Consider the following 72,089-nt stretch of genomic DNA (forward strand, 5'->3'; position numbering starts at 1 on the left):
CAAAATTGTACAAAATAAAATATGACCGATGCTGTCTAATCAGTGGTTTTCAGTTGAGAACACATGATGAGGTTAGAAGTGTTTCTCTAAAACAGAATGAAAAATCTAGAAATTCCCTAGATATTGATTTGTAATTATGTATCAATTTTAACGAGTAAATAGCAATCCCAATCAAACAATCAAAGACAAATTAACACAACGATTTAATGTGGAAAAACTACAATTAGAGCGCCTCCAATTGTGATAAAAAATCACAGGCAAAAGTCACAAAACAATTCACTAAGAAGACATAAAGAAATTACACAAGTGTACTCTCAATTATCTAGCGAATCGACGTCCGAATCGAACTGACCCCTATATGCCTCTTCTAGCCCCGTCTTTACCTCGGAATTGTCTTGCCCAACATTGAATCCACAATGCCGATGTTGAATCACGACAATGAGCTACTCCAGAATCCACCAAAGCTTCAGGTCTGAATACCCCAGAATCCACAAAAGAAGAACACTCTCTTTTGTATAGAATAAACAAACAATCCTTTGATGTATACTTCTTAAACTTTGAATTGAATACTCAATCAAACATCAAAGAAAACTACCAAAATGGTCCCAGAAGAAAACGCTAGAACCCTCAAAGAAGATCTGGAAGCCGTACCCTAAAATCTGATTGAAACACATATTTATAGAAAACTGAATCGTGATCTCCGCTCAAGCGCAAGAATGGCCGTTCAAGTGGACTGACGCTCGAGCGCAGGAAGTTCCGCTTGAGTGCAAAAACACAACTTTCAATACTGTTGCAGACAGTTCAAATTTCTAGAACCAAAGATTCTCCGCTCGAGCGCACATAGTCAGTGACGTGGCAATCATGAAAGAATTAACTTCTGAAACATCTCTACAAGGCGTAATTCGAGTTGGATTCACATATGAAAATCATTGTCACAACCCCATTCCGCCCCTAGTAGAATGGTGCCGTGATGGCCAGTAATCCGAGATTACCGAAGGCCAACTTTCAAAATTCACACACAATCAGAGTATTACATATGGGGCTAACATGTGCGGAAGCAATATATACAAATCTAATTAGTCCATAAGAGCTGTGCATAAGTCAAATGAAATGACATACATCCTTACATAGATTTACAACTTGAATATAAGCAAAATAAAATACATATTATATCTTGACTAAAAGGCTTCTTAAGCCGACATGTTCAAAATACATAAGCTTCAAGATTGTCGACATAACATGCATTCCAAAACATCTTGCAAAACACACATCTTGACGTCACCACCTTCTAGCTTGTTACCTACATATATATATATAGAGAGGGTGAGCTTGGATACTCAGTGAATGGTATAAGAAATAAAGGGGTAAATGAATGATTCCCGAGGTCCTTGTCAAAACAATACATATATCATAACTTGTACAAAACAAAGCATGGGATGAATCAAGTTCATTAATCAAATCTTTCAAAGCTTCTTGGATGTTAAAACATCAACATGTACTTGGGGTGATGACATTCCGAACAAAACAAATCCACCCGTTCATAGACCGTCGGTGGGGGCTATCCGTTCATAGACTGTCGATAGCAGATTTAGACAAATCCACCCGTTCATAGACCGTCGGTGGGGGCTATTCGTTCATAGACCGTCGATAGTAGAGATCTCACAAACATAATGCTACATGGGCTTAAAGTCCCCTAGCATGGAAGGACTTTCTAAGAATGTCATCCAAAACAAAGCTAATTACTTGATACACGAACTTATACTTGATACACAAAATAGGAGTAATCATTCATGCTTAACAAATACTTTCAAAACAAAGCAAAGCAAAGCCTTTATCAAAACGTATAACATAGCTTTATTAAAAATACCACTCACATAGTTCTTGGGATGTCGGGATCAAGGCAAAGGTCCAAGTCCTACAAACAAATGGCAAAGTCTATTGAATGTACTCTTAAAAACAAGCTTTACATGAATGCAAATGATCTAGGGAAAACATGCTGGAAAACATCTAGGGAAAACATGCTGGGAAACATCTAGGGAAAACATGCTGGAAAACATCTAGGGAAAACATGCTGGAAAACATCTAGGGAAAACGTGCTGGGTACCAACCAGGCCTTGGAATGGATGCACATAAACGATCTAGGCAAAAATGACCTAGCTGAGTGAACTCAAGAGGTCTTGACCGAGGTCCCACACCTCTTGGCCAAGGTGTGGTTACCTAGGCTTCAGTATGCAGCTGCCTGCCGAGGTGTTACAAGGTGCCGGCATGGGTGTACCATGGTCGGCCTAGGTGTGCAGTGGTTAGCCTAGGTGTGCATGCAAGATAAACTAACGTGCAAGTGATCATGCAAGGTAGGCCAAGGTGAGATACGATACTTGGCCTAAGTGTGTGATCTAGGCAATAGTGGTCTCGGTGATTACACCTAGGGAAATGAAGCCTGGAAATCTGGGTTTCATCCTTGAAGAACATGGGCATGAAGAACATGAAGAACATGAATACTAAAATCATAACTTGTTATTACAAGATCTGGGATTTCATGCTATGAGTTCGAAAACATGGACCTTGGTACCCGTACTTGAAGATCATATGAAAACAAACACGAAAACATGCATCTTGATACAAACCTTCAGATCAAAACATGGTTTTCTTCAAGAACACATGAATATCACTTTCTCTTCCTAAAACCGAACTTCAAAGCAATGCATGGTTCATGAAACATGCTAGATCATGTAATGCGATTAGATCAACATAAAGAATAACAAGAGTAGATCACGAATCTAACCTTAAAATATGGATCTAACGGTTCGATCTCTAGGGATCAAGCTTGAAAATCTACCTCTCTCTAGAATTCCTATTCCTCTCTTCCTAGAGCTTCTCTCTCCTCCTTAGAACAAAGATATAGAAATGATAGGTTTCTCTCTCTGACGGCTGACTTAACACTCTGCCGGGACACATGGCACTACCGGATTCGTTCTCCTAAAAAAGGTGACTAAGTGACAAGACATGTGTAAGACAAAGTATATACAACAAGCTAGATGACATGGGCACTCCGGCAGGTAATGATCTCGGCTAAGGACATAGGCTTCGGCAAGTAAGGTCTCAATGATCTCGGCTAGGAAGGATAATACTTGACTTAGCTGTGCCACACCTCGGTCTAGGTCATTCCAGTCCCGGAACAAGATCACTAGGTGCAAGGATCAGGGATCTAGGACGCCTAGATAATAACATCTCGGCCCAGATGATGCACATCTCGGCCTAGGTGGTGCACACCTCGGCCTAGACGATGACATCTCGGTCAATATGCCTAGGTGATGGTGGAGATCAACTAGAGTGGTTCCAAGATGGTCCTAGGGGTAAGAGGTTCAAAGGTGTGACCTAGGCTTGGCATGACCTAGGCTTGACATGACCTAGGCTTGGCATGACCTAGGCTTAACATGACCTAGGCTTGGCATGACCTAGGCTTAACATGACCTAGACTTGACATGACCTAGTCTTGGCATGACCTAGGCTTAACATGACCTAGGCTTGGCATGACCTAGGCTTAACACAGCAAGGAAGGAACAAAGCATGCATACAACACTTAGGGAAAACATGATAGCATCAAGACAAGACAAGAACCTTTACCTAGGCAAAACAAGTCTAAGTCTACAAATGCAAGCTTAATAAGACAAAATCATGAAAATGCACATGAACATGACTAAGACATGAATGTCGGTTATTACAATCATAGTCTCACTGAAGTAAAAGATCGAATACAATTACAACTGAAAAGAGTTTTGTCAAACGGGATTGTCAAGAATTAAAACCTAACACAAAAAATAAAAAATAGTTTATTTTGGGTGCTCTTTGCAGATTCATACCTCTTTCAAGTGGTAGTAGTCTTCTTTTTATAAAGGTAGCGCTCCTTGCCCTAATTATTTGTTTGACGAGTCTTTTAATTGGATTAGGCCATTCTTAGATCTTGTTTGAGCTGAATCCAAGTGTATACTTTTGATCTCACAATTATTATTTTGTATTTTTCTTACCCAGTATCTTATTTGCTAATATTTTATAGTGATTTTAATATCATGAAATGGTAGCAATGGTAATTCAAACAACATCAATTATATTATATAAAAAAGAGAGTACAAAGTTTGGCATGAGAAAATAAACAAAGGTCTCGTTTGGAAAGTTAATTATTTTAGTTTTTGACTATTTTAAGATGTTAAAATTTTTGTATTTAGAAAGATGGTTAAATTTTTTTGTAGTTTGATATGATATTTATAAGAGAAAAAAATAAAATAATTATGGATTTAATTTGACATTTTATCTTATTAGCTATTTTAGTCTATTTTACTTTTTTGTGAATTTTAACCAAAAACCCATTTGCCAAACAAGGCCTAACTCTCAAGAGATTAGCAAATAGAAATAGATCGTGGAAACAATAAGAAAGGGAAGTATTTGGGTGTGCAAGATCCATATCATATGTACTTATATAAATTCTCACAAATATATATAAATTATCTTACAAAATCGTTTAAGTTCTCACAAATATACATAAGTTGTGGCCTACGTATATTTGTAAAAATTACGATTTTATAAGATAACTTACGTATATTTTTGAGAACTTACAAAAATACATATAATATGCATTTACACACTTAAAAATTACCCAATAACAAAAAAGCTAGAAAAAAAGCTTTTGCAATTGTCAGAAAAGGGGACTAGAGCCCAAAAGAATATGTATTAGATTTATAACCTTCAAAGACACATTTTATATTGAAAATGTTGGTTTAGGGATTGTTTGGAGTGCCCTAAATAAGTGTACTTTTTATCTTTTTGAACTAAAAAGTTGAGGGAAAAAATATGGATGTTTGGATTAATTTTTTGACTTTTTATGAAAAAATGTGTAATAAAAAATTGTAAAAATTAATTTGTAGGAAAAAAATTAGGATTGGGAGTTGTGCAGTCGTAATTGTTAACTTTTGGTGAATAGTGTTAACTTTTTAACTTTTTAAATTTTTTCATACTACCCAAACTTGTCTTGAAATCCAAAAAAGTGTTCTTGTGATTATATTTGATGAGTTGTGATATGCATTTTGTCACGTTCAAACTTACTTTGTTTAAAATAAAATAAAAATAATAAAGTGTCAATGAAATACAGGAAATGTATAAGAAAATACATGTTATAATTACTTTGAAAAACGAATTAGAATCAATTTACTTATTTGTACAATATTTTAAAACTCAGTGATTATACTTTGACATTTAAATTTTCAATGAATTTACCAAAAAAATTAAATTAAATTAAAATGTTTAAATTTTTTTTTACATAAATTCAAATTGGATGATTATACCGACCTCTCTTGAAATATAGTTTGTCTCACAATTTTAGCATAATTATACAAAACTTGTTTTTAGTTAAACTAAAACCTAAAAGAATCAAAATTAATGCAGATGATGGGTAGACATAAGGTAAAATATATATTTTAATATAAAGAAGATTATTTTTAAAAGGTTTATTGGTGATAAGTCATTTCTACAGGAGGATATGGCATTAAATCAAATAATTTATCTTTTATGTAGATAATAATATGATTAATGAAATTGTTTAGTGAGAAAGACAAATTATTATTTTGTTTTCATTTTTACCACACTACCACTAGATCGCAGCTAAACCACCATTGACATTGGAAAGTCACTAACGGCTATGGTGATAGTGGTGATGATATACATAGATAGATAGATTAGGTAAACATATAAGTGACACGTGGATAAATAAAGGAATGACATGTGGACATATAGATAAACCTTGGATAGATAGTTGTGGATAAATAGATAGGGATAATATGGTCTTTTAAACTATATTATCATTTTGGCCTCAAAAGAATAGAATTTGGCATTGCTGCCCAAAAAAATTTAAAATTAGGCTTATGGCTTGGGTTTTTTTTTTTTTTTTTTTTTTTTGTATAACTAATAAAAATATGATAAAAATGGGTAAAGTATTTTATAAATTAAAATTATAAGAAAGCGTAGATTACCAAAGGGTATGATTGAGAGTTACAAGTAGATCCAAATGTTCCACATGCACATCCATGAGACGTTGAGTTAGTTATATATATGCATGCGCGCGCACACATACATAGGTACATCCCCTGAATCACATTGAGTACGAGTCATCTAATCTAACCAATACAAAAATTCTCTCTCTCTCTCTCTGCCTCTTTGCGTGCTTCTCTCTGTATTGGTTTCATCAGATCAGCCACAAATTTGGAGCTTTATTTACAGATTTCAATTTACAGGTAATTTAGATTCCATCACTTTTGGCATTGTTCGCACAATCATCTCTGTTTGTTTGTGGAGAAAAACAGAGGAATGAAAAGTAAAATACACTTGGAATCTTATATATGGTTATTTTCACGTTGAATTTGTTTCTTGGAATACATAAAGAAGAAAGGCAAATCGTTAAATTCTTGAGATTTCTTGTTTCCTTGGTTCACAATGAATGAAAATGAGAAAATTTTAAGATGTAAACCTCCTGTTTTCTTTTGTTTTCTTAGGAACCAAACAGAGCAGTAAGTTCTGGTTTTGTTTGATTTCTTGAATGAATGATGCGATAATTTTTATTTGTGTATTTATTTTTGTATTACAGCGTTTCTAATGGTTTAGATCATGTTCTATTTAGCTTCCTTCAATATTTGATTCATTTTCTGGTTCTGGTACTGATGAGAAAATTGTAAGATAATTTAATGATCCTGAATTTTCAAATAAGTGATTTGATTGATTTATTTTAGGATATTGTCCATTTCTTTAGATGTCCATATAGTATATACACACAAATTATATACATATTTTTGGTGAAACAGTATTTCTGTATTCTAATTGTAATCTCGCCTTTTCTGTTATTTTCGAATGAGCTCTTTTTGCCATTTCAACCACTTAGGTGTCAGATGTCAAGCATAATTCTTGAATTACAATAATGTTTTCATTCGATTTTTGTTGCGCATCAGATAGAGACAGCATTGTCTTGATATCCCTGCTTTTCGAGCAAAGTTTTCTAGAGAGCCAGCCTAAAGATGCCGAGGAGTCGCTGGGGGGAGTCAATAAAGTCCTTGGGGAGTAGTCATATTGATCCTGAGAAAGATGAACAACTGAAGATGACTAAAATAGGTATACTGAGCCGTCCAAATTTAATTTAGATTGACAAATTTAAACCCTGTCTCTGATCATATTTGAAATTATATAGCCGCCCAAGTCTGACCCCTACTAATCCCCAAATGTGTTACAGCTGGGTTTCTGTTGAATCCCCAAATGTACATTTTTCTGTCTTTTAAAGGCGTTGGTCAGTGGCTTGAGCTCTTCAATCTCTCTTTCTTCGATATTTGAGAATTCAAGCTCTCCTTACTGCATCTTGATTCGTAGACTGTGTTTGGATTATGGATTTGAGTAGTGATTTGGTAGGAAAAGAGAAAAGGTAGGTGAAATGTAGTAATATTTTATTTATATTTCACCCACCTTTTCCCTTTTTCTTTTCAAATCTCTATCCAAATCCATGATCCAAACACAATGTTAAGCTATTATCTTTCCTCCACAAATGTTTGGCTTCCCCTGTACTAAATTCAGAAGTTTACTTCTTATTGCAGAAATAGAAAATAAAGTAACAAAGATTATGAAGCTTATAAAGAAGAAGAACCAAGCCAAAAGAGATGGGAACTCGGCAACAGACTTGGAACTTAATGAACTTATCGATGATTTTCACAAACAGTACCAATCACTCTATGAACTTTATAGTAATCTCAGAGAAGAGGTAAGAGAAAAAGTTCATGGCAAAGAAAACAAGGAGGGCTCTTCTTCTACCTCCAGCTCTGACACGGAATCATATCATTCTGTTGATGAAGCAAGCGCTAGAAGCAGTCCGAGGAATAAATTTAACTCTATAATCGAAGAAAAGGAAGCTTTACATACGGAATACATGGCATCTCCAAGCAAAGTAAAAGAATCCGAGAAAACGATTAAGGAGTTAATGATTGAAGCAGAGGAAACAGAGATCACGAAACAGAAACTCATGAAAGAATGTGGGCAATTAAAGGAGAAATTGGTTGTAAGAGAGAAGGAATTGTTTTCCCTCTCTAGAGAAGCACATCAGGTTAATGAGAGTAAAGTACCGACTCAGATAAAGGAATTAGAACGCAAAGTTTCTAGCTTGAAACTCGAGAACAAAAACTTGTGCACCCGAAAGAGAGAACTTGAAGAGAAAGTCAAAGGTCGAGGCAAGGAAGCTAAACAACTAGGAGAGGAAAATTCAGGACTGCGATCCCGTATTTTAGAACTTGAAATGACATCCAAAGAGAAAGAACATACACTTTCTGCTCTTCGAAGGAAACTTGAGGAAAATGAGAGTAACTCGATGTCTAAGATTGAGGATTTGATGGCACGCACCAACAATTTGCAATTGGTAGTGGACACTTTGCGAGCTCAAAAAGGCGAATTGGAAGAACAAGTGTTGTTCAAGAGCAATGAAGCATCGGTTGAAGTGAAGGGCGTACTGGATCAGATTAATGTTTTACAACAGGAGCTGCATTCCCTAACCAGCCAGAAAAGTGAATCAGAATCGTCTGTAGAGAAAGTAACTCAAGAAATATCACATTTCCTCATTCAGATAGAAAATTTGAAAAAGAAGTTAGAAAGCAAGACAATGGATTTACAGAGAATGCTAGAAGAGAAAGTGGGTTTAGAGAGACAAGTGAAGGACCTGGAGCTAGAAGCGGGTTCTCTACGCAGCAAGAAAAGTGAGTTGGAAGAACAGATGAGAAGTAAAAATTATGAGGCTGATCAGTTGAGAGAAGAAAAAGAAGGGTTACATGTTAGAATCTATCAGTTGGAGAAATCATTAAAGGAGAGGATTGATGAACTCTCTGCTCTCCAAATGAAGTTTGAGAATTTTGGGAATGATTCATCTTCTCAGATTAAGGCTTTAGTAGCAGAGTTGGATTCATTAGGGGGTGAGAAAACCCAACTGGAGTTGAAGATTGAAAGAGAGAAACAAGGCTTAATGGAGAGATTGACTTGGATGGAGAAACAGAACATTGAATTGACAAGCAAGACCGTGGAACATCAAACAACTATGAAAGGCCAAGAAGCTATTATCAACAAGTTGAACGATGAGCACAAACAAGTTAGAGATCGGTATCTTGAGTCCATGCTGAACCTGCAAATTGCAGAGAGAAAGATTGAAGAGACTGCAGAAGAATTTCGCAAGAAATTTGAAGATAGTCTCCGTATCTTGAGCAGGAGGATCCGTGTTGCAGAACAGTTACATGTGGAGAACAAAGATGTGTACAGAAAGACAAAAGAGACATACGAGAAACAACAAACGGACCTCAAAGAAAGGGTTGCAACTTCTGCAATCGCAGTCAAGAAAATGAAGGAAATTTCGCTGACGGCAAATGATATCTTGACTGGTTTAGATGTGGTGGCACTGAAATTCGAGGAGTGTAGTGGGAACTTCTTGAATCGAATTTCCAAGACTTCTTGTGAAGTCTTGTTTGCGAAGGATTGGGTGAGAAGGAAAAACAAAGCGATAAAGCACGTTCAGGAAGACGTGGATTGTCTGCTTTCACAGCTGGATACGAAGGAAGCAGAGATATTGGGACTGAGAGAGAAGGTTTGGAAGTTGGAGAATACGGTGAGAGAATTGAAGAAGATGGTGAAAGAGAAAGAGGAAGGAATGTTGGGTATGAAGGAGGAGAAGAGAGAGGCTATAAGACAGTTATGTGTGTGGATTGATTATCATCGGAGTCGAAGTGATTATCTCAAGAAAATTCTCTCTGATATGATTGCTGTTAGAAGCCAGAGGACACCATAGAACATTTTCTTGATTGTTTTCCATTCAATTTTTGGTAACTTTTTCTTAATGAATCATTAACAGTTTTGTTCATTCTTTCAACTAGACAGTTGGTGCCTACTGAATAAATACTATGGGGGGTATCTGTCAAACATCATAGTCTGTGAATCATGTGAAAGTTAGTTGCAACCTAGGCTTTCCTAATTCACTTGTTCAGATTGTATAGGAAATTACGAGGCTGTTTTTTGAAGCTTAAATGAGTTGATTATAACTTATTTTAATTTAAGAGTTTGTGTCAAGTTGTTTGATGCAACTTCTACTTATAACTTATTAAGCAAAAATAACTTAAATAAGCTGATTATCTATAAGTTGAGAGGGGTGTTTTTGGCTATGCATTCTGATTATCAACTTTTAGTTTTACAATACGCAGCAACCATCTTTTGATTTGCAACCACAAGTAGGAATGCATTGCTCTTGTCATGGGTAGACAATTTATAAATAGGAATAACTCCGCTCCAGTCCACTGTTTGAACCGGAGGGTTCAGTTTGGCTCATTAGGGGTTCATTTTGAGTTCATTTCATTGATCCAAGCTGTTAAGGTTTTAGTGCATTTGAGTAGATATACAAAAAAAAAAAAAAAGAAAAAAGGTTGATCGTATATATTGGTAATCACATGTTTAGATCACATTTGTCCTTTTAAAAATAGACGGTAAATATAATTTAAAAATAAGCCCTGTAATTTTTTTTAATACATGTAGGATGTAATCCAAACATGTGATTATTGATATCTGGCTTGCTCAAAAAAAAAAAAAAAAATTACTGATATCTGGCCAATTTCAAATGCATTAAACATTGAATGGTTCAGATTAAAAAATAAATCCCCTAATGAGCAAAATTGGACCCATATATATCACATAAAATAATCTTGACCACACATATCACATGGTGGGATCTATCATAAAAATACAGTTTCATTCAAATTGCGCTCCTAATGTTTTATGTGACGGAAGGTTTACATCAACACAAATTGAAAGTTCAAGGTGTCAAAATATAGCATTTTTTATTAGTTGGAGTAAAGTGTAACTTGCACTAAAGGAAACTACTGTTTTGTTTAGTGTCTGGAGTTAAAGTCTCAAATAGCAGAAATTATATAGTAGGTCAAGAAGACCACGTGTTCATATGCCAGACCAATGAAATGTTATAGTTTGTGCACCAGCTCCTTGTTATTAGGGCCATGTATTTGTTTAGCTCTTTACCATTGGTTGGCACACAGCCAACGTGGAATTCCTAGAAGATAGGATAATTACTCCTCAAATTGGATTGAATCCATCATCTTATTACTTCTCTCTGTGTGAGTGTTTGTTATGTTGAGTAAGAGGGGAGTTACAAGGTTTTCAAAAGCTTTTCAAATGTATTTGATTCCACAATTCAAAAGAAATAGACAATAAATGAAAACAATGCTGACAAAGCATAAGGAAGAACAAATCAAAACCGCAAAGGAATATATATGCACCAAATTACTGATTTCTATTAAATAACCAGTCATACAAATAATTCTCTCCATGTAATAACCAGTTACAGAAATAACACTGAAAGCTAATAGAGGGCATCTAGTGCATCCTTCTATAGATGCATATGAATGAAAAAGCTAAAATCAAGGGGAGATTGGTAAAATATGTGGAGGACAGTATCAACATGGGCTATAAATTGGTTTCTAAATTTCCTCACAATCTGAAAAAATAAAAAAATACATATAGTTCCCTTAATTTACCTTCTCCATTCCTTTTTTCTTGCAAAATTTAGTACAGAAGTTCAACCAATTCCTGAACTTTCATGTGCTGTCAGTCTGATATCTTCATCTCAACTCCAAGAACGTCCTTTACCGCCTCATATGTCACAAATGCAATTGCTATGGAGGGGACCACCTATAGGGTGACAATTGCAATAAAATGTTAATCAAATAGTTTCCATCATAAATGAAAGGACAAACGACCAGAGATAGAACTGAAGAATGCAATTGTCCTTTGATCAAACTAAAACAGTGGGGGAATGTATTAAAAGATGATCATTGTAATATGTAGTCCAACCTTCACTGAATTGGGGACCAAACCCTTGTACAAAGCTCGAAAACCCTCATGCCGTACTGTTTTTCTGAATGCATCGACCATACCAGAATACTCAAGTGGGGCCTTGCTCTTCCCGTCACCAGTGACAAGTGAAGCAGCATCTTTCCAGCCCACCATCTGCATCCTTCGACGTATAACATCAAGAGGATAAGCAACTGTCTGGCCAACAGTTCCAGCAGCAGCCCCACATGCAAGCTTTGTTGTAACACTCAACTCGGAGTCTTCAACTAGTCCAAAGGGTCTAGTTTTGATCAACCAGTCTTTTAAAGATTCATATACAGAAAAGTTCAGACCCACATAGGGTATCTACAAACATCACATTATATATTTTAGGCTTCCCGATATAGATATGAGAAAACGATTCACCATAATTATGAAACAAACAGGAAAAGAAAATAGCTTTGATCAATACTTTGGGCAAAACAGATTCTTAATCTTTATCTTTAAAGAATAATTAGAGTGCACGCCTATTATGTAACGCTCTGTCTTCAGCATATAACACTCATCAGCACAAAGCTGGTGAAGAATGATAATGGAAAAATCTTTTGACTACAGGAAGACAAAGAAAATTTTCATAAGGATTCTAATAAAAGAGTGATATCATTACCATTTTCATGTGTAAAAGAATTCAACAGGTCCAGATGAACCATAAAATAACAACATTTAAATTGTGCAAGTCACATCAAGCATTACTTACCCCCCCCCCCCCCCCCCCCCCCAAAAAAAAAAGTCACATCAAGCATGTACTTGCAGTACCTTAAGAAAAGAAAGAACTATTCTCATTCTTTTAAAGCATCCATGATATTTAATCAGTCGATTCCATCTTTCGAATCACATTTTGAAGGGTTAAAAAAAAAGAAAAAAAATCACAATGCTGCCTATCTGAGATTTAATTTGTCATATCAATAAATCAAAAGTGTACACCAGTACCAAATGGTTCCAAATTTAATCCATCCTAAAAAAAAATTCATACCCAAACCAGAAGTCTACATATATCAGCTTGTAGACTTCAAACGAACAAGCAATCAATAAACTAATACAGGGTTACTTACAACTCCTATTACTGAAGGAAGCCATCCTTTGTATAAAGCACGAGGGCCTTCTTCATGGAAAACTGATGAAAGAGCGTGAAAGATTCCTCTATATTGGCGAGGAGACGCCTCGGTCTACAAACATCAAGCACAGGGTAAAAAGTGAGACCATCAATTCCTAATTCAGGACAGCCTGCACTCTGTATGGGGAGGACCAGGACAAAACTACATAAATTTGACATACAGAAGGAATCACCAAAATATACCTGGACAGTAAGCCGCCCTCGTACCAAGTCCATTGGGTAAGTCGCTGACATGGCAATGATTCCAGCACATGCTCCGGCTCCAAGGCGTAAAAGAGGAGTGAGTTCAGCATCTTCTGCAAGAGATGACAATGGAAAAAAAAGAACCCCCATCAGTATGGCTACATCACTTAAATTCAAACCCAAAATTTAACAATAGAAGAAATATAGTGGCTAAAATAGAATTTTATATGTGGTTTTCTTTAAAAAATATTTATTATTTTTTGACTGTAAAAGTTTTATGTGTTACTGTGCTCTGCACTTGATCATTCATTTTTATCTACTAAATTACAAATTACAATCAACACATCACACTGGAAAGAAAAATAGTCTATATCCCGCAGAGATTGATATCACATTCCATTTTGTATGGCACTTGAAACAAGCATATCTTGTTTTAGCACAGAAATAACATTTACTCTTCATAACAATTTTCAAATTTAAAAGTTAGAGAGCCAACATCGTATGAAGAAGGAATCAACCCAATGTGTTTAACATAGCATTTAAAACAAGTACATTTTTGGTATCATTTAATAGGACCTATTCATTTTCCTCAACAAGCATTTATGTTGCATTTGAATTTGTGGATTTGGGCACTAATGATTCAAGGAGAATAGTTCAGATTCAAATATGATAGTTTAGATATTCATTCAAGATTGAATTTGAGACCTTTACCTTGATGGTTTTAAATGGCCATGTAAAAGTAGTTATTTAAAATCCTTCACACGAAGAATTATAGTTAAAATAATTTTCTTCTTACTCTACCTTCTCTTTAGTTTCTCAATCTATCTATAACAACCAACTCTCCTATATTTTTATAAAGTTGAACCACCAATCCCTTTTGATCCATCTATCCAAACGCAACCTTAGTTTTAAACTTTTCAAATTAAGTTCTTCAATCTCTTTACAACCATATTGGTAAGAGTTTCATTTATCATAATTGCTCCAGTCCAGAAACTGGATTTTAACATTCAAGTGCTTAGGGAAACAAATGAACTGCATGAATTATTAGAGGATCTACTATAGCGATAAATGCCCTTTTTGGGCAAAGCGTTAATTCTATTTTCATATAGAATGCTACTCCAAACTGTAGAAATATATTCAGACATATATCAAAACTTAATTTCCAATAATAAGGTTCCGGACGGTTTAGAAAACATGGCCCCTACACACGCATGAAAGAACAAGAAGGCAACAGGAATTTGTCTTAAGAGTTCAGACTTTAATACAATTTTTAAACTGGATTATCATCTAACCACCAGTTACTCCAACATACAACATATGCACTTGTGAGTATATTACCACTGTAGACACCACAATCCATTACATATTCTACTTTGACAAGAATTTCGACCAATGAACTAGTGGATCCATACCCAATATGTGTGTAAGAATGAGGAAACATATCAAAAGGATCATAGCCTCATCAAAGGTCAAAAAAGAACTTGATGTAGCACCAAAAGAACAGAAGAGAAAGAAACTGGGGAATCAAATCCCAAATTAATATCTCAATATTCAAAATCATATCCTAGTCTAATAAAATCAATTACATAAGGCCTATTTATATATATGCATAAGAACTATCTAATTAGGAAACCAAAAAGGAATAGAAAACTAACTACAGACAAAAATAAAATCCTATTGAAACCATAACTCATAATTATACTAAAATTCATATATTCTGCAATTTAATGCTACCAATGCCCATCAGTAATAGAACAACATGAAAAAAAGAAAATAGTAGGGGGTCATACCCTTTCCAGTTTGATGCCGATAAAGCCCCAAAATTCCCCTGTTTGATGTCAACAGTGAGCAAAAGGAAGAAAATACTATGATAATCAAATGCAAATATTAGGTGCATTAAAGACTTCAAAAGGTATGCAATGCTTCAAAAGATATGTAATGTTTTTGACTGAACGGTCAAAGGTGAATAGATTGATGTTTGGAAAAAAGAAAGAGCCCTTATTCAATCAACCTAACCAATCATTTGATAACTAGTGTCATTCTTTGAAAAATGCGACATTGAGAAAGTTGACATAAGGAGAAGTTCTCAACAAAGCAACTCTACAGAATAGGATATCATCATACCAAAGTTTGTAACTAGGTCTCCAATCTAAAGAGTGTTCCTCCCCTATGCATTGTTTCCCTTTCATAGAATTGTGATGATGGTAGATGTGTGCATGAGCATGCATTTGGTTCTAGGATTTTTTTATACCCAAATAAGGAATAAAAAAAGGAAAGAAAAAGCATTTGATGTGCGAGTAACTTCTATTTAAGTAAATAGCAGTTAAAAGCGTTGACAAAATTTATCAAAAATAAAAAGTGTTGGCAAGGCAATTTCCTGCAGGCAGCATGCATTTTTTGTTACATTTATTAAATCTTTGTTTAGGTGGCAAAATTTTCTAGCAAAGTAATATCTGTTATTGCTATTTTAACTACGTATTCTCACTCTGCGTACTCTTTCTCTTTCATAAAATGATCACAACATTAGGCCCAATGCGTTGGCATGCAAATTTATGAAGAGATTTATTTATCAACCAAAAAAAAAAAAAAAAGGAAATAAATAAATAAATAAAAACGAAAGAAAGAAAGAACAGCAATTGACACATGAGCAGTCTCTATTTACAATTAATAGATATTAATATAAATTTTGACAAACTTCCACAGGCAGTCACATGTACGTTTTTGTTACATTGTTTAATTTAAGTTAGCTGGTTGAATTTCTAGCAAGAAAATATCATTCCCAATTGTTGTAACTTATTTCCCATGTAGACTGTTCTTCTCTGAGATCCCTATGTGTTTTTTAAGCCTGCAATAGTTTCTTTAAAAAATTTCTCTACATTTCCAAACCTTCAACATAGTTCCTGATTATTATTTCTTTTTTTTGGTGCCACTGCCAAAATTGACAATAAAGCATAATGTGCAAGCCATCACATTCTAAATAATACCAGCAACAGAAATAAACAAAACATTAAAAGTAGAAGAAAAGGTAGGACTGTAGCATACTTAGATGCTTCCTCATAGCTAAAGAACTTGACTGCTGAATTTGGGACAATGCGAGCACAATTCGTGCCATTGCCTTTAAATAATCCTCGGAGACCCTCAGTTCTCCAAATATATTTCAAGCTCTGAACTGTTCCACTGTATTTTATACTATGGGGATTTTGAACCTGCATTTTTCAAGACCAGATAAACGCATAATGTTTTTTCCATGCAGAGTACAAAAATAAAATAAGACAATGACAAACAACAGAGATTAAACTATCTATCCTAGAATATTTCTGCAAATAGAATGCTCTGCATGTTAACATGCCGAAAAACTGATGATAGGTAATGTCTTAAGGATGTGATGGAACAATAATAATCACTATGAATTTGCTTCATTTGTCATTGGTTCAATGATAAATCCTCAAGAAGGTGTCAGACATTAAGAGATAAAATTGATTTTTGATATTCTTATAGTTGAATCTCATGGAACTAAACTCTCAAACTTAGACCTTGGGTTTTTGATTTACACGTCATAGAACTTTTTGTGTTAGACAAAATAATCTTCGATAATGCAAGTTTTACAGAGACATGTAAAGAATAAAATAAAATGCATTTTGATTCCATATTGCTCTCAGTGTGACAACAGTCAAAGTTAATATAAACGCATGGTCATCCGTATAGGCAATTTTCAGACCATAAGTGTTTTGTTTAATTTTTAATTTGATTCATTAAACCCAGAATTTCATCAGAATGAAGTACTTCAAATTTAATCATTTTTATTTATTTTTTTTTTTTTTTTGCAGTTGAAGTGACATACTGCTCACAAAACAACATGTAAGAAATAATGTATAGAGAAAGAGAGAGAATAAATTGTATGTATTATTATTGATTGATATTTTTATTTCTATTACAATGATTCATGATTCCTATATATAGAAGAGGGTGAGTGTGTAGTAGGTAAGGAGTAGGTGAAGTGGAGGTGGTAGTGGTGTAGTGGGTTAGGTTTAGTGGAGTAGGTGAGGTGGTAGTGGTGTAGTGGGTTAGGTTTAGTGGAGTAGGTTTAAGTGGGTGAAGTAGGTGGAGAGTAGGTGGATTTTAACAGCCCCCCGCAAACTCAAGGGGGATAGGAACTAACCAACTTGAGTTTGGAGAGAGTAACAAAACAAGAAAATACATAAAAATAAAAGAGGATAAGAGACACTGTATGGTCGTGTCAGACCATTGGTGAAGACACTGGATGGTGGTGTCATAACGTTGTAGAGGACACTGTATGGGGGTGTCATAACCATGTAGAGGACACTGGATGGCGGTGTCAGACCGATGTAGAAGACAGTTTATGGGGTCATGTCGGACCGTTGTAGAAACTAACCGGAATCTATGTCGGGACAGTTTATAGAGTCTTGTCGGACCCATAAAGGAGCTAACCGGAATCAATGTCGGGACAGTTTACAGAGTCTTGTCGGACCCTTAAAAAGTCGCACCCTCAAAAGGTGTGCCCAATCTTTCAAAAGGCGTGCCATCAAAAGGCGTGCCCAATCTATAAAAAGGCGTGCCATCAAAAGGCGTGCCCAATTCATCAAAAGGTGTGCCGGACATGATGGCGAGGCACGTGAGTGCCTTGGTTGGCGCGCCCGTTTGTCGTCTGTCGGCAAGTGGCGCGCGAGGCGCGGATCGGCCCTGGCTATTTAAACCAAGGTTGAGGCAGAGGCTGAGGCAGACAAAAAACTTCTGAAAATCCTCTGAAAAAACTCTTCGTTGTGCTGAGAGAGAGAGTCTGTAACACTCTGTTGCGAGAGATATTCTGTAACACTCTGTTGCCCAGAAAATGGCCTCGTCTTCCCGGAGTCTGCTCACTCTCTTTCCAGACCTCAACGAGTCAACAAGAGAGAAAACTGGTGCGGTGGCACTGGAACCTCAACCAAGCGCCCCGGAGTTTGCTCCGTTGAACTTTCCGATGCGGTCGGTGGAGCAAAAAATGGCAGTGCAAACGGATGTGGAGGCTAATCAGTATACTTTGAAGGCATGTGTGGAGTCCATGACGGCGGTCACAAACTTGTCGCACCGGCTGCAGAGTAGGACAAATGAGGTGCAGCAATTAAACTCCCAGCTGGCTCTGCTCCAACGCATGTATAAGGATGCGCGAGCAGAGATAAGTGTGCTAAAGGCGGAAAACAAGGAGCTGAAGCGGAAGGCCAGTTTTATGTTCCGATTTGGAGGGCCGCCATATGCTGCAGTGGAGGAGCAGGGAGTAGTGATCATGCCCAGTGGAGTGGGAAACACGGAGGCAACACCGGCAAGGGCCGTCCAGGACGGAGGCAAGAAGAAGAGACCGACGGAATAGGCGAGAAGAAAAATCCCACTGTTCCGATTTGTGTTGGTTGTGTTTTGTTTTGTTTTGTGTTTTTTTATTTTTATTTTTTTTATTTTTTTTTTATTTTTATGGTGTAAAATGCTGATCGGGGTTGATCCCCGGCATGAAGAAATGACAAGTTTGTAAAATGTTGTTTTTTTTTTTTTTTTTTTTTTTTTTTGTTTTTGTTTTGGGAGTGTTTTGTTGAAAAAATAAAAATAAAATGAAAGAAAACAAGGGAGAAAGAAAATAGATAAAAAATATTTATAGATGGATTATATGAAAAACATTAGTGCGATTGTTTCAAAATAAAGTGGGGTATTTAAAAAAGAGGAAAAGTGACTTGGAAAAAATAAATAAAAATAAGTGATTTTTGAAATCAAATGGAGGAAAGAGAGGGACAAACCCATGTGATAAAGTGGAGAGAGAGTCGGTGAGTGGGGTGCAAAAGGTGAAGGAGAAATAATGGATTGAAAATGGTTTGGGTCAAAAGTGGACACTGTTAGTGGGGAACATGAGTGCATTGATTAGTTGATATAATAATAATAATAATAAAAATAAAAAGTTAGAACAGTTGGAGAGAATGAGTGGAGTATGGTAAGGGTTTCATCCAAAGCCAAAATTCCTGCAGCGAATCACTTCGCAAATCCTAGTATGAGCTTTTTCTCTTTCCAGGCTTATTCATGAATTTCCTGGTGATTTCAAGAGCCTCTGGTGGCATTGTGGCAGAGAACACCCCAACCTGGATTTTGGGTGGCAGCAACTGAGAACACCCCAACCTGGATTTTGGGTGGCAGCAACTGGAAAATATCATAGATCTGATTTTTAAAAACCTCGTGACAGCATTTCATCAGCTTCATCCAAGACAAACATTTTGATGTAAACAGGGCGAAGTGATTGTCTCCGCAACATGTCAAACACACGACCAGGAGTACCAACAACAACATGAACCCCACTGGAGAGAATGCGCTGATCTTCGCGCACACTAGTCCCTCCAACACAAGCATGAACCTTCACACTTTGCTGGGCAAGTTCAAGAGTGGGTGGAAGAACCAAAGCTTGGCACTCAACCAAGCTATAATCTAGCTGCTGCAGAATTCCAGAGCAGAATGTTGCAGTGTTTCCAGTTCCAGACTGTCTCGTCATATGAGGTGAAGAATTCTTCTCCATCAGCCTCACACATGACTACAGTTGCACAAATCTTTGTTGATTTTATCAGCGGAATAGGTTGAGGTCCGGCGGGCGGCTAAGGTGAGGTTGCCGCCCGCCGGGGAAGCGAAAATACTAGGTTTTAAACCAGCTCTGATACCATGTAAGAAATAATGTATAGAGAAAGAGAGAGAATAAATTGTATGTATTATTATTGATTGATATTTTTATTTCTATTACAATGATTCATGATTCCTATATATAGAAGAGGGTGAGTGTGTAGTAGGTAAGGAGTAGGTGAAGTGGAGGTGGTAGTGGTGTAGTGGGTTAGGTTTAGTGGAGTAGGTGAGGTGGTAGTGGTGTAGTGGGTTAGGTTTAGTGGAGTAGGTTTAAGTGGGTGAAGTAGGTGGAGAGTAGGTGGATTTTAACACAACATAAGGAAGTTAGGAAGAATTAGGATTCCTTAATGTTGCTTCTAGTCCAAAAGCTATAGGAGAGGAAAGGAAAGGAAGAAATAAGATATAAGTGGCTATTGCAAGTGTCATGACCCAAAACCCGCCCCTAAAAGTTAGGAACAACATATTGCCGAATGGCCTCGAGCCCAACATATTACAGCAAGATTGCAAATTTTCATTTCCTTCCCTATAAGTTTTGGTGACTATAAGCAACATTAACGTTGAGGAAAATTGAAACACAATATTGAAGAACCTAGCTCTACACCCTACCTACTAAAGGAGAGAGACAATAAAAAAAAAAAACACATGCATTACAGAGACAACTCATGCATGCTCTTTGATACCACCACTGGAAAAGCATGTGCATTGACAAACTTACTCAGGTAGGAACCATTACAAAAACATTTTATAAAACAAAGCAATTCAACAAGGGGAACAATGCATATGCATCATGCCGCAAATGCAAAGGTCATACAAAAATTCTAAACATGCTAAAAGAAATCAGCTCGATATAAAAGTTCTACTCTACCTGTAGCAAAATCTTTAACCGTTCTAATGGAGCAACAGCAGTACGTGACCTGAAAAATGAAGTACATAGGGATACATTCAGTGTAAAGAAAATACTAGGAGAAAGTTTTTCCCTTTATGCAATTTTTATCAACAAAATTACTCTGTAGGCAGTACAATAATCACTAGAGCTTGACAATGATATAGAGACAGTTCTGTGTGATAATTCTGACATCAAGTTCAAGTATGTGAAGCAAAGATAACATTACCACAGACAACAGGCTATGCTTTTTGGCATTGGCAGACACAAGGGGGGCTGGTGGTGGCCAGGACCGCCCAAACTTTACAAAATTATAATTAGATCTCTACTATTTTAAGTAATTTTAATAAAAAGTAGCATTTTGACCGCTTCAAAATTTATATGGTTTTACTTTGGCCCCTTCAATATGAATGTAATTTTAGCTTGGCCTCTCCAAAATCTATATAATTTTACCTTGGCCTTCCAAACTTCAAAAGAATCCCATTTGGCCCATGTTATTTCGAGTATTTATAATAAAAATCAGCATTTTCACCCTTGAAAATCTATATAATTTTATTTTGGCCCCAAAAACTGAAATAATGCCCCCCGTTTGGACAATTTCTAGGTCTACCACTGCTTTTCGCAAGGCTATAAATGATTGCTTATGCCAGAGAATGTAAGATTAATTTGTTGATCTATAGCAGTGTCTATAAACAATGCTTTCCCCCTTCCTTGGAGAGAAGAAAAATAAAAGGTTTCTGGCTCCAAAAAAAAAAAAAAAAAAAACTTCTCCGTTTAAGTTAATCACATCAATGCCAAAGGTTGCTCAGTTCTTCCTTACATTTCAACTAATTTTTTCCCTATTATACCCAAAAGAAATGCACAGGTTTTGAGGGTGCTTCAGAAACATAAATTCTAGACAATGTAACAATGTTCTCAGTCCTGAACCTAGTAGATTGCAGTCAACTGCAAGGGCTAGCAAAGAGCTAAGGGAAAAAGAAAAGTTAAGTTCCTAGAAGAATTGACCACTATAGAATCTGGTAACATTCATACATTCCCCAGTTTTTAGGCACACCAATTCATGAAGGGGCAACTGACTTGAAGGTATCACTGAAACTTAGACAAGTGGTCAAAGTTTGGACATTCCACCCTTACAAACAAATAAAATGTTTCCAGCATGACCTAAAACTATGTCAACTCTCTTAAGTTGTGCTTCCAGTATTTCATGAAAAGTGAAAACACAAAGCCGAAAAGGTGTATATTATAACAATCATATATAGCTCCTATTCTAAACTCCCAAACCAAATCTTCATTTTTATTAAAATTCTAAAAACCAACAATAAAGTTTGTCTCAGTTATACTTTTAATACATAAAAATGCAACAAATAAATTAATCCATAATAGCGCAAAAATAGTGGAAAATAAGACATGTGGGTATGAAAGTGGTGTTTTACAAAGTCTTAACGCTGCTTATTTACCGTAGACAAAGTTAAGGCGAAGTAACTTGCGTCTTCAAGATGTTTGATATAATGCTTGCAATAGAGCCAAGACAATGAGGACAGAAACAACTGAAAACGTTGGTATGTTTAAACAAAACACAATCACAGTTCAAATATCACATTTTGACAACACCTAATTATCAATATAACGCATATGTACCATGTACTGCAAAATTTTATTCCTATTCTATACATTGCATAGATCAACAATAACACTCGAAATGAAATCAAAATCGGGAAAAAAAAACAGAAAAAAAAAGAAAAACGAAAGGAGAGTATGAATGAATGAACACTTACACTCCTCCGGCAACTCCGCCGGCGAAAAGAGACTTGCAGACGCTGAATAAAGTGTGAGTGGGAGCCATGACGATCGTCGACACAGCCGTCTCGCTCCTCTCCCCTACTACAACATCCTCCGACACCATTCAAACCTTAAGTCGCCGGAACCCTAGCACAGACTCGCCGTCGACGCGTTCTCCGGCGATCTCCACCGAAGGATGTAAACGTTGTGTGACTATGTGTATATATAGTGTGAAGGTGTGTGTGTGTGTGTGTGTGTTGGTAGTTTGGTTCCTTTTCACGATGATGGTTAATTTGGTTGGCAATGAGAAGAATTAACGGATAAATTACAAACACGTCCTTGAATTTACTTAAATTACAAATTATTCGGAATTTTAAAAATTATATTATATTCTCCAAGATTTCTAATTTTATAAAAATAAGTTATTTTATTGATAAATTATCAAGTTAATTAATAGTTTTTAATAATATTAAAATTTTATTTCAATTAATAATTTAGATAATTTTATTATTGTATAGGTGAATAGTTAGAAATTTTATTTTTTTAATTAATTATGTTAAATAAAAAATTATGATAGGGAGATATTTGTAATTTTTTAAACTACAGGAAGCAATTTGTATTTTAAGCAAACTTCAGGGAGTGTATTTGTAATTTACCCAAAGATTAACACTTCGTTTGGGATGTGAGTTGATTTTTTAATTTTTTAGCTCTTTTTGATTATTTTAGTTTGTGATTAAAAACTTTTGTTTGGAATGTGTTTTTTTTTTTTTTTTTAAAAATTTTATTGACTTATGTAAAGAAAAAAATAAAATAACTATAATTTGAATTGATATTTTATCCTTTTTTTTTTATCTTTTTAGGTTAAAATAACTGAAAAACAAAAAAAAAAAAAACTCGCAAACCCACCTGTCAAACAAAGGCTAAGTACGGTACTATCTCAATGGAATGGAAAGATTGTAATGACTATTTTATAGGTATGTAAATTAATGCTTTCTCTGCCTTAAAATATTGATTTTTTTGAAAAATTAATTTTTTTTTAGTAGTATAATTATTATACTTTAGAAATATTAATTTCTCGAAATTATCATTTGATTTAAAATAAGAATACTACAATTTTTTTTTTGAAAAAATATTAATTATCATAATTATATATATTTTTTGTGTATATTAATATTAGTGAATTTAAAGAAGGGTAAAATTGAAAATTGATGTAACTTTGGTCTTAATTTTTGAAAAGAGACTAATATTTTGAGACAATGAAAAATAGAAAAAGGGCTTAATATTTTAGAACGAATGGAATAAAAATTTAAATTTAAAAAAATTTATTACACTCATTATTGAATGATTTAATAGAATTTCTCCATTACAAATATGTAATGAAAATGATTACAATTCCATATAGATGTGCTTGTTAAACTCCATTATTATTATGAACAAATACATTTTTAATACGTCATTCATCCCAAAGCATTAGTCTCTTATTTTATTTTTCATTATCTCAAAATATTAATTTGTTTTAAAAAATCAAGTACTAAAATTTATTAATATTAATATTTTTGAAGTGTAATAATTGTAATACCAAATGGTAGTTTTAAAAAGTTAATATTTTTTAAGTGTAATAATCTTACTACCAAAAAAATTAAATTTTCCAAAAGGGACTAATATTTTGAGATGTATGGAGTAGTTATTTTCTAAACTTAATAATATGTAAATCAGATATTAGTTGATAATTAGAGAATATATATGAGAAAATTGTATTAGATTTTCTAATAAATTTCACAATAGGATTTGAAAAGTTGGTATAATTTTTTGGCCTAAGTAATATCACCCTTATTATGAGTTAATTACTCACATGTCTTATTGTAATGACATGTGCACCATTAAGTCCTACAAGTGTTTGAATAGATAAAAAAAAAGTCTCACAAGCATTATTGATTTTTGTGGTGACAATTTTATAAAATTGTCGCTAAAAGTTGACAATCAGTAATGTTTTTCTATTATAATTTTGAAAATTTGTCGCTAAACAATGAGAATTAGTGACATTTTTTTGTGACAAAATTTTCAAATATTGCTAAAAATGAACAATGAGTTTTTTTTGTGACGAATTTTTTAACAATTGCTAAAACTAATAATTAGTGACACATTTTTATAAAAAAAATGCCGCTAAAAAAGAACCGCTTTGTAATAACAATTAAAAGCGAACCTGACTTTTTAATACACTAAAATGTCGAAAGAATTTATTAGTACACCTATCTTGATAATAAGACTTTTTAATCAGTTCTGCCCGTATCATGAAAACTTAAAAATGTTGAAACTAAAAAATTAGGCTGCAACTTTTGGCCCGTTCGGTCAAGTTTAAAGGCCCATCTCATGAGCCCATAGTCAACCTTGGTTTAGGGCTCAATTTTTATTTATTTTATATTTTTAATAAAAATAAGAAAAAGAAAATTGAGAAGATTTGAATTTAGTTATCATACCCAATAAAAAAGCATTTCCAATAAACTAATTAGGCCTAATATAGTTGGCCACTGTACGGACACAAAAAATACTGTATTTGATTACAAAGAGATCTAACGAAAAAGATGACTTTAACTACCAAGCGATCGCCATCTACAAGACAAAACATCCCAAGCCATAGCCGGGGGTCCTACGACGCCTAAGTCAGTCCTCCAATATTATCAAAATATTTAATAAACAAATTTATATAGAGAAATCGTGTACCTCAACTCATGAGGGTGTCGCCCATTTATAATATCAAGTGATTTGGCTAGCAAGTAGTTTGAATGTTTCAAAACTTCTATCCCAAACAATCTCCAATTGTTTATGACTCCTATATCGATAAGATTTCATCTCTTGATGAGTTTTTCATAACACAAAACACTAATACAGTGTTTGATGAGGATTTGACAACTATCATATATGTGATAATCCATAATTATACCACGTGGCAGTATCGAAACCCACATGATTACATTGATTATGTTTATTCTCTTTCAATTGTCCCTAAGCTTTTGAGAGGGAGATTCGCGCCAGACAAATATGGCCGAGCTACAGTAATGCGAGTTATGACGGACCTTGCGAGAACCGGACTATGTCTGACCGAACTAAATCGGAGCGGTTCCCCAGCCCATCACGCCGGGCCGAGCTAGATTTGTCGACCGAAGCGTGGAGTCATGCATGTGCCCGACCGAGCTGTGATTCAGCTAGGTATTTGGTTGGATCCGTAGTGGTACGTCTAGACCGAGCCAAGCACAGCCCGGCATGAATTTAGACTGGGACGAAGGCCGGCACGCCTTACGGTCAGTCAGTTCGGATGTACCGACTTCTTACAGTTTGGCCGTCCCGGTCATGGTGGTGTTTCTTTCCAAGGGATAGGTCGGTCATGGTATCCTGGTTGAGTGTGCCATCTGGAACAATGGTGTGATGGAGGGAAAATCCACTCCTGGCATGCGTCAATACCGTTTGGCAGTTCCACACATGCTGTTTGGGGGTTTTCGCCTTTACATGCGTAAGGTAGGTAGAGGGGAGCACTGCCACCTGTCTAGGGAAGGACAGCAGAGGTAGTGCGTCCACAATCCCTAAGGCTGCATGGCCAGCTTAGAAAAAGGAGGAAGGGGGGACGTTGGAGGTAAATGACCAAAGCAATTCTAAATTCGCTCTCTAAGAGTACTCTCTTCTTCTTCAAGTGTGCTGACTTGACCATCGGAGGGTCTATCCGGCAACACATCGCCGGGCAGCTCACCATCTTTCTGTTTTCAGGTGAGACGACGTTACGTAAAGCTTGAGTTCAAGGAGTACGGAGAACAAATGATATTTAGCCCCTGTACAATTGGCGCCGTCTGTGGGAAAACTTGGCAGACAAACCTTGCTCTTCAAGTTTTTTCGACTGTTTCCATGGCTAACAACGACGAAACTCCACTGTTCGTCGTCGATGGTGTCACGCCAGAGTTTGTTCGATGGAGAGAAGGCCCCCTGCTATTCCAGCCATGGCGGGCCTAGAGACCTCTTCGAGAAGTGTGCGAGACAAACGCACAAGGAGTACTGATCGTTCGAAGAGTCTAGAGGGCCGTCGACGGTGGGGGGAGTCACATGCATAGCGCCTAGAGAACAAACTCAAGGACCAGGATACCCTCATTCGCAAGATGGCGGCTGAAATGGAGGCGTTGAAGTGCCAGATCAAGGGGAAGGGTGTTGTTGGAGAGGGCAACCACTATGAGTGCACCCCGTCCCCTCATTCTGGCAATCGCCGCCAAGAAAGGATGCCCGCCCTCTCCATCACCAGAAGTTATGTGGTCGGGGACTCCGACCCACAAGTGGGCAAATCTCACACTCGCGACAGCACCTACCGTCCTTCACGTCCATCGTCGACATCGCGATACTCTTTTTCTACTGGCTCCGGAGACTTGAGGGATGTGTTGGAGGAGAGGGCTCGCCGTAGGGAGACCCAGAGATTGCCGGCATTGTAGAGGCTAGGCTCCCAAATTTATTGTAGTGAGGAAGTGGCAATGCCAGCACCCAAAGTGGCGGCCCTAGCGCTTGTGGACAAAGAGCTAGCAAGACTTACAGCTACGCCGCTGTCCCCAGAAATTGAGAGTATACCACTCCCTGCCGGATTCCACCAGCCTAAGTTCACGTTGTACGACAGCAAGACGGATCCGTACATGCATGTGAGTCATTACCGGCAAGTAATGGCTGGACACCAGCGTAATGACGCCTAAATGTGCCTTATATTCCCAGCAAGCCTAGGAGAACTGGGCTTGAAATGGTTCGAAAGGCTTCCGGAGGGGAGCATCGAGGGATGGCAGCAACTAACGGAGGCCTTCATCACCAGATTCAAAACCAACACTCAAACACCAAAGGAGGTCGACTATCTCCTAGGCGTTAAGGTGGAATCTGGAGGTTCTTTGAAGGCATACAATGCTAGGTACTGGGAAACTTACAACAAGATCCTCGATTGCCCCACTAATCTGGCGATCACCCAATACAAGCGGGGTCTCCCAGTTGGACATAGGCTGCGAGATTCGCTTACGATGCACCAGCCCACTACTATGGAATCTTTGATGCAGTGGATCAACGAACACATCCGAGTGGAGGACGATGCTGCCACAGCGATGGAGAAGGAGAGTCCGATCCCAACGGATAGAAGAGTGGTGGGGAAGGTTCACTCGGTAGGGCAGGAGGACAACTGCCCAAATGACCGGTCAAAAAATCAACGTCGTGGCTTAAACCGTGATGATAGGAACAAAGGTCGCAGAAACGACCGAGCTAACGCTTCTCATGATGAAGAGGAAGATGCTAAGAGAAAGTTGAAAGCGCGAATCGGAATCACCACGGTCTTTAAAATACCTATTTATTGCATCCTGAGTGAAATCCGAGGTGAACCCTACGTCTGTTGGCCGGCCAAGTTGGGAAACACGCAGAGAGGCTTCAACTCGAGGTATCGCTGCACCTTCTATGAAGAACGAGGGCACCAAACGGAGGACTGTGTGCCGCTCAAACAACATTTGGAGGAGTTAGTGGCGACAGGGCATCTGGACCAGTACATAGACGGCGGTATGAAAGCCGCTCCCTAAGGACAGGGCGAGCCAAACGACCTAGCTATCCTGGATGCAGCGCCGCAGGGCGTGATCAATGTCATCCATGGCATCATTGAGCCGGCAAGGGTCTACGAGCTAAGAGAGATGATCAAGAAAGTTGAGCACATGAGAGAGGTGCTCTTCGTTCAGCCCGCCGTGAAGAAATAGAAGACCGAGAAAAAAGACGTCCTGACCTTTTCCAGCAAAGACTTGGAAAGAATCCAAGTGCCTCATAATGATGCCTTAGTGGTGACCCTCCGCGTCAAAGACTTCGACATCAAAAGAAGTTTGGTTGACCAGGGAAGTTCGATCGAGATCATGTATTATGATGCATTTAAACAGATGAAGTTGGAGGACAAGGACTTAGCCCCCATAACATCTCCATTGGTTGGCTTTAACTCTCAACTAGAATGGCCGATCTGAAAGATCATATTGTCGGTCAAAGCAGGGTCAGTCACGAAGCAAGTGGAGTTTTGGGTGCTCAAAGTCCCATCGACTGACAACTTAATTTTGGGCAGGGGCTGGTTGCATGCCATGCAGGCAGTAGCATCGACCTACCATCAGGTCCTGCGCTTTTCGGCACCAATCGGACAGATAGAAGAGGTTTGGGGAGACTAGGTGATGGCAAAACAGTGCTTCGTCGTAGTAAATGGCAGCAGAGCTGCCAAAGGCTTTATGCAGATGAAAGAGGGACCGGAGGGGAAAGAAGTCTTGGAAGACGTAGGAAGAAAAGTCAAGGAGAAATCAGTTGAGGACTTGGTGGAGGTGCGCGTAGACGAGAATAACCCAAACAAGTTCTTTCTTTTGGGCTTATCCCTGTCCAACGCCGAGCGACTTGAATATGTGGACTTTTTGATTTTCAATATGGAGGCCTTCGCATGGACGTCTTACAACATGCCTGGCGTCGATCCTAGCTTTATTTTCCACCAGTTAAATGTCTTTCCAAATGCATGGCCAGTCATCCAAAGGACACGACGCTCGGCCTTGCACCATGCCGAGATAGTGGCGAAAGAGGTTAAGAACTTGTTAGAAGCGGGGGCAATAGAAGAAGTGCAATATCCTAGGTGGATATCTAACACGGTGGTGGTGCTGAAAAAGAATGACAAGTGGCGGGTGTGCGTTGATTATAAGACGGTCAACTGTGTGTGCTCAAAGGATAGCTTCCCCTTCCCAAGAATCGACCAGCTGGTGGACTTGACCGCTGGCCATCAGAGGTTCAGCTTCCTCGATGCGTATCGTGGCTACCACTAGATAGCCATGTATTGACCAAACCGAGAGATCACTTCGTTCACTACTCCGCGTGGCCTGTACTGCTACAAGGTCATGCCATTCGGACTAAAAACACTGGGCCAACTTTTCAAAAGATGGTAACCGAGATGTTCGCTCCCCTTCTGGGCCGCACCATGGAGTCCTACATCGATGATATGGTGGTAAAGAGCAAGGAAAAGTCTCAACATCTCACCGACTTAGCAGACATGTTTGCTACACTTAAACATCACAAGCTGCGTTTGAATGCCTCCAAGTGCGCCTTCAGAGTTGGCACCGGAAAGTTTTTGGGTTTCTTGGTCACAAATCGAGAAATTGAAGCTGACCCCTCCCAAATCAAGGCGATGCAAGAGCTGGAGCGCCCGAACTCCGTGAAGGACGTGCAACATCTTGTTGGGATGGCGGCCGCGTTGAACAGATTTATAAGCCGGTCTTCAGATCGTTACAGACCATTCTTCAAAACTTTGAAGGCCAAGTTTTTCTAAGATGATGAATGTGACCATGTATTGGTGGATCTAAAAGCATACCTTTCCTCAGCCCCTATTCTGGTCACACCAAAACCGGGCGAAGAATTGTATCTCTACTTGGCAGTCTCTCAACATACGGTAAGCGCCATCCTAGTCCATGCTGATGGTACCCAGCACCTCCCCATCTTCTACGTAAGCAAGACCTTGCTCCCAGCTGAATCAAGATATCTGCCTCTAGAAAAATTGGCTCTGGCCCTGATGATGGCCTCCAGAAAGCTAGTGCACTATTTTCATGCCCACACAGTCGTTTGCTAACCGAATTTTCACTTAAGGTGCTCTTCAAAAAGGCTGATTTACTGGCAGAATTCTAAAGTGGGCTGTAGAATTGGGGCAGTATGATATCAAGTTTCAACCGTGCACTGCCATCAAAGCTCAAGCTCTTGCCGACTTCGTGGCGGAATTTCCCCCAGGAACACACCCTGTTTGCCCTATCGATGTGGCCTGCGCGGATTTGGCGCAGCCCATGGCCCAGACAACAGATATGAATAGCAGATGACAAGTAATGGAAGGGCAAACGAAAGTCAAACAAAAAATGTAGAAACCGAACAACCTGTCAAAGCACGGGCTCGACCGAGGCATGGAAAGAAACCAGGATAAACCGACCAGTACCTCGCAGCTGAAGAGCTCCCAAAATCCCTTCGACTGCTGAAAATTGTTCATTGGCGAGATGTGGAAACTCTTCGTCGATAGGGCCTCCAACAGGCACGGCGCTGGGCTGGGGATCGTCCTGACCTCCCTAGATGGGCTGACCATAGAGCACGCGATCACACTCAGTTTCCCAGTGTCTAAGAATGAGGTGGAATATGAAGCCCTCATTGCCAGATTGAAAAGTGTATTGAGAATGAAAGCGTCGGAGCTTATGGTATTCAGTGACTCCTAACTGGTGGTCAAGCAAGTCTCCGGCGAATATGAGGCCAGGGATGAAAGGATGGCCAAATATCAGGCGTTAGTACGCGCAAAACTCAAAAAGTTTGCTTCGATAAGAATGAAACAAATTGACCACGCGGAAAACAACGCAGCTGACGAACTGGTCGGCCTGGCATCCATGCAAACAACTTTTCCCAATCCTTTGATGATAGAATTTTTGCCCCGGCCTAGCATTGAGGAACCAGAGGTGCCCGATGTACTCTGCGCTGACTTAGGACCATCCTGGATGGACCCCATCATCGTCTTCCTGAAGGATAGAATTCTACTAGCAGAAAAGAAGGCGGCCAACAAAATCTGGGCCAAGTCAGAGCGGTTTTGGCTCGCTCTATCTGGAGCCTTATACAAGAAATCTTTCACTGGGCCGTATCTGAAATGCGTCCACTCCAACAAGGTGGAAGCTTTCCTCTATGAGATTCATGAAGGCATCTGCGGGAGTCATATTAGGGGAAGGTCTTTGGCTTACTGAGCAATTTCCCAAGGTTATTGGTGGCCGTGCATGTAGGCAGACGCACAAAAATACATTTGCAGGTGTGAAAAATGTCAAAAATTTGCTTACCAAATCCACCAGCCGGCTAGAAAGCTGCTCTCCCTTATAAGTTCTTGGCCGTTCGCGCTTTGGGGGTTGGATATTGTGGGACCACTCCCAACAGCTCCGGGCAACCGCAAGTTTTTCATTGCCGCTACCAACTACTTCACTAAGTGGGTAGAGCCTGAGCTGTTGGCAACCAAAAAGGAGAAAGATGTGAAGAAGTTCATTTGGCAAAATGTCATCACTCGCTTCGGTATACCGAAGGCCCTCATTTCGGATAATGGCACTCAGTTCGATGGAAAACTCTTTCGCAGATTATGCGAGGAGTTAAAGATTGAGTTCTACAACTCAACACCGGCCTACCCTCAGTCAAACGGTCAAGCAGAAGCCTCAAACAAGACCATCCTGGACGGGCTGAAGAAGCGGTTAGAGAAAGCCAAAAGGAAGTGGGCTGAAGAACTCCCCAATACGCTTTGGGCATACCGTACCACACCGAGACGTTCGACCAGGGAAACACTGTTTGTCTTGGCCTATGGCATGGAGGCTGTCATCCCGCTAGAAATCGGCATGCCAACCATCCGGTCTGAAAGTTTTCAGCCAGACTTGAACAATGAAACAGTGGCCTTGGAACTTGACCTAGCTGAAGAAAGAAGGGAACGGGCGCTAATCCACATTGCAACCTACCAGCATGAACTCTCTAGGAAGTACAACAAGGCCGTGCATCCAAGGCTATTCAAGATTGGAGACTGGGTCTTGAGATAGGTGATGGGCAACACAGTGATCCCTGGCGAAGGCAAACTAGGTGCAAATTCGGAAGGGCCGTATAAGGTAACTGGCCTTGCAGGCAAAGGGGCATACTATCTAGAAGACTTAGATGGTAAAGCTATCCCCAGACCATAGAATGCAGCTAATCTTAAGATTTTTTACTTTTGAAATGTAATCGTCTTTGTTTCTTTGCCTTTTGAACCTTAGCCTTTTGGCATTTGATGTAAATTGCTGACATGTAATGAAAGATAGCCCCACTTTTTTCTTATTTTATGCGTTTCTATGCAAAGACGTTACAAGGGTATTGAGCTACTATGAACATACCAGGGGCAAGAAGACAACGACAGCTTAAATTAGGCCGAGCTGGAATAGCTCACCTGAACAAACAGTTGGTGTTTTGCCTAACTTGTTCTCGGCCGAGCTGACATTGCTCGCCCGTATAGAAAGTTGGTGTTTTGCCCAACTTGTCCTAGGGCCGAGCTAACATTGCTCGCTTGTATGGAAAGTTGGCATTTTGCCTAACTTGTACTAGGGCCGAGCTGACATTGCTCGCCCGTATAGAAAGTTGGCGTTTTGCCCAATTTGTCCTAGGGCCGAGCTGACATTGCTCGTCCGTATAGAAAGTTGGCGTTTTGCCCAACTTGTACTAGGGCCGAGCTAACATTGCTTGCTCATTTAGACGGTTGGCATTTTGACCAACTTGTACTAGGGCCGAGCTGACGTAGTTCGCCCATACGGACAGTCGGTGCTTTGACTAACATGTTCTAGGGCTGAGCAGACATTGCTCGTCCATGTAAACGGTGTATTGCCAACTCGTTCTAGGACCGAACTGGCATAGCTTCCCCGTATAGACGCAAGCTCGTGCAAAAAGCCGGCGTTGGACCTAGGCTGCAAGTCGTTATTAAGGCGAGCCACTTCTGCTAAAGTTGTGGGGTTGATCGGCTAATCACTGACCGAGCTAGTTTCTGCTCGCCTGATAAAGAGCAGATTTTGCTCGCGGTCAACCGAGCTGTTGCTTTCTCACCAATGTGGAGTTGATTTCGCTCACTCATTGAGCTGACACCGGTCCCCTGCTTAAAATGTTGGTGCTATATTCAACAAATATTTTAAACAGGGTAAATTGGATCGTTAGATCGAAGAAAATGGCAATCACACAAGGCCAAAGATTTCAATAACATGGCGACTAGAAAGTTCAAACTTTTCATTCATTGTAAAAGAGCGATTACAGAAGTGGGGCGTAGCCCGGTTGCATAAAAAAAAAAAGGTTAGAGGAAGAGAAAGATGGAAAAATAAACAAGGCGGTCAATCCAGATCTACAGCGTCGGCTTGTTCGGTTACACCCGCCTCGGTGTCTTCAACTTGATGACCAACCACCATGTCAAGCTCCTCCTGCTCGGGCCCCTCCCGTTCTTGGGCTTCTTCTTTTTGCTTAGCAGGTAGCGTGGTTGTAGTTTCTTTAGCAGTCGTCAGCTTCGCGTCTTCAATGAGTTTCTTCTGCATGGCGCTGGCGTAAGCTTGCATGTACACCGGGATGAAGGCGGGAGGTGGGTTTTGGAACACGTCGGAGTCTTGGCCAAGGACAAGTTTTTCCACAGCGGCTTTCCAATTGCACTAGAAAAAAATGTCCTTGGTGCCCTCCACCTGCCGTTCGTAAGCCCTCTCGCCCTCCGCGTAACCATGGTCCTCAGCATCGTTGACCTACTTGTCCAGCTCGGCTTTGTGGGCCTTGCGGAGTTTGCGCAGCTCGGCAATGTATCGGGCCTTCGTCACTTGGAGGGCCCTCTGCTTGTCCTCGTTTGCCCGAGCCAATCGTTCAGAAAGTTTGTCTTGCTCGGCCGCTGCTGCTTCCTGCGCGGCTTTTAGTTTTGCCAGCTTGGTCGTCTTGGCCTTGTTGTCAGTAATGGCCTCCCATAGACTTTTCCGCACGGCGATCATTCACTCGTGGGCCAGGTAATTCTTCTGTGTGACCTGCACAACAAACGAAAATGTCAAAACTCCACAACTGGGCAGACACTTGACAACAAGAGAACTTGCAAACTTACCAACACTATTGACTTTGCTGTCGAGCGGAGAACCTTCATGTCGGACAGCTCGTCGTGCTTCTTCATGTCGGCAGGAAGGAGCACTCCTATGGTCATGTTGAAACCGAGAGAGTAATCCTTGTCCGCGTAGACCGAGTCCGCAGTAGAGACAGCCCGGCCTTTGTATGTTAACTCGGGTGACCAGACTAGGGGGGCACTGGATTGAGCGGATGGCTCGGTGATCGGTTGTTCAGTCTGGTCCCCCAAGTCGGTAGAAGCATGCTCGGTTGAATTTTCATCTGCCAAATGTTGTTCAGTCGGATTTTTTCTCGACCTTTTCTTCGACCGACCCGCAGCTTGTTCATTGGCCAGAGCCAGCATAGCCCCTCCTCTTGCATGGCCGGCATGGAAGAAGTTTCCCCAGCTGCCTCCGGTGGCTGGGAGTCACTTGCCTCACCAGTGATCATTGACTTGATAGCTCGAATCTTGGCCATCTCTTGTTCGGCTGTCAAAAGGACCAGTTTGATCGGTGGAAGGCTGGGATCTGGTTTTGGAGAAGGTGCACATAGGAAGTCGATCACCCAGCTCTTGCGTGGTGCCGTGTAGCGATAGCTCGGTTCGAAACTGAGCAGCTTGGGTGATTTTTGCTCCTCAATCGGATGACGCAACGCAACCCTTATAGCCTTTTGGTTTGCTCGAGAGTAATCCTCTACCAAGAGTTTATAGTCTGCAACATGAAGGCAACTGTTGGACCGGCAGTAAAAAGAGCAACTTCAAAAAAAAAAAAAAATGATGCCGAGATGCTCACTAGCACTCCCAAAATCTTTTCTTATGTACCAGCCCGATATGGGTGCTTCGGTGTCTTTATAATTACCGGACACCCACAAAAATCTTCATCGTTGGTCTCTTTATCTGGGTTACCTTCGATGAGTTTTGCTCGGCCTTTCTTGACCTTGAGATACCAGCAAAACCCACCTTTGTTTTTACTAAGTGCATATTGGTGAAATATCTCGGTGAGGCCGAGATTCAGACTAAGTATTCTATTTAGCTTGGCCACGCCGTTTATTATTTTATATGTATTGTTGGAGACTTTGGTCGTACACAGCCTAGTCTGCCTTAAAAACTCGCAAATTAAGGGTTGGACTGGGAAGCGCAGACCTCCTTCTACAATGGACACCACCGTGAAGGGGCATTTGTCCAACTCGCCCTAGGGAGCGTCTCCTTTCTTGGCGAGATCCGAGTAGACATCATCTAGAATATTGTACTCTCTATGGAACTCGGCCAGTGCCCCGGGAGAATTCACCATGAACCGGTACTTCCCCACCTATCCCGATTTTATTTAGTTGGTTGATTTAGGTCGTATCTCGGTACAAATTTAGTGAATGTTTGCTCGGACTTTGAGCTTCACCAGTTGTAACGCTGAACGGGCCTGGTTGGTCCTAGTTTGTTCTGTATTATTAAGAAATAAGTCCAAGGATTAGCACGACATAAATTGCATAGCTCCTACAGGGAAGTGTCTAGTTCGGTTTAGAATCATAGGGCGTTTGATGGGTTCATTTTTCTTGTCTTGGCTTCACTATCTGGCCGACCTGGCCTTCTTAGATCGGTTCTAGCCCCCTTCTTGCAGCTTAGTCTCGGCCTCAAAACAAGACCACAAACAGGTTTTTGCTCGACTAAATCCTGTTTATAGATCAAAAAGTTGGGTTTTGCTTGGCCTCGCTCAGGGTTCAAGCTATTTATCCTAAGTGTCAAGTTCGTGCTTCAAAACTAGGGAAAAAAAGGGGCATAAGAGCCTCATCTATTTATCTGATTCCAGTTTTTCCTAAGGCGTACCAGTATTACCCCAAAGAGGGGCACTGGTAAGATTCTAACAGTCCCAGACAAGAACATGAAAAATGTAAATGGCGAGTACGAAGGAGGGGTAGGTAAACTTAACGATACGGACGCCAAGTGAAGAGCGGTTAACCACGATCTTGTCTACAGCCTCTGAGAGGACGAAGGTGGTCGAGAACAACTGGAAGAGCAGTGATGACAGAAGCTTGGAAACTTGAAGGCTAGGGTTTGGCTCGAGAGAGAAGATGAATAGTAGGGGCATATGTGACCCCTTATGTGCGTATATAAAGGAGGGGGGAAGCCAAAGGGCGGCAACCTTTTGAAATTTGCGTATGACAAAGACAGCTGTGGGTCTGCACGAAACCAGTGGTGTGAGGCCACGTGGCATTGAAAAGATGGCCTGTCAGTACGGCCGAATGATTATTGATGAGGCTACTGGCGCAATTCAGATGACCGACAAAATCGGATAGCTCGGTCATGGCGGTAATCCCAATCACGCTCAGCTCGGATGGGATTAAGGGGCAATTGAGAGGGAGATTTGCACCGGAAAAATACAGCCGAGCTACAGTAACACGAGTTATGACGGACCTTGCGAGAACCGAATTATGTTTGATCGAACTAAACCGGAACGGTTCCCCGGCCCATCACGCCGGACCGAGCTAGATTTGTCGACCGAAGCGTGAAGTCATGTATGTGCCCGACCGAGCTGTGATTCGGCTAGGTACTCGGTTGGATCCGCAGTGGTGCGTTTGGACCGAGCCAAGCACATCCTAGAATGAATTTAGACCAGGACGAAGGCCGGTACGCCTCACGGCCAGTCAGTTCGGATGGACCGACTTCTTACAGTTCGACCGTCTCGGTCATGGTGGTGTTTCTTTCCAAGGGATAGGTCGGTCATGGTATCCCGGTTGAGTGTGCCACCTAGACCAATGGTGTGATGGAGGGAAAATCCACTCCTGGCACGCGTCAATACCATTTGGCAGTTCCACACATGCTGTTTGGGGGTTTTGGCCTTTACACGAGTAAGGTAGGTAGAGGGAAGCACTGCCACCTGTCCAGGGAAGGACAACAGAGGTAGTGCGCCCACAATCCCTGAGGCTGCATGGCCAGCCTAGAAAAAGGAGGAAGGGGGGACGTTGGAGGTAAGCAACCAAAGCAATTCTAAATTTTCTCTCTAAGAGTACTTTCTTCTCCTTCAGGTGTGCTGACTTGACCGTCGGAGGGTCTATCCGGCAACACACCGCCGGGCAGCTCACCGTCTTTCTGTTTTCAGGTGAGGCCACGTTACGTAAAGCTTGAGTTCAAGGAGTGCGGAGAACAAAGGATATTTAGCCCTCGTACAGCTTTCATTCTCTTTGAACCCAATGAAAAAGTGGAAACTTTTTGCTATTATTTTAATAAAAATAATTGTGTAATATTGCCTAACTAAAACAATATATGGGCACTAGGATTTATTCCAATAATGTCTAATCTTGATACGACTTATTTCGAAAATGCCTACCTCTACTAAAAAGAATGCCTAACCTTGTTAAGAACTATTAAAACACCAACTTACTTTTTGGCTAACAAAATTCGCTCGCCAAGGAATCTCAAAGTTGAACAAACCACCAACTTGCGTCTTGGTGAGCTAAATATGCTTGGCAAGGAATCCCAAAATTAGATAAGCCACCAACTTGTTTCTTGATGAGCTAAATTTGCTCGGCAATTAATTTCAAAGTTAAACAAACCACCAACTTACATTTTACCGAGCAAAATCCGTTCGACAAGGAAAGTTGGACAAACAACTAGTTTACATCTTGCTGAGCAAAATCCGCTTTGTAAGGAAAGTTGGACAAACCATCAACTTGCTTTTTGTCGAAACAAAATCCACTTGGCAAGGAATTTCAGAGTTGGACAAACCACCAACTCGCTTCTTGGAGAGCTAAATATGCTTGGCAAGGAATCTCAAAATTGGACAAACCACCAACTTGCTTCTTATCGAGCTAAATTTGCTCGACAATTAACTCCAAAGTTGGATAAACCACCAATTTAGATCTTGCCAAACAAAATCCGCTAGGCAAGGAAAGTTGGAGAAACCACCAACTTTCATCTTGTTGAGCAAAATCCACTAGGCAATGAAAGTTGGACAAACCATCAACTTGTTTCTTGCTGAGCAAAATCCGCTTGGTAAGGAATCCTAGAGTTGGACAAACCACCAACTTGCTTCTTAGCGAGCTAAATTCACTCGCCAAGGAAGTTGGACAAACCACCAACTTGTTTCTTGGTGAGCTAAATCTGCTTAGCAAGTAATCCCACAGTTGGACAAATCACCAATTTGCTTCTTGTGAAACCCCATATTTTTGAGGTATTAATATTTTAGTGAGAGATATTAGTAGTAGTTTGGTGGTAAGATTTTTATATAAGAACCTAACTTTTTTTCTCTATTTGTTTTATCTCTTTTTACCTCAATTTCATTATTATCATTATTCATCTCTTTTATTTATTTATTTTTTTAGTTTGCTTGGGCTCCAAGTAAAGGTTATTTTCTTTTCCTCTCTCCAAGTAACCTTTCTTTGCCTACAAGTCAATTATCTTTCTTTCTCTCCAAGTTTACTTGGAGGTTGCTGTTTGTTTTGCCTATAAATTGGAACTCATCCTCTCAACTTCTTTCCATTCTTCTTCTTGGTCCATCCATATCTCTCTCTCATATTGTTCTCTCTTAAATTATAGAAATTTAGAGTTTAGATTAAGAGTATTTAGAGTGAGAGTTAGTATTTTATTCAAGACGAGAATTGTAGATTTTGTTAAACTTCACATACCTTTTAGATCTACAACCTTTGGAGATTTATAGTGATACAACAGATGATTAAAGCATTGGTGTTGGAGGGATTTTGTATCAAGTGGTCATGGAATTGTTTTAAGATAATTCTTGCGGTATATAATATGCTTCCTCTAAATCTCTTTGCAAAGAGTGTTTATTTTAATTACTTCTCATTTGTACTTCTCTTGATTATCTTGGTCATATGCTAATTTCTGTGAAATAATTCTCGTTGATACGTTTGATTATTCTAGTCATTTGATAAATTCTGTGAAGTTGTTATGTGTAGTTAGTGTTGATTTGTTTGGCTAAATGACGTGGAAATGCGCCATATATGAATCGAGTGGACCTTACCAATAGCTTGGACCAATAGCCCAGATAAGCGGTTGTACTTGGGTGAGGTGGGTGAGACCAGTCACTGGTCATGTACTGAGTAGGACCGGGTATTTGGTTCTGGATAAATTATCATATGTTGAGTTGACTTGTCTGTGCAAGTTGGTAAATTGTTTGGTATCTCAAATCGAATCGCTTGTGTCATGTCGTAAATTGTTGGATCCCTATTGATTTATTTTCTATTTGAGCATTATTATTCCTGTCGTATTGTATACTTTCCGAATTAATTTTTTTTTCAGGTGTGGAGCAAATCTAGTGGCGATTGGAGTTGAAGCATTTAGTGAATTATTGAGTTGGAGATTTTTGGGCCCATCACTATATATTGTTTTTGTAGATTTGTATAAATTATAAATCATAGACATTTGTGTAATTATTTTGGAACCAATTTGTATTTTTGAGTTTATTAGTTACTTAGAATTTTAAATTTGAGATTGATTTGATTTATTAACGGTCTAGAAGTTAGGGCGTTACACTTCTTATCGAGCAAAATTCGCTCGGCAAAGAATCCATTGTTGGACAAACCACCAACTTGCCTTTTTTGCTCGGTAAGGAATCCCTGAGTTATACAAGCCACCAACTTGTTTCTTGTCGAGCAAAATCTGCTCAGTAAGGAATCTCAAAGGTAGACAAGTCACTGACTTTCTTCTTGTGCTCAGCAATGAATCCTAGAGTTGGACAAGCCACCAAATTGCTTCTTGCAGAGCAAAATTCACTCGGTAAGGAATCTCAAAATTGGGAAAACCACCAACTTGCTTGTCGGCGAGCAAAATCCACTTGGTAAAGAGATAAATTTTTTTACCAAGGGGTAGTGTAATTCATTTTGCCCTCGTGATCCATAAAGTCCAGACTCCATCTCAGTCTAATAACATGCTTGATTAAAATAATTGTCTCCATCCTAGTTCGGTGGCATATCTAACCAAAATAACAGTCTCTATCCACGTTCGGTAAAAAAAGTCATGCTCCTTAGATAATGAAAATCCAATATAATTGATATTTCATATCTTCATTGTCGGGATAATAGTGTATAAAATTTGTGCTTCGTAGATATAAAATCCAACATAATAACTGCTAATAATATCTTCATGGTTGATATAATAATATATAAAATTCATACTTCGCAAATAATAAAAATCAGACATAATAATTGTGATAATATCTACATGGTCAGAATAATAATTCATAAAATCAATGGTCCACAACTAATGAAAATTTGACATAATAATTCATACTATATAAAATCTCCATGATCAGAATAATAATTCTAAAAATTCATACTCCGTAGATAATAAAAATCCAACATAATAATTGATAATAATATCTCTATAATCAAAATAATTGGGCATAAAATTTATAATTAATAATAATATCTTTATGCTCAGAATAATAAAAAAATTCATGCTCAATCATAATGAATTTTGATGAAAATGTAACGGAACAAGATAACAAAAGAACTTAAGTTCATGATGTGGGACCAAGCCAGTATGGCGAATTTCATGGCCGAGTTCTTAGCTTTGTAGTTTATCTTTAAGTAATTTCCAAGATAAAGTCACATTTTAATCATATTCATGGTGTCTTCCGAACAGTAGTTTTCATAACAAATATCTAAAATTAATGCTAAGCTTAGATATGACATAAGCATGACCTAGCCATTATTGCACAAAAAGCTATGTTCTGGTAACTTTTCAGAGAGTAATCATGGACAAATTAATGACTTACAAGGAATTTGAGAACCGAAACTTATCCTCTAAGGCCATGTTTGTTTGGGTGGACATGAGCTTGGGATTGGACTAATAGTCCAATAAAATTATTAATCTAATGTTTAGTTAAATAATTGAAGTACGGACTAATTATTTTAAACTTGACTATTAATTAAGATAGGATACATAATCCAACGGATTCGTAGTCCTAGGATTATTAGTCATGGGAATGCTAATCCAGTCCGCCCAAACAAACATGGCCTAGGTGTAACAAGCGGTGTGATTTTCTACTTGTTGGATTTAGTCATTTTTCACGGACAGCGTTAATTGTACGAACATAAAAAAAAAAAATTATATTTGAACTACCATGCAATTACCATCTACAACAAAAAATGCCTCCAATTGTAGCCGGAGGTCTTCTGACGCCCAAGTCAGTCCTCTAATATTATCAAAATATTTAATAGACAAATTCATAAAGAGGAATTGCGTACCTCAATCCATGCGAGTGTCACATATTTATAATATCTAGTGACTTGCTTTGCAAATTGTTTAAATGTTTTAGAAGTCTTATCCCAAACAATTTCAAATTGTTTAGGACTCTTATATCGATAAGATTTCATTTCTTGATAAATTTTTTATAACACAAAACACTAATACAGTGTTTGATGAGGATTTGAGAACTGCCATACACGTAATAATCCATAATTACACCATGTGACAATATCGGGACCCACATAATTCCAATTATTATTTTTATTCCCTCTTAACTACTAGGACTCTCATAAGGGCTTAGTTCCAAGAAAGAGGTTATGGGTTCAACTCTCCTTAAGGAGGAGTTGAATTAGGAGGTAAGCACTTTATGTTTGCAAAAGTAAAAATGTGTTAATTTAACAACTGACTTACAACGATTTTTTTTTTTTAAAAAAAAAAAAACCATTTCCAACCACTTAACTAGCATTTAACTTTTCCTACACTATAATAATAATCAATGTGAATTGTATTATAATCAGCAAACAAACAAATACAATCAAGTTAAAGAAAATGTCAAAACACTTTTATATGGCTACAAACAATAATTTTTTATTTTTTATTTTCAAAATTTTTAAATTTTGCTGAAGTGGTGAGTGCCATACAGGCATTGGTCTCCTTGCTCAAAGTCAAAATTCAAGTCACTACGCTTGCACATAAACTTTGGATCAGATTACTCAATGGGCTTGTCCTATTGGGGTAGTATATGTATTTGGAATTCATACATAGTATGGTAAGGTTTTTATTAACCAAAAAAAGCACTCATTTAACATGCGAATGTAAAATTAATCATACACATATATAAGTATAATCTAATATAATCATATGTGTATAGATATACAATAGAATAATTGTCACGATCCAAACCCACTTCTAAAAGTTTGGCATTATAATCGGCCAGTAATCCTTGGATTACCAAAGGCCTTCTTGTACAAATAAAAATAATTGGAGCTTGCGGAAGTAATATACAAAAACACGAATAGTCCAATGAGCTGTGCATCTATATGAACAAATATTTACATGTAAACATTAATTTACCCACTTGCAATACATGACATATAATATAATCTCGTATACAAAACATACACACTTGTCGAAAGTATAAAATATGATAAAAAATTTAACAACGGCCTTCTAGGTCTAACCCTAACTCGGAGGCACCCAAAACACTTGGTAGGCTTCAAAACGGTTGCTCAGCTAAAGACCCCTCCTAGGCATGTTCTCTAGAACGCTCATCTATATATATATATATATATAAATAGTGAGTTAAAACCTAGTGAATATCATTAACGTAAAGAGGTTAGTGAACGAATTTCAAATCATAGTTGTAAAACAAACCATACCACAATCAATCATATCAATCTCATATTAAAACATAATATACTGGTACTTCCCACAGAACATAACACATATCATCTTCCGACTAGAGTAATTGGTTTCGAATATCGATTAAACACATATTACCCCAATGAAATGGCTAACGAGATCTCGTATCACATACATGTCATGGACCCGCATTTGAATGCCAACCTCCATGACTTGGGACTATCTGTGGACGCCATAATAGATTCGCAAAATAGGACATTTGTTCACATAATCAAGATAGCATTTCAAGAAACCATAGCTTATCGATAACAGTTAAAACATAATTTATATCAACATATCTTTACAGGAATGTTACTCACAGTAGGCTTCCAAAACTGGTTGTACGGTCCTTGAGTCTTGACCTACAAACATAAACATTTGCAGCACAATTTCTCAATGCATAGTCAAATCATTTTGTTGATTCTTAACCTTATTCGGTTATCTGATACTTGTTCATCCAATTATTTCCATGCTTATGAAATGCATATGGATGTATATGACATGTGAAAACCATATAAATGAAGGTCAGGAAGTCAGAAAATGGAAAGGAAACAAAATTGGAAAATTTGCCCTATTTGGCCACACGTACGGTGGCCTGGCCACTCGTGCAGTGGAACTTCAGAATCAAAATTTGGCCAAATCAAAGTAGGCCACTCGAGCGGTTTGGGTACACTTTCAGTCCAAAAATCTTCTTTGAAAGGGAACTCCTTTTGCAAAATCAATTTCAAATTCATACATTTCAAGGCCCAAAACACTTGAAAACAACTTGAATTTCTATTTCTAGCTTCAAATAAGAATCATAACTTCAAAACAAAATCCAAATGTCTATGTAAAAGCTCACAAACTTGAAGTAAGTTGGTAAAAAGTATAAACATGCATATAAGAGTTCCATTTCTCAAATCTATGGAGTTTCCTCTCAAAATATGACAATCATGCAAGAAAAACATGATTTATAAACATGAATTTCATAACATTATGCCATGCATCATATGAACCAATTTTCTCACTTCTTGCCATGTATGCTCATACATGATTTCTAGGTTAAAATACAATACAACACTCTCAATTAGACATGATTTCCTCTTAATTCAACTTAACTACCATGAGATCATGAGTGTATCAACCTTCTTTCAAGACATTTGAGGAAGATTCTTACCTTAGAGGGTTAGTTTATGGAGAACTTGCTTATCTTCCTCTTCTTTTCTTCTTCTTTTCTTTGAACTCTCTCTTTCTTTCTCTAGAAGGATCTCTCTCTCTCTCTCTCTTTCTCTCTCTCAGATATTTGATCTCAAATGAAAGGATGAGCTCTATATGTATAACATGCCATATAAATCTTTCTAAGCCAACCAAACATAACTTAATGAATCAGACGAAATCAATTTTTAATTAAACTTCCCAAATGGCTCTAAAAATTTCTTTTAGCATATCCATGTACTCAGTTTCGGTTTCTGAACCCATTATGGTCGTTAATTTCAGTTCCGAAGTCGTAACCCCAACAGATATTTTCCCTAATTCAGACAGATAATTGCAAATTAAATCATATTCCCACATAATTCAAGCAAGATAATTGTGATATGCATTTTGGGGCTGTTACAATAATATTATACTAATCTCCTCCAACCATTGTTGATCAAGTTGTGTGATACACCTTCTGAATCTCTCAATATTATATTACTCACTCACACTTTAGGAATAAGTGTCTTCTAACTTATGTAGAACTTGAGTGCCTCATTGATGGAAAAACACAAGCCTATTTATAGCTGCTAGGTTAGGGACCTTTATCAAATAGATACTTTATCAAATAAACCTTATCAATTTCCTTCCATCAAGAAACTTAGTAGAAATTGATAGGCCTTAACCAAACCACTATTAGAGTTTTTAGTATTTTAGGTAACCTTAATAGTTATCACCTATAACTTTAAATAATTAATAAAGTAAAGACAAATACTGTCACGCCCCACTTTTTATTACTCGGAATCCATTACCAAATTCATTAAATTAATCAATTTCAGAGATAACATACTGAACATCCTTACCTCACGAGGAGAAATAATATCAAATTCTCTCATCTGAATATAAAATAAAATGCAAAATGAGTATGTCTAAATAAATTGCCTGAATGCTTACATCTTAAAAAGTAAGAAGAGAGTTTAACCCTTTTACATCAATGGCATTCCGCCCACAAATAAAAAGCCCCGTGGCCAACAGGTAAATAAGATCCATGACCTTGTGACACTTCTCGATTTTTACCTGAAAAAGGATTAGTAACGTAGGATGAACATAAAGTCCAGTAGGAATCTCAACATGATCCCAAACAATAACAACTTACAGATAGCTATGATCATGAATGTTGTCACGCCCCACTTTTTATTACTTGGAAATCATTACCAAAGCCATTAACATAATTCGATTTCAGAGTTAGCATACAAAAGCTCATTATATAAACATGGCGTCACACCCCAAACCCGGGTATGACCGGTTGTGGCCCACAGGGCCGTAGCCCAAGACACACGTAAGCCTAAACATGAATCCATAATCACATTGAACAACTAAACACTAGTCCAATAATAAATAACGAAAACTCAATCTAGTGACATGCCACAACTATAAACGACAAAATCGACCGTAATCAAAACCATCCAAACTTATGCAATATAAACAACCCACATATCAAAATAATCCTAAATGAACCTCAATGAAAATAAATATAAATATGCACAAACTTGACATAACAGTCTAAAAAAAAATAAATGTATGTCCTAGAGGTCCATGCAATTGAGTCCCCGCTACGCCATGAGTCCACTCTAGGTCCTTCTAATACCTGGAAATGGTAAACAACTAAGTCAGCTGATAGCTCAGTGAGTAGCAACATGGATAGTACATATAGTTTTGAAAACATGGATCAATTCCAAAATAAGATATATATCACAAAAACTAGATTGGCATACAGTTTGGTAAATAGAATCTGTTTCAAAAAGAAGGTTCCATAGCTCAACAGTTAAATACTCATGTCTCTCGAGAACATGATAAATGACATTTTTCACTTAAAACAGATTACAACATGAACACCAATAATTTTCTGGGTACCAAGAAAATAACAAGTAATATGCCAAACAGCTTTCAAGGCTATAAGCCCCGTTGGATCCAATACCGAACTAAGAGTCATCCTCAGGGTGGCAACCTGGGCCTTTTCTCTAAGATGATCCGATTGAAGGTCACCTAGCTTAACCTAGGTCTTTTCCTTACAATCGTTGAGCACTAGAGTCATCACAGCCCAACCTGGATCTGTTCCCTTGTGGCCAGAGTCACCACACACAATAGAATAATTTCCCTGGTCTAAACACACATATGGTCTCAATAATTAATACACATCAGTTTCGAAAAACAAGGTAGTTCATCATTATAAACATGAGACCAAAACAAATAGTTTACAGTATGCCAAGTTCACACATGTTTCAGAAATAATTTGATTCCATTGATAATATAATAACTTATCAAAACAGTTTAGTCATGAAACAACGATTTAATTTTCCAACAGTTCAGGGTAGGGGAACATTTATAAAAATATGTAGCATGAAACTACTGACCTGGAAACGAAATAATGTAATCCTTAAATAGAGTATAAAAGTCTAACTAGTGTCTTGAACCAAATATAAAAACTACACGTCACCACTAATTTAAAAATACTAAAAAATAAGAACTAAGCAACCTTAACTAAAGCGCACTAACACGACTCAACCCAACTCACCGTTACTCTTAAATATTACCTAAATTCATGTTCTTCAAGGTCTAAAATCACCTAAGACATGGATTCTGGTCGAAACTTAATTAAATATGACTTTGAGATAAAATAGAATTTTTGATAGGTTTTCCCGAACTGTTCACTAACTCTGAAAATTAAAAACCCACTCTACACCATTTGAAAAATTCCAAAACCCTCCAGATATCAACTAATATATCCTAAGTTTCAAACCCAATTGGTTTTACTTGATTTGCACATCAAAATAATTATTTACAATTAATTATGCCCAAATAGATTGTTTTCTGCAGCACTTTAATTAAATTAATGGTTCTCTTAGTATACAGGAGCAATCAACACAAGGATAAAAATGTAAGAAACTAGACTTGTAACCGATTCTAATGACGCTGATTTGATAATTTTTGAATTTATACCCAAAGAGAACACATTCCCGAATTTACTATTTAAACTAGTTTTCTGGACAGATTTGAACGCATCAGTTTATATGGATTTTGACTTCCAAAAATTATAAAAAAATTCAGATATGCAATTCAATATGTAATTGATCTACTGTAAAAATTTCAGTTTAAAATTCATTCGTTTGATATGGTTTCATGATTTCTAAAGTTTGCTGGCAGAATAATATTCTTAGGAGCAACATTATGAATTCTGTGGGGATATATTTTCTGAGTCCCAACACGTGGCCAAGGTGACGCCGACGTGTCAACCGAGGTGCCCCGTGTCCAGGTCATGATGCCGAGGTGATCTCAGCAAGGCCGAGATTATCTCCGAAGATATCAGAATCCGAGATAGACGGATAAGGGACGAGAGTCCTAGAATAAGGAAGGACTTTAGCATGGATAAGGATAAAGCTCTTAGGGAGATTATCTTTATCTCTTGAAGAGTCCAGGATAAGCACTGAGCAAAAGTCCATTGAAGCTAGGCTTCTAGTGGGACAAGGATTGAGTTAACTATAAAAAAGAGGCACCCCTATGGGTCTAAGGTACGCAATTTATATTCTAAATAGTGAGTTTAGCACTATTGATTATCTTTGAGAGATATACTGACTTGATCGTCGGAGTGCCCCGGGTGGACGAACCACCGCCGGAATCTTCTCTTTCTGTTGCAGGTCAGCCAGGTGTCATCTATTCTGCCAGTGCTCTCCAGCTGAATACTAAGTTGGGCAGTGTGATCGGAAAATCACCCACACAATTTGGCGCCGTCTGTGGGAAAGAAAGAAGAATAGATGGCCAGTAACGGACAGATGGAAAAGATTGGGGACGACACTCCTGTTGGGAATGTGAGACCTATTGACCTTGATGTCGAAGAGGACGAGTGCAACGCAGAAACTCGTGACCAGAATCATGGAGTGAAAGACGTCGGCCAGATTGGCGACGCACTAAAGAAACCAGATCGAAGTGGGTACTATAACGAGGACGACCTCCAGGTATGGAAGAATAGGTGCCTACGGAGGGACGAAGAGGTAAAAAAGATGGCAAACAAATTGGCAGACCTGCAGTCAGTCATCAATTTCATGATGCAAAATAACGTCATGCAGCCACCGTTCCCGCTGCAGGACACGTCGATTCCAGCGGCCAATGCCCAGAAGGGATGGCAAAAAACAATCCCTGTAGCCCCTCAGCACAACGGGAGAGAAAGATACTCTCACCAACCTTCCAGGGAGGTCGGACGAAGAGAGTCAAGAAGAGAAAAATCACGGAGAACGCATCGCACAAAAGTGGCAGACCCCAAAGGACATCGGAATGTTCAGGGGCAGGCGCTGTGCTTCAACACAACTCATGAAGAAGGGTCGAAGAGGATTCACCACGAAGTTAAAAGTAGTGCACCAAAAAGACTGAAAGTAGGAGATAGCCGAGCTCTTGGGCGGACAAAAGAGGACTTAAGAGATTACCTCAAGAGGAAGCAACAGAATGCCGACGCCGAGGTAACCTCCCCAGATAAGCCGAGGACACCATTCTCGGTGGAGTTGGACAGATTTGAGGCGCCGAAGAGATTCAGTATGCCGAGGTTCCAAATATACGATGGTAAGTCAGACCCCAACTTCCACGTTGGATTATACTTGAACTCAATGGCATTGTACAGTGGGAACGAGCCATTGCTCTGTAAAGTGTTCCCTTCATCTTTGGGGGAGATTGCATCAGATTGGTTCCACAAATTACCAAAGGGAAGCGCGAAGACTTGGGAAGGCCTGGCCGAGATGTTTGTGTCCAGATTCGTGACAAACAAGCTACAACCATTAAGAGTGGATGCATTGATGGCTCTGAAGATCAGCAAGGATGAAGGCCTCAGGGCCTATGCAGAAAGGTACTATGAGGTGTTCAACCGAATACCAGAGTGTAATCAAGAGGTGGCAGTCGTATCTTTCAAGAACGGCCTAAAAGACGACTGTCCACTCCGAAAATCTTTGGCAAAGACATTGCCAAAGAGTATGGAAGAGCTCATGGCAAGAATCGAGAAGTATGCCAGAGCTGAAGAAGATACATCGGGAACCAAGGAGGCAAAGCAAGAGAAGGGAAACGGCTCGCCGAAGCGAGGCCGAGGTAACAATGGATTGAGCAAGCAAGAGACAGAACTGAGGGCTGCACAGGCAGTGACAACTGTGTCTCGAATCCCAATTCACAAAGTCCTAGATCAAATTCGGAATCAACCCTATTTCAGAACACTAGCAAAGGCACCAGGAGAATTCATGGGAATAAACCTTGGCAGGCATTGTGCTTACCACAATGAAAACGGGCATATGACTCAGGGCTGTAGAGCCCTAAAAACACATTTGGAAGACCTGGTGAGACAAGGCCATCTGATAGACCTTGTTGATGAGGCTAGAACAAGGGAAGAACATGCAAGATTGCCTCAGGCGACAGCAGCTCCACCTCCCCCAGCACAGCAACCACAAGCAGGAGGACCTCGGGTAATTAATGTAATTCACTCGAAGGTCAACGAAAACGAGATCCGGGGAAAAACCCAGAAGGTAAAACATCTACAGCATGTCTACCAAGTCGGGGAGATGTGACATCGGGCAGAGGAGTACCAAGGACCAGTAGTGTCCTTTTCTGAAGCCGACCTTGAGATGGTGCAGCATCCGCATAATGATGCCTTGGTAATATCCCTCTAGGTTGGGGAATGCCAAGTAAAGCGCATCCTGATTGACCAAGGCAGCTCTTGTGACATCATGTACGTCCGATGTTACAAGGAGCTCGGCCTCCACCCAAACGACATAAAGCAGTCCAATAGCCCAATGGTCGGGTTTAATGGAACGCCGACATGGCCACTGGGAACAACCAGCTTGGAGGTGCAGGCAGGCACTAGGAAGATAACAACAAAGTTCACCATAGTTGACACACCCTTCCCTTACAATATCATTCTGGAAAGACCATGGTTGCATGCAATGAGGGCTGTTCCCTCAACTTTGCATCAACTATTGCGATTCCTAACAGAGAATGGGATTGAGGAGGTCAGAGGAGATTATCTGCAGGCAAAGAATTGCTCCATGGCAGCAATGAAATCCACATGCAGCATAAGAGAACCAGAGAAGGCAGAGATCGAAGACGAAGACATGGAGGTCTTAGAGGATATCAGCAAGAAGCCAGCCGAGAAGAGTGAAGAAGCATTGAAGAAAATCCTCGTCCAGGAAGAAGATGACGAACGCTTCTTTCTTCTCGGCTCGGGCTTAGCCGAAGAAGAAGAAAAAGAGTTGGAAGCTTTTTTGAGAACAAATATGGAGGTGTTTGCTGGGACACCTTATGAGATGCCGGCATTGACCCCGAGGTCACTTGCCATAAACTAAATGTTGATAGGTCGGCAAAACCAGTAATTCAACGAGCAAGAAGACCGACGTTGATACACGTCGAAGCAGTGGAGGAAAAAGTAGACAGACTTCTCGAGGCCAGGGCCATTCAAGAGGTAGATTACCCGACATGGCTATCAAACACAGTAGTAGTGAAGAAGAAAGAAGAGAGAGAGCTGCAATTCAGCTCGCAGCCTACCAGCAGTAGCTTGCCAGAGCTTATAATAAAAGAGTTAACCCAAGGGAGTTCCAAGTCAGTGACCTAGTTTTGAGGAAAGTCGTCAGCAACAAGAGGGATCCCAGGGAGGGCAAGCTTGGCCCAAACTGGGAGGATCCTACAGAATCACTTCGGTATTGGGTAACGGGGCATATCAGCTTGAAGATAGTGAGGGCAAAGAGTTGCCAAGACCCTGGAATACTTGTAATCTGAAGTTTTTCTATCATTAGATTTTCCTTGTTATTTGCCGACGTAATGAATAAAATTTTAGCAGAATTCGTCTATATTTGTGACTGATGAAGATACATAACATTGTTTCGGAATACATACATAATGAGACCCTAAGTGGAACTTAGGTTCACATTAGGGGGCAGAGAGAAGAAATGATGTTTAACACTTGTTGAAACTTGAGAAAAGTTTACAAGTTGAAGTTAAACCGAGATAATGTTTAACACTTGTTGAAACTTGAGAAAAGTTTACAAGTTAAACTTAAACTGAAATGATGTTTAACACTTGTTGAAACTTGAGAAAATTTTACAAGTTGAAGTTAAACCGAAATGATATTTAACACTTGTTGAAACTTGAGAAAAGTTTACAAGTTGAAGTTAAATCGGTATGGTGTTTAACACTTGTTGAAACTTGAGAAAAGTTTACAAGTTGAAGTTAAACCAATATGATGTTTGATACTTGTTGAAACTTGAGAAAAGTTTACAAGTTGAAGTCAAACCGAGATGATGATACTTGTTGAAACTTGAGAAAAGTTTACAAGTTAAAGTTAAACAAAGTCTGTATGACCGAGGTGTGTTATCTTGAGAAGATTGCACAAAGATTGAAGTGTATACTAAAGATATATTCTAAGTATGGAATCATACAAGAGTAATACAGAGAAGGCACACATACAAGCATTAAGAAAAGAGAGTTATATTAAAAAGTTGACATATCGGCCAAAGCCTACAATTGTTCCAAAAAGAAAAGTACAAAGCACAAAAGAAAGAGAAAAACATGAAATCAAGAGTCTTCAGCAGCACGCTGGGTTTGGACCTCGGAGGACTGTTGAGAAGACATCTCGGCAACCTTCTCGGCCGCAAGTTCAGCATCAATTTCTTGAAGGGTTTCATCTATGCTCTTGTCGGCAGGAGGCATGTCCGATGACACCTTCTCTGGAGTGGCATCCTTGGGGACTTCCTCATCCTTCTCATCTTGAGTCAAGTCCAGGACTTGCTCATTTTGAGGAGGAGACTTGGCCCCAGCAACATCTTTTGACTTCCTTACCAAAACCTCCTCTTTAGATTCAGAGTTGTCATCGGATTGAGTTGAAGTTGGAGGGAATGAAAGAGGAATATCGTCGGTGTTCCTAAGGGGCGAGGCCTCGGGGACTTCAAGCTTTTTTAGAAGAGACATCCAACCAAGGGTGAAACCCTTGTTGCATGCCTGCTTCACTTGCTTTTCATAATCCGCCGTGACATTGGCCACCCCTTCATTATAGCCCTTCTCGTCGGCAGCCTTGACCACGGCCTCTTTGGTGGCTAGGGCGTCTTGAAGCTCCCTTTGGGCCTTGACCATCTTGTCCTCGGCCTCTTTCAGCTGGGCTTGAAGAACTTTGTTTATCGCCTCAGCAGCACATGCTTTCTCTTCAGTGTCATGTTGAGCTTTGATAGCATCCTTAGCCTGATCTTCCAGGGTCTTCATCTTTGACTGCAAGTTTTTATTAGTCTTTTGAAGAGTGGAGACCTCCCTCTTCTTCTCGGCCAACTTCTCTCGGTTCTCAAAAGATTGTACTGAGAAATAATGGGCATGTTGGATGGCCTGAAAGTAAAACAAAACTGAAGTTGTTAGAAAAAATTACAAGTATGGAATGAACAGAAAGAAAGAAAAAGTAGCCAGATAAAGACACTTACTTGAACGGAGCGTTGAAGCATCAGGGCATAGTTTTCATACTCGCTCAACTCGGCGTTTCGGTTGATATCGTCGGGGAGAAGTAGAACAGTACTGAGGGCTACGTCGACGTTAATGTCATCGGCACTATCGTTGGCCACAACTGGCTTATCTTCCAGAGTGATTTTGGGGGCCCAGGGGGCATCATGTTTTTTGGACCTCGAGGTGGTTGCAGAGGATGACCTCGGCCTCTTTGATTTCGGAGAATCGGATGGTTGGGCCTTGGCACGCCTCTTCTCCATGGTAGGTTGGGACTTGTCACTTTCAGCCAGTTTGGAGATCGGCAAAGTGTCCTCAGTGTCAACCTGAGTCACCTTGGCCTTTGGTTGAGCCTTTTTAATTATTTTTTGTTTAGGTGGAGGCTGGGTTTGCACTGGTGGAGCGTCAACGGTTGATGGGATGCTGGCCAGGAGATCTTTTGCAACAGCTTTTTGACGCCCATCTCAGCAGAAAAAATGATTCGTCGCTGGCGTTGTCGTTGGGATATCAGGATCAGGTATGGAGCCGAGGTTGATGGCTGCTCAGCTGGATCAGAGGTTGATCCTTGGTCTGTCCGAGATGTGGACGCGACTTATGGAGTTGTGGCAAAAGGTGGAGAAAGGCTTTTGTTCTTCTTTTTTGGGACGTCGGGAAGAGCCGACTTATACGTGGGGATAAAGTTGAGAAGCAAAGGGGCCTTCCATTTGAGAATTGGCAGATCCAAAAGTCTCCTCAAGTCTTTGCTGGGAAAGAAAGACTAACGGAAACCCTTTGGGGGTTGAGGAAGAGCTGCAAATAAAACAGACGTTAGAAGCAGATAAAATATTAAAGACTTTGAAAATTTTTGAAAAAAAACAAACAAGTATGGACGCAGGGCTCTTACTATAGCCCTCTACAAAAACAGTTCGAGGAAGAGGGTAAAGATGGAGGTCCTCATCTGGAGCGAACTACCAGTTCTCCGAGGTAATAAAGTAGTCATCTCCAGCTCCCTTGTTGGAGTCTGAGAGGTCGGCTACGATTTTGTACTCTGTAGATCTTGGCTTGAGGTAGTAAACATAGCCTGTATCTCTTTTGAGGCCACACATGGTGTAGCAGTACTGGATGTCGGCTAAGGTGATCCTAGCGTTTTCTTGTTTGGCTAAGGCTATGATACTGTTAATAACTCGGTAGGAGTTAATAGCAAGTTACATTGGGTTCAACTTATAGTAGTGGATTATCTCATGGAAAGGATGTTGAGTGGAAGCCGAAGTCCGCACTCAATAAAGGTTACAACAGGTAAGAGCATGGAGTCAGTTGTGGGCATAATAGAGTCATCATCCCCAGCCAACCTCAGATGGACGTCGGCAGGGATGTCAAACTCACGCCTAAAGTGATCTAATTTGCTTGGAGTATCTACCCTATGTTTTCACATACCCATGATATCGGCCTGAATTGGAAGAACTAGGTTTCAGAGTGAAGGTGTTTTAAAAGGGTTATTTGGACCTCGGCAAAAACCTAAGTATGTGTTGGGCAAGAGTTTGTGGAGGTAGTTTTAGTTTTTCCTAATAATCGTGGGTTCTACAAGCAAACCCCAAACCTAGATCTATGGAAACGAAGATTGAAGACGCGAAATCTGGAAAACAGAAAAGCAAGATTGTGCTTCAGAATCAAGAACAGAGATGGACTATCAAGAACATTGTAAATACGAAGGGTATGAGGCCAAGAACAGTGCAGAAAAGTTGTGAATAGTGCGAATATTCAACACATGGGCAAGGAACAAAATCGTGAACTAAATATGCTCAGATACAAGATTCATAAGTCAAAAACTTGAGTAAAACAACAATGACGACTAACAATGAAGTAGAATTTCTTGAAAAGCAACAAGAAATAAGAACCAGAAAGAACAGTGGCTTACCAGAAAGAGGGAAGCCGGAAAGGGATTTGCCGAAGTATGACGACGGTTGCAGAGGCGGAAGAACAGTGGAAATCACGCCAGAGGAGGTAAATGAAGCAAGTTGCAGAACTCAGAAAGCTTGAGCAATGGCGGATTTGAGGAAGAGAGCTAGAGAGAGAAAAAGTTAAAGGATTGAACAAAAAGTAAAATGACGAAAAGAGGGAAAAAAGTTTTGTTAAAACAAAAACGGCGGCAAAAGAGTCATAAATGTGCCTAGAAGAACGTATGTGCCAGACGGCGCACGTGAGAATGATTCGATTTACAGACGCATATCAGGAACGATCTAGTAAGAAAAAGACGCATGGCTAAAAATGGATAAGCTGTTATGCATGACAGCACATGCGTGTGAAGAAGTTCTTGGAAATCTTGATCTTTAAGAAGACATGTCGACCTATAGTAATGAGCTCGGCTTAAGCCGATGTACTGGCAGGAAATACCGATATAGGTTCCATCACCTCAGAATGCCGAGGTAATAAAACCTAGGGGCAATTGTGGGGATATATTTTCTAAGTCCCAACACGTGGCCAAGGTGACGCCGACGTGTCAACCGAGGTGCCACGTGTCCAGGTCATGACGCCGAGGTGATCTCGGCAAGGCCGAGATTATCTCCGAAGATATCAGAATCCGAGATAAACGGATAAGGGACGAGAGTCCTAGAATAAGGAAGGACTTTAGCATGGATAAGGATAAAGCTCTTAGGGAGATTATCTTTATCTCTTGAAGAGTCCAGGATAAGCACTAAGCAAGAGTCCATTGAAGCTAGGCTTCTAGTGGGACAAGGATTGAGTTAACTATAAACGAGAGGCACCCCCATGGGTCTAAGGTACGCAATTTATATTTTGAATAGTGAGTTTAACACTATTGATTATTTTTGAGAGATATACTGACTTGATCGTCGGAGTGCCCCCGGGTGGACGAACCACTGCCGGAATCTTCTCTTTTTGTTGCAGGTCAGCCAGGTGTCATCTATTCTGTCAGTGCTCTCCAGCTGAATACTAAGTTGGGCAGTGTGATCAGAAAATCACCCACACAAATTCAATTAAAATTTCTAGAATACTATCCCAATAAGCCAATCCATTCCTTTTTCTTCCACCAACTCACAACACCCACAAGCACCATAGCTATGTAAACAACATATTATAATAGAACAAGAATAGATTGATTAATACCTTAAAGAGTTGTTGAGACACAAGGGTGCTGGAAATTTCTCTCTCCCTCTCTCTTCTCTTTTCTCTCTTCTCTCTCTCTTTCTCTCTCTCTCTCTCTCTCTCTCTTTTTGTGGCTGCTATATGTTGAAAGTGATGTGGAAAACAATTATAATTAGGGTTAGGGTTTTTGTTAGGAAAACTAGGGTTGCTTTATATATATCTAAACTTAAAAGATTCTACATTATTATCCTATGTTTTATTTTATTATATTTCCTCTCATTATTAATTTAAATAAAATACAACTATTATTAAATCAAAATATACATACTAACTTGCCCCTTATTTTTTTTTAAAATAATAGATCTTACCTCTAAATTAGAGATTTCCACCATAAATTTATTTTAGGTTTAAAATTAATTAAAAGACCTTTCAAATATTTAATTTGCACTTTAGGATTCACCACCAAAATATTTGAGATTGAAATATTATTATTATTTAATTATTTACTTAATTTGTATATTCGGGTTCTCACATTCTCCCCCCCTAAAAGAAAAGTTTCGTCCTCGAAACTAACCTGAGTAAATCATGAGAATAGATGTGGGTACTTCTCGCGTATTTTGTCCTCACGCTCCCAAGTCGCCTCTTCAACTAGATGATTATGCCACAGTATCTTAACCAATTTAATGGCCTTTGTACGCAACATTTTCTCTTTCGAATCCAAAATCTAAAAAGGCATCTCCTTATACAAAAAATCCTCTCTAATCTAAAGCGGCTCATAATCTAACACATGCGATGGACTATGTACATATTTCCTCAGCATAGATACGTGAAACACATTATGCACTCCTGCCAACCTAGGGAATAAAGCAACACGGTACGCAACGTCACCAACCTTCTCCAATACCTCAAATGGTCCAATGTATCTAGGACTCAACTTTCCTTTCTTTTCAAACCTGATGACTCCTTTCCATGGTGATACTTTCAAGACTACCATATCCCCACATGAAACTCTAAATCTCTCATACGATGATCAGCATAACTTTTTTGTCTACTCTTAGTAGTCAATAATCTCTCTCTGATGGTGATAATTTTTCGTGTAGCATCCTCCACCAAATCAGGTCCCAACATTTGCCTCTCACCAACCTCATACCAACACAAAGGAGACCTACACTTCCTCCCATACAAAGCCTCATAAGGAGCTACTCCCAAACTAGAATGATAACTATGATTATATGTAAACTCCATAAGTGGCAAATAATCATCCCAATTACCTCTCCATTCCAAAACACAAGCCCTCAACATATCCTCAAGGGTTTGAATAGTTCTCTCTGATTGCCCATCTGTTTGAGGGTGATACGTTGAACTAAAATTTAACTGAGTGCCCATAGCTAACTGTAACGCACCCCAAAACTTAGACACAAAACGAAGGTCCCGATTTGACACTGTTGACACAGGTGCACCATGCAATCTAACAATCTCCTTCATATACAACTGTGCAAATCGAGCTAGAGAATGGTTCATTCGTACTGCAATAAAATATGCTGACTTGGTTAATCTATCAACAACTACCCAAACTGCATTGTGATTACTACTAGTACAAGGTAATTCGCACATGAAGTCCATGGTAATATGATCCCACTTCCACTCTGGTATAGGTAAGGGTTGTAGTTTTCCCGCAGGTTTCTGATGTTCTACTTTAACCCGTTGACACACAAAACACTGAGCCACAAATTCTGCAATATCTCTCTTCATACCATTCCACCAAAAGTGTTCATGAAGATCCCGATACATCTTAGTGCTTCTAGGATGAATGCTGTAACTAGAACTATGTGCCTCCGTCATAATCTCCTTCCTCAAATCACCACTAGTGGGAACACAAATTCGGCTACAGAATCTAAGCAACCCATCATCACTAACCACAAAATCTACATGCTTACCCTCTGCCATCTCTCCTTTAATACGCTCACACTGGAGGTTAATCTCCCGAGCTATATGAATTCGTTCTCTTAAGGTCGGCCGAACTGTCAATTGACTACAATAAGCCCTATCACCAGGCGTAATAACCTCAAGCCTTAAACGTCTCATGTCTTCCACCAAGCAACTCTCAATAGACAAAGCAACTACATCTCCAACTGCAACCTTCATACTCAAGGCATTTGTCACCACATTTACCTTCCCCGGATGATATAAAATATTCACATCATAATCTTTTAGTAACTTAAGCTATCTTCTTTGCCTCAAATTTAGCTCATTCTGTGTGAAAATATACTTTAAACTCTTATGATCAGTGTAAATCTCACATGACTCTCCATACAAATAATGCCGCCAGATCTTAAAGGTGAAAATCACTGCTGCTAACTCTAAATCGTGCGTAGGATAGTTTCTCTCATGTATTTTCAACTGCGTAACGCATAAGCAATCACCTTCCCATGCTGCTTGAGCACACATCCTAAACCCTGTCGTGACGCATCACTATAAATCACAAAACCACCTCCATCGGTAGGTAAGGCAAGGATTGGAGCTGATGTCAATCTCTATTTAAACTTTTGGAAACTACGCTCACAATCATCATTCCACTCAAACTTTACTCCTTTCCTGGTGAGATTGGTAAGTGGCAAAGCAATACGGGAGAATCCTTCCACAAACCATCTGTAATATCTAGCAAGCCCTAGAAAGCTATGTACCTCTGTCAGAGAAGTAGGTCGTGGCCAATCAACAATTGCTGCCACCTTCGTGTTATCCACAAATACCCCATCTTTACTCACCACATGACCCAAAAAGGATACACTGCTCAACCAGAATTCACACTTCTTAAATTTTGCATACAGTCTCTTCTCCTTAAGGATCTGCAGTACTACCCTCAAATGCTGTTCATGCTCCTCCTTACTCCTCGAATAAATTAGGATGTCATCAATAAACACTACCACAAATTTATCTAGTTGAGGTTTGAATACTCTGTTCATCAAATCTATGAATGCGGCTAGTGCATTTGTGAGACCAAAAGGCATCACCAATAACTCACAATGCCAATAACAAGTTCTAAAAGCTGTCTTAGGAACATCTTCATCCCCCACTTTTAACGGGTGATAGCTTGACCTCAAGTCAATCTTAGAGAATACCTAAGCCCCTTGCATTTGATCAAATAGGTCATCAATTCATGGCAAAGAATACCTATTCTTCACCGTGACTTTGTTCAATTCCCTATAATCAATACACAATCTCATAGACCCATCATTCCTTTTCTACAAACAACACAGGTGCTCCCTAAGGTGAAACACTAGGCCTAATAAAACCTTTGACTAATAATTCCTCTAACTGAGTTTGTAACTTCCCCAACTCCAATAGTGCCATTCTATAGGGCACTTTAGAAATAAGTGTTGTGTCAGGGACCGAGGTAATGGAAAATTCTACCTCACGATCTAGAGGAAGTCCAAGTAGATCCTTTGGAAAAACATCAACACAATCACTCACTACAGGCAACTCCTCTAACTTTTATTCTGGCAGTTTGATACGCATCACACAAGCTAAATAACCATGAAACCTTTTTCTCAACATTCAGTTAGCCTGATAGGAAAAAATAAAACAAATAGAAGACCCTTTCCCATCTCCTTGAAAGAAAAACTCATGTTGCCCTGGCATAGCAAAAACTACCATTTTTCTAAAACAATCAACAGAGGCATGATGCTTCATCAACAAATCCATCCCAAAAAACACATCAAAATCCTTCATCTCTAAGGAAATCAAACCCACTATAAAAATCCTACCATCTAAGTTTGCCTCACAGGACCTACAAACATCTCCTAATACCACTGTTTCTCCTAATGGAGTAGGCACGGTAATACAAACATCAAAGGCTCACAAGAAATAGATAATCCGTGTAGATATCTAAGTGCCAACTCTTAACCTTCAAAATTAAAGCAAGAAAGATTCAACACATGTTTAAACAAAACTAACTAAACCAAACACTACTAAGGACTCTAGGGACTCGGACCTCGTCTAAATGATGAAATGCAAGATATGTAACTTAATAAACTACAGCTCTAATACCACAATTGTCGCACTCCAAACCCGGGTATGACCGGCCGTGGCCCATAGGGCCTTAGCCCAAGACACATGTAAGCCTAAACACGAATCCATAATCACATTGAACAACTAAACACTAGTCCAATAATAAATAACCAAAACTCAATCCAGTTACATGCCACAATTATAAACGGCAAAATCGACCGTAATCAAAACCATCCAAACTTATGCAATATAAACAACCCACATATCAAAATAATCCTAAATGAACCTCAATGAAAATAAATATAAATATGCACAAACTTGACATAACAGTCTAAAACAAAATAAATGTATGTCCTAGAGGTCCATGCAATTAAGTCCCCGCTACGCCATGAGTCCACTCTAAGTCCTTCTAATTCCTGAAAATGGTAAACAACTAAGTCATCTGATAGCTCAGTGAGTAGCAACATGGATAGTACATACAATTTTGAAAACAGGGATCAATTCCAAAATAAGATATATATCACAGAAACTAGATTGACATACAGTTTGGTAAAGAGAATCTGTTTCAAAAAGAAGGTTCCACAGCTCAATAGTTAAAATACTCATGTCTCTCGAGAACATGATAAATGACATTTTTCACTTAAAACAGATTACAACATGAACACCAATAATTTTCTGGGTACCAAGAAAATAACAAGTAATATGCCACACAGTTCTCAAGGCTATAAGCCCCGTTGGATCCAATACTGAACTAAGAGTCAACCTCAGGGTGGCAACCTGGGCCTTTTCTCTAAGACGATCCGATTGAAGGTCACCTAGCTTAACCTAGGTCTTTTCCTTACAATCGTTGAGCACTAGAGTCATCATGGCCCAACCTGGATCTGTTCTCTAGTGGCCAGAGTCACCATACATAATAGAATAATTTCTCTGGACTAAATACACATATGGTCCCAATAATCAATATACATCAGTTTCGTAAAACAAGGTAGTTCATCATTTTAAATATGAAACCAAAACAAATACTTTATAGTATGCCAAGTTCACACATGTTTCAGAAATAATTTGATTCCATTGATAATATGATCACTTATCAAAACAGTTTAGTCATGAAACAACGATTTAATTTTCCAACAGTTCAGGATAGGGGAACATTTATAAAAATATGTAGCATGAAACTACTGACCTGGAAACGAAATAATGTAATCCTCAAATAGAGTATAAAAGTCTAACTAGTGCCCTGAACCAAGTATAAAAACTACACGTCATTACTAATTTAAAAATACTAAAGAATAAGAACTAAGCAACCTCAACTAAAGCGCACTAACACGGCTCAACCCAACTCACCGTTACTCTTAAATATTACCTAAATTCATGTTCTTCAAGGTCTAAAATCACCTTAGACATGGGTTCTGGTCGAAACTTAATTAAATATGACTTTGAGATAAAATAGAATTTTTGATAGGTTTTCCCGATCTGTTCACTAACTCTGAAAATTAAAAACCCACTCTACACCATTTGAAAAATTCCAAAACCCTCCAGATATCAACTAATATATCCTAAGTTTCAAACTCAATTGGTTTTACTTGATTTGCATATCAAAATAATTATTTACAATTAATTATGCCCAAATAGATTGTTTTCTGCAGCACTTTAATTAAATTAATAGTTCTCTTAGTATACAGGAGCAATCAACGCAAGAATAAAAATGTAAGAAACTAGACTTGTAACCGATTCTAATGACGCTGATTTGATAATTTCTGGATTTATACCCAAAGAGAACACATTCCTGAATTTACTGTTTAAACCAGTTTTCTGGACAGATTTGAACGCATCAGTTTATATGGATTTTGACTCCCAAAAATTATAAAAAGATTCAGATATTCAATTCAATATGTAATTGATCTACTGTAAAAATTTCAGTTTAAAATTCATTCGTTTGATATGGTTTCATGATTTCTAAAGTTTGCTAGCAGATTAATATTCTTAGGAGCAACATTATGAATTCAATTAAAATTTCTAGAATACTATCCCAATCAGCCAATCCATTCCTTTTTCTTTCACCAACTCATAACACCCACAAGCACCATAGCTATGTAAACAACATATTATAATAGAACAAGAATAGATTGATTAATACCTTAGAGAGTTGTTGAGACACAAGGGTGCTGGAAATTTCTCTCTCCCTCTCTCTTCTCTCTCTTCTCTCTCTCTCTCTCTCTCCCCCTCTCTCTCTCTCTCTCTGTGGCTGTTATATGTTGAAAGTGATGTGGAAAACAATTATAATTAGGGTTAGGGTTTTTGTTAGGAAAACTAGGGTTGCTTTATATATATATCTAAACTTAAAAGATTCTAAATTATTATCCTATGTTTTATTTTATTATATTTCCTCTCATTATTAATTTAAATAAAATACAACTATTATTAAATCAAAATATACATATTAACTTGCCCCCTATTTTTTTTAAATAATAAATCTTACCTCTAAATTAGAGATTTCCACCATAAATTTATTTTAAGTTTAAAATTAATTAAAAGACCTTTCAAATATTTAATTTGCACTTTAGGATTCACCACCAAAATATTTGAGATTGAAATATTATTATTATTTAATTATTTACTTAATTTGTATATTCGGGTTCTCACACACGGCATACACAAGTATGAATTCTCTCATCCGAATAGAAAATGAATGCAACATGTACATAACTAAATAAAGTGCCCGCGGGCTTACATCATGTAAATCAAGAGGAAGGGTTTAACCCTTTACATCAATGGCATTCCGCCTACACACAAAGAGGCCCCGTGGCCAACAATTAAGGAAGATTCGAAATCTTGCAGCACATCCTGATAATCACCTGAAAAAGATTCAACAATGAGGGATGAACATAAAGTCTAGTAGGGATCTCAACTTGATCCTCAACAATAACGACTTACAGATAGCAATGATCATGAATGCTAATCTCATACCATATAAATAATGGGACATTTTATAAACAAAGTATACTTACATATGTACTTTTCTCAAGACGTTCAGTTATTTTAACAACACCAAGTTCACTTTTACTACCCACTACCCATTAAAATGCTTATTATTACACGATAACCATATTTTTCCACTTGTAACGGAAGACTACATAACATCCACTTTATTTTCAAAAACACGCTCTTCAAATCCATTTTCTTCATGTTATTAAGAATCCGATACAAAACCCAAGTCCTTTTTCCACACGCTCATTGTATTCTCTATCTTATGTTAAAAATTTAACGAGACATTTCTAACAAAGAATTCATGGTAAGATTTCCCCTCAACCACTCTCTAACACGTTCAAATACACACAGGCACCTCTACACATCACATAAAACAATTTAATCTCACCGAATCATGATCATCATAACAAGTAACTCACATAACCAAATAAGACAACAATAATAAACAACCTCCGCTCTACTTGCCAACAGCACAGTAAGCCAATGATGTATCTCTCCATAATAACATGCCAATTTACCAGACACCAGTTGGAAGGGAATGGTACCTCTGCCAATTTACCAGGTGCTAGTTGGAAGGGAGTGGTACCTCTGATTATCAGCGCAACACACACAGCCAATTTACCAGGCACTAGTTGGAAGGGAGTGGTACCTCTGATTATCAGTGCAACCAATTTACCAGGCGCTAGCTGGAAGGGAATGATACCTCTGGTTCTCAACGCAGCACACACACATCCTCCACCATCACAACAAACCACATTCATAGATAACACGAGTGTACTACAGACACATGATCATTTTAACATTTACAATGTCATCCTCCACCGATGACCAAGGACAAAACCTCTAACAACACATATTTAACACATAATGCCATTAACCACTTCTCATGAAACTTTAGATCCAGTTATACAATAATAAAATAAAATATATTTGTGGTTCAATCTCAAGTAAATTTCTGAAATTCGCACAGTGTTGGCGTTTCACTCTTCCATTTCAAAATCAATTTTCTTATCATTCAACATTAACATTCTCTCCTCTTTGCCTCAACTCATATATTCATTTTACAAGAGAAGTATGACTAACTCAATTTCCTCAATTTTAAACAAGGGATTTCCAACCATGGTTAACAAAAATATAATTTATGCAATTTTTATTTAGCGGTAGTATACCCAAGGATATTCTAATCTCATGGTTAATTTCATTTTCTTCAATATACACATTACTAATTCATCACAATCAACTTTGAACAACACAATACTAAGTCAACATTAAGAATTTATGAGGTTCAATTAATCTCTAATAACTCAACAATTGATCATGTTTAATTATAATTAATCCAACACAAGTAAATGTTCAATTCATAAAACCCAAGTTATTCATAATTAAATTCCCAAATCATTTATCACATTGTTAAATTCATAACACATTTCATTCATGATTCAACCCCTATTTGTCTATTAGACATTACTACAAAAAATTAGGGCTTTGCCTCTTTAATCAATGAATATATTAAATCACCCCCAAATTTATCCCAACATCACCCATCTTATGAAATTAAATCTCTACACCCATATCTTACACCCTCTATCATGATTTTCGAAAATAATCCATAACAACATGGTTTTATGCAATACAAACTTACCACATATCTATCTATAGGGGAAGCATTGAAAAAAATCAAGGAAATCCCTACCTCAAGGTTTTTGAGAAGATAGAGAAGAGAAGCCCTAGTTTAGATGGATGATCCTCTAACCCTCACTACACCAGGAGGAGCCCTAATTCTTGATTTTCAAGATTTAGAGGGAGATGATGATGACCTTGGCCCAAAGATTGCAAGAATCAAAGAGTTTTAATGCTTGAGGAAGTTTTCTAGAGAGAAGGGAGAAAAATAGGGTTTAGAGTGAGAGAGAAATGTGTAAAATGAGTGATACATTCGGACCAAAAAGATATAAAAAACAGAGTTTCGGCTGCCCAGTTGGCCGCACGTGCGGTGCCCTTCCCCGCACGTGTGGAGCGCCCTCACCGCTCTTGCGGCCCACCCCACCGCTTGAGCGGCCCACCTCCACTGCTCGTGCGGCCCATTTCTCCCGCTCATGCGTCGATTTCAAAATGCAACCCCACGAAATTCAGCTCTCACTGCTCGTGCGGCCCTTCTCTGCATGTGCGGCCTAGGGCCCCGCACGTGCGGCCCGGCCCAGCAGCCTAGAAAATTTTGGCTCAACCCCTGGCACTCCGAACACAGCCACGCATCCTCCGAAACAAGTAAAAACTCATAATTGAAACAAACAAGAGTGAAAATTTTGAGGAGAAGTCCTCGGAAGTAATGAATCTAACCGTTGACAGAAACACGCTCTTAAAACCTGACATTTAACAACGAGAATTCCAACATAACCTCAAAAGAGCAAAGCAAAAATATGCACTGGTCATCACAAATGCTTAGTCTCATACTATATAAATAATGTGATAGTTTATACACAAATATACATATATAAGGCCTTTCTCAAACTCGTTCCTTTCATTCAATAATGTAAACAATTCACCTTTCTTTCGTCTAGTTACCTTTTTTCTGAAATTCATATGACATTAACACTTTTATGAAAAACAATTTCACTAAGCCCATTACGTTTTCTCTTACTCTCCTGACTCATCCCTGATTTACCTTTTTAAAGCGTGTTCACAAGCATTCAATGCCCTTCACATTTTTCATAATCTCTGCACACTACTTATGTCAATTTCCAACATATTCATGACTATACAAGTATGCCTTTGGTAAAAAGGAAAACAACAAACAATCAATAACTATCTACTTTAACAATTTAGGCAACACGGCCTTCCAGAACAATAGCCATCATAATCCATGATATACCCAAGTACACTGAGACAATAATAATAAACAAGTTCTACTCTACCTGCTTTAAGTACGGTAAGCCAATGATACACCTTTCCACAATGAAATGCCAATTTACCAGACACGGGTTGGAAGGTAATAGTATCTCTGCCAATTCTCCAGGCGCTAGCTGGAAGGTAATAGTACCTCTCATTCTCAGCACAACCAATTCTCCAAGTGCTAACTGGAAGGTAATGGTACCTCCCATTCTTAGCGCAATACACGTTACCAACCATCACAACATGATAAAGTACAACCAACAAGTGTAATGCATACGCATAGACCATTCAATACAACAATGTCATCCTCCACCAATGTCCAAGGACAAAACCTCTTAATGTGTGTATTCAACTCACACATTAATAATAATCTAACACTCATGAGACTCTAGATCCAATTACAACAATAGTAAAAATAAAATATTTGTGATCCAATCTCAAGTCAATCTCTGAAATTCACATAGTGTTATCATCTCATTCTTCCATTTCAAAATCAAATATCTTATTTTCCAAGTTAACATTCTCCACTCTTTGTCCCAATCCATTCTTTTCATTTCACAAAATTAAATTAAAACCATGGATATCAAGTCATCACTCATTTGATTTCATGATTAACCCCAAAATGATAATCTCATGATTAACCCCAAAATGATAATCTCATGACTAACCCCCTTTTTACAATTTACAATTTACCAAATAGTTATTCTCAACTATGAATCCCCAACACAAGATAATTGCTAAAATCCAAGAGACCTGATTAATCTCCAATTAATCAACAATTCATTATTTAAATCCTTTAATGCATAACAAGATTATTTCACAATTCTTACTCTTTTACTCATTAGGCACTATTATTAAAATTAAGGCTTTACCTCTCTCTAAGCATGAACATATTAAACCACTCCCCAAATTAACCCAACAACAATCAATTTCCCATAACACAACCTTGAACATCAAATCTTAGATCCCCTTTTATGATGTTCAAAAAATCCATAACAAACATGGTTTTCATGCAATAAAAACTTACCACATGTCTATCTATAGACGAGGTATTGAAAAAGATCAAAGAAATCCCCTACCTCAAGGAGAGAAGAGGAGAAAAGCCAAAAATCAACTTCGTCGGAATTTGATCTCCACTGGTCAAGACGAAGCCCTCGATGTGCTCATCATTTTAGTATAAGGAACTAGTACCAAAATCTCAATGGATTCTCGGGGATCAAGAGAAAATGTAAAGTTTTGAGGGTTTAGGTAGAGAGAGATGAGAGAAAAAGAGAAAAAGATTGTATAGAGAGAGACACATTTAGAAAATGAAATGAAAAGGAGCAAAAGATCAAAACATAGCTGAAATGCACAAAAAAAGAGGCAGATCACGGGTCTGGCCGCACGTGCGGCGCCCTCTCCTGCACGTGCAACTTTCACCCTCGCACGTGCGGCTTTTACCTCCGCACGTGCGGTCTCTCCCACACCTCCACTTCCTTACCTGCCTTTTATGCAGTCTACCACACAGCTCTCCCCTGCTTCTCCGCACACGCGACTTCATCTCTCGCACGTGTGGCCTTGGTCCTCCGGCCCAGAAAATCTTTGGCTCCATTCTAGACACTCTAGACCCGACCTCGCACCTTCTGAAAAGAGTAAAAATTCGAAAATAAAACAAATAAGAAAGAAAGTTTTGAGGAGAAGTTCTCAAAAACCACGAACCCTACCGTTGACAGAACCATACTTTAAAACCAGACATTATAATGAAAATGAATCCAACATAGCTCAAGAGAACAAGGAGAATTAAGTACCAGTCATCACAAATACACATGAAAGGATAAATATACAAATAATATAGAATTAATGTGTGTGTGGGCCACATTAAATCTCCTATTGGGAGACTTGGCTTACATTCTCCCACTTGGTTCACAAATCATACGAATATTGTATTGGGTGATATGTATTGAATTATGGCCATTAAATTTATCTAAATTTTAATATTGAAAACTTCACTCCATTGGTAAGTGTTATTATATGAATCATAGCTACTGTGCCCATTTAATAAACATTTCTTTTTATGAATTACAATGTATGACACTTCTCAACAAGTACTAAAAAATATACTTTAATTTACAAATGACTAATAAATAGCCATTTGGGTCCTACATTATTTATCCCAATGGATAACAAACACGATAAATACTTTAAGTGTACAATCAAAGGTCATAAATTTATTCTCTAAATAAATATTGTTTTCAATTGTGAATCTCTCAAAATGAGAAAGTAAAATCATACATCAAAAGTGCTAATTAGTCCCACATAAACCATATGATCATTGTCTACTTTAGCTGGCAATCCTTTTGTCGTGGGGTCTACAACCATCAACTCACTGTTGATGTGCGCATTAGCAATTTCTTGCATCTTGACTTTCTCTTTGACAACAAGATATTTTATGTCAATGTGTTTATTTCGGTTGCCACTTTTATTGTTTTTAGAAAACAAAACTGCAGCCAAATTATCACAGTAAATCCTAAGTGGTCTCGATATGAAATCAACAATCCTTAGTCCCGTGATAAAATTCCGTAACCATAAGGCTTGTTTTATAGCTTTATAGCTGTAGACACCCCATTTTTGACCGCTCTTAAGACTTAGGTGCCTCAGGTTGATCACTTGATGATGAAAGTTATGCTGTATAAATGTTCGATTTCTTCAGCAAGAAGAGCTTCTAAATCCCAACCTTACACCCGATTTTGTACCAAAACTATTTTAGACCTTAAAATCCTATCTTTTAAAATATTTTTTAAAAGGCCTATACGATGTTCCAAGGCTCACATTTTGTTAAAAATCACACTTTTCGATAAAACCTAGTAAGGACAAAGTGGAAATAAATGGAAGAGAGGTGAACTCTTTGAAAAATATTTTAAAACATCTTATTTAGAGGCTTGGAGTTGAAGGAAATAGGAGGGGAGGGAAGAACACTAGTTGGGGTAGAAGTTGGGCATTAATCCGTTAGGATAGAAATGAGCATCCTTCACTAAAATAGACATATCTCTTTACATACTCAGAATTTAGATGTGAGGCCATCACCATTGAAAAGTAGACTTCCGGAGCTTCAATTTCGATTCAAGAATGACCTAAAATCAAGTCCGGATGAGGGAGATATACCTGTTTGAAGTCGGGCCTGGAAGTAGATTTTTGTGGCCGGCACCCACAAATAGTGGCTTGCCGACCACTTGTGTAAAATGCAGATATTTGTTGCCAGTTGTCTCCCAAAAGCTCCAGCTATTCCTATACAGATATTTCTGACTTGAGGGGCTTTTTTTCTATATATACTAGGGCAACCCTCATGTTTTCAGGTGACAAAAAATTCCAAAAGGCCAAATTCTTGAAAATCTCTCTCTCTCTCTCTCTCTCTCTCTCTCTCTCTCTATCTCTATCTTGCAACACACACACACCTTACCCAAACACTTCCTAAACCAATATTGGAGCTCTCCTTGCTGAGATTGTTGAGTCCAAATATCATCCCTTGAGAGTGAGAACTTGTGGGTTTGTTAACAAAAGAGTTACCTTGCTTCAAGAGGTATAATTTTGAGCATCTTTACACTACTTGTTTTCTATATTTTCTTGCTGATTTTCAACAGTTTTTACACTATTTTTATGGGCAGAAACTTGTGGTTTAAAGCTACCAAAGGTGGAGGGGTTAACCGCCATTCTTTGAACCTTGTTCTCTAAGTTTTGCCCTTGTGTTTCCCATTCTTTTCTCAAATTTTTTTGAGCTTTTTAGCACCGATTTTCAGAGGTTTTCAAAGGTTAAAAACTTGGTTTTGAAGTCCCAAAAATGGAGGGGATAGCCACCCCTCCTTTGACTTGTTTACTAGCTTAAATTCCTCAATATTGTAGCTAACTTTTTCAAGCTTTTTCATGTCAATTTCAGCACTATTTTAGCTTAATTTAGGACTTTTTTTATGTGTTAGTTTCATTTATGCTTTGTATAGCATGCTTGTAGTGTAATGGTCCTTATAGTGTAATGGTCCTTAAGTTATAGGTTTGGTGGTTTAGGCCTTAGCCACCAACCTATTTGAATTGATAGCATTTATTTCTTACTTTCCATACTTGTGTTGACATCTAAGCATCTCTGCAACCTCACTCATTTCTTGGTTTTTCCTTTGCTTTGAGAGTGGTTTCAAACGGATTGTTTATTTAAGCTTGAGATTAAGGTTGTTGTGCTTAATGGTTTAATTCCTTTGGGGGTTCATTACCAACGGCATGACATCTCTCTCATGCCTAAAACAACATTTGGTTTGGTACTTCTCTCCATTAGTGGACTTAAAGCTCATTATTGGACTCAATTGATTAAGGAGTGGAAGGTAATTAAAGAGGTAATTAAAATTTGGACTAAAATGGAACAACATAATAAAATAATGTGGTGTTCAATCGGACGTTAATTGAACACATGGAGACTTGGTTCATTTCATGCTTGTTAGTGATGAAATGGTCCAAGTTTCCAAGGCCAACCACTACCCTTGATCAAATCATGATAGGGAGGAGGTTTTGTTAGTCTTTCTTTACAATTTATTGAAATTGTATCCCTTGATTCATAAGTTATCATGCAATGAAATTGCGTCGATTGATGGCTTGTGAATCAAGCCTACCCCTCATTTGACCTGTTTGCTGATAAGGAGAGGTAAGGTGGACAAACATCCCCTGAGAACACTTTGGATTGTGCTCTGTTTATCCTTTGTTGCTGCAGAGAAGAACCAATATTAGTGGTTGGAAGACCACTTTTACTGGACGGCAACCCACTATTAGTGGCTGGCTAGCCACTACTTCTGGGTTGCCGGCCACTTTTTCCAGGTAGGCAGTGTCCTTTTTCTAACAGAGCAAAGCAGAGGCTGAAGTGGAAAAGCATGTGCAATTTTCTAATTGTGCAACAAAGGCATTCCGATAGCAAAACGGAGAGCATTATTGGGTGGAAATCCACATCCATGCATGAGCCATCCCTTGATTCTCGGGATCCATTCAACTGTTGTTGTAATTGTAGCATGTTGTAAATAGCGGACTTGTAACGAATTAGTTAGTTTTGTGTTGTAATTATTTAATTAGCTAGAATAGTTAGTTAAATTTGTTATTGTAATAATTAGTTAAATTAGCTAATGTAGTTAATTTATTTACTTTGGTTTGTAATAGTTAGTTAATTAGTAAGTAGCTTAGCAAGGACATTCATTCGGACTCTCATGCGTGAAGGCAAACTTGTAATAATGTGTATCTCTTCCAACCCCACGTCTTTCTATCTTTTATTTATCTGCTTACGATGGATAGTTTAGAACATCATGTTTCATTTAGCATATTCCATGATTTGCATCCACTTTTCTTGCATGCATCGAGGATCGGTTCATCACTCTAACAAAGCATTGCCGTTTATTACTTCGTTGAATACGTGTTTAAACCGCATGCTATCAAATTGATTCACATGTCATAATTAGTAGTCGAGCTTATTAATTGCATCATTGCATGTATTGCATTAGTTAGGAGCACGCATGTTTTCTAACTCTTTTGTTTCTTTTGGTTTGCCTTGGAGTACTAGGTGAGCTTTTATTTGTTTTAGCATATTGCATGAGTCTGATTGTTGCCATGTTTAGTATGCTTGCCATGAGGCTAAGTGCTTAATTGATAAATTGCTTGAATGCTTGTGGATGAAGGCTAATTGCTTGTTGGAATAATTTAAGTAATGTATATATGTGATCACTTTTTCAAGCGGTATATATTTAAACACTTTTCAAACAAACATAAATAAAAGTGTTCTAATTTTTGCAAATTAGTCTATACTTGTGTACAACACATAGTAATGTTACCGTAATAAATTGGAACAAGAGTATATAATGTAAATAAGAATTACATCATGATTAGTAGAGGCCGATCCTTGATCGGGCGAGTGGGGTGCTCAATTCACGACCTTCGTCTCTCATACCTAAGTTCTCGAGTTGAGATAATCTTGGTGATGACGGACATGTGGCCTTTGGCACGAGTTATGGGTTTTCTAAATTTCTTTAAAATATTTTGGTGGCGACTCTGTATTTGGCAAAACAACCATTTTTGGCATTTTGGTTCAAAAATGATTTTCCAGGTTTGTTGGATTTGGACTCTTTGGTGTTTATCTATTTCTCATTGCACTTGAGAGATCAGATTCAGAATCACGGGAGTCCGAACTATAGGGCTAGTCGTATCTGGAAGGAGCACGAAAAGTTGAGCTACAGTTTCTGACAACTCTGCTGGGGACTTAGAGAACTTGACTCGAATTTTATGATGCGAAATTTTATCTAAACTTATATGTTCTTCGCATTGCATTTGCATTGGTGCACTTAAGTCACTATGTTTGCCATCTATTATTCTTGGACGGTTTGCCAGAGGCTTACCTAAAAGCTTGCCAAAAGGTTGACCGGTCGTGGGCTCTGCCATGTTGGGAACACAACCCTTAGATCTGGATTACCGCTGTAACGCTTGATCCTCCTTTCACTTCTCGATGTTAAGTGTGAGAGGTATATTAGGTAATCTTGCTGAGGTACCCGTTTTGACCAATCGGCCTAGCTTTATATAGTAAAGCTATAGTGATTGTTCCAACTTAGGATAGGTGTAGACACCCCATTTTTGACCGTCCTCAAGACTCGGACGTCACCGCTTGAACACTCGGTGATTATCCTTGT

General features: G+C 38.6%; 3 protein-coding genes across 4 annotated transcripts; 2 read left to right on the forward strand and 1 right to left on the reverse strand.

Annotated features, from left to right (window-relative positions):
- Nucleotides 1-6,074: 6,074 nt before the first annotated feature.
- LOC114306002 (uncharacterized) lies at nt 6,075-9,983 on the forward strand. Its single transcript, XM_028251153.2, has 3 exons — nt 6,075-6,281; nt 6,990-7,149; nt 7,623-9,983. Exons 2-3 carry the CDS (start codon nt 7,056-7,058, stop codon nt 9,842-9,844), a joined length of 2,316 nt encoding a protein of 771 aa, XP_028106954.2. The 5' UTR covers nt 6,075-6,281; nt 6,990-7,055; the 3' UTR covers nt 9,845-9,983.
- A 1,348-nt stretch (nt 9,984-11,331) lies between these two features.
- Nucleotides 11,332-22,836, reverse strand: LOC114256246 (mitochondrial adenine nucleotide transporter ADNT1). 2 transcript variants are annotated; one of them, XM_082902589.1, is made up of 8 exons: nt 22,547-22,836; nt 20,754-20,802; nt 16,289-16,452; nt 15,037-15,074; nt 13,247-13,359; nt 13,002-13,115; nt 11,911-12,255; nt 11,332-11,748 (listed from the first exon to the last, which is right to left on the reverse strand). In XM_082902589.1, exons 1-8 carry the CDS (start codon nt 22,672-22,674, stop codon nt 11,665-11,667), a joined length of 1,035 nt encoding a protein of 344 aa, XP_082758715.1. In that variant the 5' UTR covers nt 22,675-22,836; the 3' UTR covers nt 11,332-11,664. The 2 variants fall into 2 exon arrangements, with proteins under 2 accessions (XP_082758715.1, XP_082758716.1); XM_082902590.1 differs by having other exon boundaries at nt 13,247-13,356; nt 22,547-22,806.
- A 4,432-nt stretch (nt 22,837-27,268) lies between these two features.
- LOC145805505 (uncharacterized) lies at nt 27,269-28,123 on the forward strand. The gene has a single exon (XM_082900657.1). It carries the CDS (start codon nt 27,269-27,271, stop codon nt 28,121-28,123), a length of 855 nt encoding a protein of 284 aa, XP_082756783.1.
- Nucleotides 28,124-72,089: the final 43,966 nt, after the last annotated feature.

Source organism: Camellia sinensis, chromosome 13 (assembly GCF_055761805.1).
Source record: "Camellia sinensis isolate YWXY chromosome 13, ASM5576180v1, whole genome shotgun sequence".
NCBI lineage: Eukaryota > Viridiplantae > Streptophyta > Magnoliopsida > Ericales > Theaceae > Camellia > Camellia sinensis.

Excerpts from the sequence above, each read along its gene's own strand:
- LOC114306002 (XM_028251153.2), top strand. The coding sequence starts at position 7,056 with ATGCCGAGGAGTCGCTGGGGGGAGTCAATAAAGTCCTTGGGGAGTAGT. Across the intron at positions 7,150-7,622 it reads ACTGAAGATGACTAAAATAG|AAATAGAAAATAAAGTAACA; the intron begins GTATACTGAGCC and ends TTCTTATTGCAG.
- LOC114256246 (XM_082902589.1), bottom strand. The coding sequence starts at position 22,674 with ATGGTGTCGGAGGATGTTGTAGTAGGGGAGAGGAGCGAGACGGCTGTG. Across the intron at positions 16,453-20,753 it reads GGTTAAAGATTTTGCTACAG|GTTCAAAATCCCCATAGTAT; the intron begins GTAGAGTAGAAC and ends TGAAAAATGCAG. Across the intron at positions 11,749-11,910 it reads TGGTCCCCAATTCAGTGAAG|GTGGTCCCCTCCATAGCAAT; the intron begins GTTGGACTACAT and ends GTCACCCTATAG.
- LOC145805505 (XM_082900657.1), top strand. The coding sequence starts at position 27,269 with ATGTGCCTTATATTCCCAGCAAGCCTAGGAGAACTGGGCTTGAAATGG.